At 44.2% G+C, this 72089-nt stretch overlaps 1 non-coding gene and 2 pseudogenes across 1 annotated transcript; 1 reads left to right on the top strand and 2 right to left on the bottom strand.

Annotated features, from left to right (window-relative positions):
* Positions 1-14773: 14773 nt before the first annotated feature.
* LOC142457422 (U2 spliceosomal RNA) lies at positions 14774-14964 on the bottom strand. The gene has a single exon (XR_012786169.1). It is a non-coding gene; the product is annotated as a U2 spliceosomal RNA (small nuclear RNA).
* A 20560-nt stretch (positions 14965-35524) lies between these two features.
* Positions 35525-40056, top strand: LOC142455951 (tubulin delta chain pseudogene; annotated as a pseudogene).
* An 8936-nt stretch (positions 40057-48992) lies between these two features.
* On the bottom strand, positions 48993-68806 carry LOC142457278 (AP-2 complex subunit beta pseudogene; annotated as a pseudogene).
* Positions 68807-72089: the final 3283 nt, after the last annotated feature.

The following is a 72089-nucleotide window of genomic DNA, read 5'->3' as shown; positions in this document are numbered from 1 at the left end:
GTTGGATCTGCTGCACAGAGACAGCATGCATGTGGACCCTTCCCAGATTCCTCATAGAGCAGCCCCCCAGTGTAAAGCTGTGGGTGAGGTTTGATGACCTTTGCGCCTTCTATAAACCCTATATTCTTTGACAGACCCAAGCGCTCCCCCGAGGCATTACCGGAGAAGCAGCTACCCCATAGTTTCCAGATGGTGGGTATCAGCCTGTGTGCTCATTGGGATCGCCAGAGAGCTTTCCAAGAGATATCTTTGTCCCATCTCCATGGAGTCTGATTTTATTGGCCTGGAATGCAGCCCAGGTGCTTGGATTTTTTTCTCTCTCTCTTAAGTTTTTATTGTGAATTGGGTGAAGGTTTACCAAGATCATCAGTTTTCTATTCAACAGTTCATACACATTGTGTTTTATGCCACTTAATGCAATCTCCACAATATAATATCACTTGTTCCACTTCCTACTTGTGCCTTCCATTTCCATTCCTCCTCCCTTCCTACCCTTCTGAACTTGGGCCTTGGATTAATCCTGCCCTTTTGAGATCAAATGGTTTGCTGTTTTAAGGTTTGTGTACCTCACTTGTGTTATTGCTCCCATTGTAGACCGATCTATTCTTTGGCTGAATATTGAACCACAGGTATGGGTTCATTTTCAGACTTAGTGAATAAGGACCATCATTTCAGAGGTTCTGTTAGTCCCTATCCAGCCAATAAACCTGGTCTCTTTTGTGACTGTGAATTTTGCTTCACTATCTAGGACCTTTTGATGTGATCTCTTTCAAAGAAGTTGGAATTGATAGTTGGAGATCATCTAGTTATTCTGTGCTCAGAGTCATGAAGTCTACTGTTCATGTGGCCCATTCACCGCTCTTCTTTCCTCCAGGGTGAGAGTGACAATACTTGCCCACTAATGGCCACTTGTGAGCTTCTAAGATCCAGCTGCTACTCACCAGCGTGGATGTCGAACATTGTCTTTACCGTCTAGATTATGACAATTGACCTTGGTGTCCCTTACAACTATAATCCCCAGCCCCCAAGCCCAGTAAAGCACTCCCTCCAGTTGTTTGGTTATGCTTAAGGAGTTTTTATGTCTTTATCCTCTGTGTGCTCCGGAATATTCAATTCCCTGCATGATCAGAATGCTCAGTCAGGGCTCAGAATCTTGGTGGTAAGGCTCCTGGTGAGATCCTGGTACATCAGACACAAAGTAGAGGGTGTGAGGCTAGAGGATGAGCAGAAGGGATCATACTGGGTCTAACAAGGAAAGAAAAGGAAATGAAGGGTATAAGTAATTAAAACCAAGAGCATAAATAGATACAAATACACAGATGTCCCTTGCAACATCATTCCCAATCTTGCAAATGTGTAAACAGTCTAAATACCCATCAGTAGATGAATGGATAAGTAAAACATGTTGCCTACGGTATATACAATGGACTGCTACTCAGCCATAAAGAGAAATGAAGTCCTGACACAGGCTACAAGAGGAATGAATCTCATAAACATTATGCTGAGTGAAATAAATCAGCTTAAAAAGGGACAGATTTTGTTTAATTCCACTTACATGAAATATCTAGACTAGGAAAATGAATAGAGACAAACATCTATCAATTGCTTCCAGGGATAGGTAGGAAGGTAAATATGGTTGTTACATAATTTCATGTCAATTGGATAAATAAGTGGGGTGGAGTCTTCCTTACACCTATATGAGTGTCCTTGGATTTATTTCTCTAGTCAACCCAGCCTAACCCAGTAGGGCCTGGAGGGGAAGTGCCAGCCCTGAGACGATACTGAGCTTCCATAAGGGTGATGGCATAATTTTGGAATGGGTAAGGATGATATTTGAACAACTTGCAGAATGCCACTTAATTATAATCTTGTAGAGTGTGGAAGTGTCAAGTGTTTTGATTCATGTATATTTACTACAATTTTTAAAGAGTGTATGCAAAAGAGCAATATGGCAAGTCTGCGTTACCATTTGCTGCTGCTCAGCTAAAAGCGATTCGGGCCTAGGTAGTCCAATGGGAACCGCAGAGGCTCAGGAGGAAAGCTGGTACCATCTGGAAACTAAGGCTTGTCTGACCAAATGCAGAGTCTCCCTTCAAGTAACTGACAGGTCAGAGGCAGCTCATCTCTGCTGCAGAAGCAACGATTTGTCTTAATTCCTAGACCACTGCCACAACCATGCCTTGTTGCCCTCGGTGCCCTCCTTCCCCACCACAATAAGTCACTAGAATGTTGTGCTTCATTGAAAAACAAACAAACACCTTCTGTCTCCATCCTGGCACTGTTTCCACTTATTTAACATCATAACATATGTCACCTGTTTCCGTAAACAATCTAACATGGACATGGCATGATGGGACTGATGATTTAGGCAAATGAGAAAGAGCCTGCCCTGCGAACACACACGACGGCATTTGATTTGCTGTCAGTAGATGCTATCGTGTTTCTGCTCCTCTTTCCTGGAAAATAAATACAGAAAAGAAAGAGGACATGGAAAGGGCTGCAAGATGTTTAGCTCTGGTCCTTCTAGAAAGTCTAGAAAAAGTATGTGAACCCTGCCTGCCTTTAGATGCCCCACTCATCTGGCAAACAAGGATTGCTCATTGACATCTGGATCTGGGGGGAGGATATGACAATTGCCCCCACCAGCAAAGAGCTTCTAGATTTACGGGAGAGCACAGGCCAGGGAGCAGCTCATAAAAAGAACAAGATTAATCACATAGGAGGGTGTGCTCCAGCACCACTTCGTCCAGCTGCAGACACATGAAGGAAAAGCTTCCTTTGCTTTGAGTCAAGTTTATGATTCCCACTGCATCCTTACCAACACTTTCACAAAGATCTAGGTTCTTGGGTTGTTTCAGTCCAGGGCTGACATCTCCTTGGTAAAGCCACACTTTATGGACAGGGCATGGTCCAAGAATTCCACTTATATGTTCTGAAAGGGGCCACGCTAAAACCCCTGGCTCAGACTTTCAGGACTGGGCACAACACAGCAAGCCCACCATGGGGACAGCGGGATTTGGTAACACTCTCATCTCCATCACAACCTGGAACTGGCAAACCTATTTTCTTCCACTCACCATCTTTCAATCAATAGTTACTCAGCTATTAATTGCTCCCAGCCTCAACATCAGAAAAGTGTTCAGACATTACCAAATTGTCCATCTAATGGTAGAGGTCTGTACAGAGATATGAGAGCAAGAGGCTCAAAGATGATCAGTGGGTAATGAGAGAAGGATTTGCCTTTGAAAGAAAGCCCCTGAGCTTTAGTCACATTGGCAGACTTTCCCTGGAGCAAGCAAATAAAGCTGCTCCTGGCTCAGCTCCATTCCTGATCTGATCTTGCCATGGGACTATCCAACCCCAACCCCACGTACTGGAAACCACAAGTGGAAGGAGGTGGGTCTTGGGGATACCATTGAAAAGAATGGGAATTACAGAACACTTCATTGTACTGATATGGAGCTTACACATAGACCAAGAGATAGGACAAGGTGAGACTGTGAACGGGACAAGGTGATACTGCATGGTTTAAAATCAGAAAAGGTGTGCATCAGGGCTGTATCCTTTCACTGTTCTTATTCCATCCGTATGCTGAGTAATTAATACAAGAAGCTGGTCTATGTGAAAAAGAACATGGCATCAGGATTAGAGGAAGGCGTATTTAATAACTTGTGATATTCAGATGACACCACCTCGCTTGCTAAAAGCAAGGATGACTTGAATTCATTTCTGATGACAACCAAAGATTGCAGCCTTCAGTGTAAAGAACACCAATATGCTCGCAACTCCATTTCAAGAATAGCACAATCCACAGAAAATAGGGAACATCATGACAGATGGAGAAAGATTACAGTTGTCAAGGCGTCCATTTGTCTCACATCCACAATGATGTTCATGCACATGTTATACAAAATATTGCATTGGGTAACTCTGTTGCGTATGACCTCGTCAAAGTGTCGAGGGCCAAGAACAGCACCTTGAAGACTAAAGTGGACCTGACTCAAGCCATGGCATTTCAATCACCTCGTGTACATGTGAAAGTTGGTTAATGAGTCAGGGAGATTGAGGAAGAATTTATGTAGTTGAACTCCGGCGTTGATAAAGAATCTTGAAAAGTACTGTGGACTGCCAGCAAAACAAATAAATCTCTCTTGGAAGACATGCATTTAGCATGCTGCTTAGAGGCCAAGAATGGAAACACTTCATCGCACCTACTTTGGGCATGTTATCAGGTGAGCGCACTCCTTGGACAAGGACATCGAGCTTGTTAAAGTGGAGGGGCTTAAAAAAGAGGAAGACTCTTACGGAGATGGATGAACAAAGTGGCTGCTTCAATGGGCTAAACCCAACCCAATTCTGAGGACGGCACCGTACTAGGCAGTGTTTGGCTCTGTTGCGCATAGGTTCACTAGGCGTCAGAACTTAATAACATGCACTTGTTGGACTAGCAGGGATCAGCAAATGCAGCCCAAAGACGTATGCAGCACTTTGAGCATGTACAGGTGGCTCTGAAGTAAAATGAAAATTTCTAAAGGATGTTATTCAGATAACGAGGATTTCATTTGTCTAGAAAAAAATATATTTATGGCTCCAGAATTCTTTTTAAATGCTTGTTAGGGACAGGATTAGCTCTTCCATCTCAAAGGCTTGCCAACCCCTGGTCTTGCCTAATGCTTCTCCCCTGCTCCAGGTCCTTAGTCATTCATTCCCACCGAAATATTCACTACTTGGTTCTTGTAGACCCCAAATTCCTCTACAGTCCCGAGACCCATACTCAGTAAATGTTTAAGGGTGCTTTTCCATTCTCTCGGGGGGAAGAAAAGATTGAACATAAAAATTGTCACTGTTCATGTTATTCTCAAATAAGTTCTCCATTTCTCAGAAACATGCAACGTTATGATGCAAAGTCTCTCACCATAAACGGTACAGGTCTCGGCTGTGTGTTCCACTAAAAGAGGAGAAAGCTGGAAAACAATTGGGCTCAGACTCGGGCAGATGGACAAAATCAGGGACAGTGAACACTGATCACAAGAAGACAGACTGTAGCCTAAAAACTTTGGAACAGAGTGCTCAGGCACAGAATGAATCGACATGGAAGGTGGTGATCTCCTTGGCCCAGGGGACATGCAAACAGCTAATAGATCATAAATGGGTGAAAAAACTATAAAAGGAATTGAAAGAAGACGAAGAACTTTGCTCCAGTGTCAATTACGTGTCAGGCACTCCGTTTGAACTTTGTATCTGTTACTTCATTTAATACCCACCATAGTGCTGAGGAAGATCTTGTCATTTGCACTGTGCCCACGAAGCAACTATAGCTGGAAGAAGGGGGACAACATTAAAATGCTATAACTGGTGAGTGGGCCTGATGCAAAAGCTCATCCTTTTTCTATTGGAACATGCTGCCTCCTTAGCAGGGACCAGGGACAATGTACAAGATTCATTTGTTCATATATACAAATATCTGGGAGTTTCCACAGACTGGAGTGGACCTGGGGACACAGGGAAGAGTGCCCGTGACACCAGGATCCTGGAAGGCAGTTCCAGCAGCTGCTGAGCTCACCACAAGAAGGACTTGCCAGGCCAACACTCCTTCTCCTTCTGTGTATGTTTAGATCATGATTAGAGCTGTATGAGCCCCCAGCAAAATGAGATTTCTTTTTAAAACCCAAACCATTTTATCAGGAACTAATCTAGATATCATACCATTCTATAGTTCAATAATATCAAGCAGTACTGTACAATTACTACCACAATCTATTTTAAAACATTTTCTCCCTTCTTGAACTCCTTGATATCAGTTCCCCTTTATCCCTACCCACCACCTCCCCTACTGCACCTCCCAGGGACCCTGATTCTAGTTGTCTCTGTAGGTTCATCAATCCTGGGTTTCATATACTGAAAAACATAGAAAAACAAAAAACGAGTCAAAGTTACCCACAATGTCAAAAGACAACAGAGATAAACCCCAATATGAAAAAATAGAGAGAAAATATTAAACATCAGATCAAGTCCAAAGTGTATCAGAGGGAAAATCAAGAGGAAAGGTTCTAACCATTAAAGTCAGATTTATCATTTTAATCTACTATATATAGTCTTTTTGTCTCCTAGTCTCTCTGTCTGATAACCAAGTGATTCCCAGGCCTCAGTTATGGTTCGAGAAATTACTGGATGAGGTTTATTTCCTGTGTAGATCCTGAAAATGTATTTTGGGATTCCACTGTCGTCCATAACCTCCGCACATCAGAATCTCACAACTTAAGCTCTGATACTATTCCCTCCTTCAGATTTGGATTTATAATCCTTGAATCATGGATGTTGCTGTGCTTCTTCCATGTGCCCTTAGTTGACATCTCACTTAAATGGCTGCTTGTTTACAAACAAGCCTTTAAGATCTCGTGCATTATTTTATCTGATAGCTGCCATCATCTAATTTTTTCACCACACTTGGCTATAGCACTCATCAGGAGGGTTTCCATCATGAGGGTGAGTATCAAGTACTAATGCTCCTTTTGACCAGCCTACTGACAAAAGCATACAAAAAATATGCCCCCTCCCCAATAAAAAAACAAACCCACTGCCATCAAGTCAATTATGACTCACAGAACTCCTGGGTGGCTGGTAGAACTTCTCCAGAACGTTTCTGAAACCATAAATCTGTATAGGAGCAAATAACTTCATCATCCTCTCCTGGAGCATTGATCTTGTGATTACAGCCACATATTTAACCCACTGTACAGCCAAGGTTCCTTGTGTCTAAACAGGGTTACCCAAGGGTGAATGTTCCATTCTTTTTCCAATTCATTCACCTAGAAGCAGTATTTCCCAAAGCAAGTCCCCAGAACACAGAGCCATAGTCTGCTGCTTAGACTAAGATGATGGGTCCAGGTGGTGAGCTTGCCTGCAGGTTGCTCTTGCCACTGGAAGGTATCAGTAAATGCTGGTCCCTAGCAGAACTTCTTAAACATTTTCCATTCTCCACCCCTTCTTGCCTGAGCAAATTATATTCAATCTCAGGTATATAGGTATGTAAAACAGGTAGACAAATCAAATGCTTGTAGTAGTTGTTGTGTGCCATGAAATTGGTTCCAACCCATAGTGACCCCAAGCACAACAGAGGGAAACATTGCCCAGTCCTGCATCATCCTCACAAGTGTCCCTGTGCTTGAGCCCATTGTTGCAACTATTCTGTCAATCCATCTCCTTGAGGGACTTCTTCACTGACCTGCTGCTTGATCAAACATGATGGCCTCCTCCAGGATCTGGTTTCTCCTGACAACATGGCCAAAGTATGTAGAAGGAAGTCTCCCAATCTTGCCTCTCAGGAGCACTCTGACCTTACTTCTTCCAACACAGGTCTGTTTGTCAATTTAGTAGTCCATAGTACTTTCCATAGTCTTCTTCAGCATCCAAATTCAGATGCATTGGTTCTCCTGTTTTCTTTCCAACTTTCATATGTATATGAGGCGATTGAAAATACCATGGCTTGGGTCACCTACACCTTAGTCTTCACAGTAACATCCTTGCTTTTCAGTACTCTAAATAAGTCTTGTGGGGTAGATTTACCTAATGCAAGTCTTCTTTTGATCTTTTTTTTTTTTATTGCTGCTTCCATGAACATTGATTGTGGATCCAAGCAAGACAAACTCCTTGACAACTTCAACCTTTTCTCCATTTAGCATGATGTTACCTATTGATCCATTTGTAAGGATTTTGGTTGTTTTTACATTGAGCTATAATCCATAATGAAGACTGTCATCCTTGGTCTACATCAGCAAGTACTTCAAGGAATCCTCCCTTTTCTTGCACAGTGTTTGGAGCAAAATATTGAATGATGAGGAAGCATCCAAAGAAGCTGGAAAGAATACACAGATTCACTGTTCCAAAAAGAACTCGTCAACACTCAGTGAAATGCCTTGGCATAGTCAACGAAACCCAAGTAGACATCTTTTGGGTATTATCTGCTTTGAGCCAAGGTATGATATCAGCAGTGATATCCCTTGTTCCATGTCCTTTTATGAATCCAGACTGAATCTCTGGTAGTTCCCTGTTAATGTACTACTGTAACTATTGTTGATTGATCTTCAGCAACATTTTACTGCCATGTGGTATCAGTGATATTGTTTTATAATTTGAGCATTCTACTGGGTCTCCTTTCTTTGAAATGGGCACAGATATGGATCTCTTCCATTCAGTTAGCCAAGTATCTTCCAAATTTTCTGGCATAGATGAATCCTCATTCAAGTTTTTAATCAACTTAATGAAATATTTGGATTGGTATTCCATCAATTCCTGGAGCCTGTTTTTGGCTAATACTTTCAGTGCAGCTTGAACTTCTTCCTTTAGCACCATGGGGTCTTACTGGTATGCTACCTCCTGAAAATGATAGAAGGTTGACTAGTTCTTTGGGGTACAATGTCTCTGGTGCATTTTTCCATCCTCTTTTAACACCTACATTCATTCCACATCATTCAATATTTTATCCATAGAATCTTTCAACATTGCAATTTGAGGCTTAAATTTTTTTCTTGAGGTCTTTCAGTTTAAGATATGCTAAGACTGTTCTTCCCTTTTGGTTTTCTAATCCTAGGTCTTGTACATTTTAATATACTATTTATCTTTGTCTTCCCAAGTTACCCTTTGAAATTTTTTGTTCAGTTCCTTGGCTTCATTCTTTCTTCCATTTGCCTCAGCTATTCTATGATTAAAAACAAGTTTCAGAGTCTTCTGACATCCACTCTGATCTTTGCTTTAATGCTTGCCTTTTTAATGACCCTTTGCTTTCTTCATGAATGACCATCTTGATGTCCTCCCACAGTTCATCAGGTCTTATGTCATTATTGTTCAATGCAGTAAATCTGTTCTTGAGATGTTCTCAAAATTCAGGCGGGATAGACTAAATGTTGTATGTTGGATCCATGGTTTTGTTTTAATTTTCTTCAGCTTTATCCTGAACCTACATATGAGCAATTGATGGTATGTTCCAAACTCAGCCCCTAGCCTGATTTTAGCTGCTGATATTGAACTTCTCCATCATCTCTTCTCACAGATGTAGTTAATTTGATTTCTATGTACTCCATCTGTAGAAGTACATGTGTGTAGTCGCCTTTTGCATTGTTGAATACAGGTATTTGCTATGAGCAAGTTGTTGGTTTTGCAAAATTCTATTATGTGATTTCCAGTTATGTTTCTATCCCCAAGTCCATCTTTTCCAACTAATGTAATGTTCCTTCTGTTTTGTTTCTATATTTTGCATTCCAATCACCAATAATTACTAATGCATCTTGATTGTATGTTTGATCAGTTTCTGACGGAAATCATTGGTAGAATTCTTCAGTTTCTTCATCACTTACTTTTGTGGTTGGTGCATAAATTTGAATAATAGTTGTATTGATTGGATTTTCTTGAATGTGGATAGATAAAATTCTATCACAGATACTTCATGATGGATTTTGCATGTCCTTTTTTTTAAACATTTTATTAGGGGCTCATACAACTCTTATCACAATCCACACATATACATACATCAATTGTATAAAGCACATCCGTACATTCTTTGCCCTAAACACTCTCAAAGCATTTGCTCTCCACTTAAGCCCTCTGCATCAGGTCCTCTTTTTTCCCCCCTCCCTCCCCATTCCCCTCTCCCTCATGAGCCCTTGATAATCTACAGATTGTTATTTTGTCATATCTTGCCCTATCCGGAGTCTCCCTTCCCCCACTTCTCTGCCGTCCATCTCCCAGGGAGGAGGTCACATGTGGATCCTTGTAATCAGTTCCCCCTTTCCAACCCACTCACCCTCCACTCTCCCAGCCTCGCCCCGCACACCCCTGCTCCTGAAGGTATCGTCCACCCTGGATTCTCTGTGCCTCCAGCTCCCATATTGCATGTCCTTTTTGACAATGAATGTCACACCATTCCTCTTGATTGGATTATTCCCGACATAGTAAACCACACACTTTTCTGATTTAAAATGATGAATACCCACCCATCCACATCAGCTAACTACTGCCTAGCATATCGACCATTATGCCTTCCATTCAATTTTTGACCACCTCCAATTTCCCTAAACTTCACACATTTCAAGTTCTGATCATTAGCAAATGTTTACACCTGTTTCTCCTTGCCCTGAGTCGTGCCTTTTCAGAAATGAAGATCCTGAAAACTCCACTCACACAGCCTTTACTCAACCGAGGTCGCCCTGGAAAATGACTCTGAGAAAGCAGCTCTTCCTCAGTGACCTTTCTAATGCCTCTGACCTGCGGGACACATTCCCCAACAATCTCCCATAATGCTCTGCTTCCATTCACTACGCCTTCACTCTCTGACAATGTTTCTAAGCTGTGTACTAGATTTTCAGTGGCTCCTTCCTCTGACATGGGGAAATGAGTCCTTCTTTGTTGTTTGTTCTTGGTCTGGAAGTTCTGCTGAAACCTGTTCACTTTGGGTGACCCTGCAGGTCTTTGAAATATCAGTCACATAGCTTTCAGCATCACAGCAATACACTTAATTAATAATAAGTCCGAAATAAATGTATTCTAAAACATTCTTTGGTATACATATTATTTTACTATTTATCAAAGACTAAATTTTTCATAGTAATGAGATGTATGTGCTTGTTTATTTTTACATATAGAATTTAATCTTGGTGGATTATTTGATATTGCAGGGCACAGAGCATCTCTAACACTTTTCAGTTTAGCAATATTTTTATTTTATTATCATCAATGCTGAGAACAACATATAAATATGTAGTACAAAATTGCAGAAGTATGTTTAGGGCTATTTCAAAAATTGTTAGAAATTCTGTTATAGTCACAAGCCAGAATTTATTTAACAATTCTTTTAGGGAACTCCAGTTTTAAACCCGTGTCTCTTAATAATTTGGCAAATTCTTCATGAACTTTTAATGACCGATGATTGGCATTGTTTTATTATTTCAACTGAGTATGGTTAATGAACCCAATTTATTTTTTTAGAATCAAAATTTGAAGTCAAGTATTCTGAAACTGTATCTCCAGGGACTTCTAATGATCAATTTAACTCTTACAATTAAATATTTGGGAAGGTTATTTTCAATTTTAAAATAATCTGTAGCTGTAAACATTTCTGAAGGACTATTTTCCACCTTATTCTTCTAAATGCTAACTCTTTTAGTCAAATTTTCAATTTTTATCCTTTAACATAAACATGCTATACTTTTTTCTTCAAAGAAACATGTCATTGAGTTTTTCAAAAATAATTAACAGATAATATAGTTTGGAAAGTCATAATTCATTATAAAAATTAACAAATTCTTATTTATGCTCCATCAAAAATATAATTAGCTTCTCTAATCTGTTTAACCTTTGCCCTCTTGAGAGCCACCTTACTTCTACATGCAGTAAGAAGACTCGTAATTGGAGTCCATGGCTTTGCATAAGTTTAAAAACAAACAACTGTTAAGGATACTTAATGAAGTTAATAATCTTGATAGTAGCTTGAAGTACAACATCTAAGTCTGGTGATTAATTTTTATTTCAAATGCCTCCTGTTGGATTATGTGGTGAGTAAAAGTATGTTCATTGCCATGACCTTTAACTGTTGCTACAAGTCCAACATTCTCACGCATCGTGCTTCAGCACTGTACAGACTCCCATGCAAGTTTTCCAATGTAAACCCTTTATTTGTGGAAAATTCCTCGACTTTAAGATATATTTATATATATTCTTTTCTTGTGTGCCCTTTCAAAGGGCAGCCAGACAGTAATTCTTCGTGTATGCTTTCTTCAGAGACATATCTTACATAAAGTAATAGCTGTGCTATATTAGTTGTTTCATCTCACTGAATTGCAAATTTTGGCTTCCCTTAAACCTGATAAGAAGCTGACACAATTGGTCATCACTAATTTCAGAAATCCTTTTGGAAATAGTATCATTCAATAAAGGAATTTCATTAATTTCTTCCCATACATTTTCCCATGAACTATTTCTGACATTTTAATTGCAGCAGGTAACACAATATTTTCTTCTATCATATAGGTTTTTTAAAATAGAAATTAAATAAGAAGTTCCATTATGAAAGTAAATAGTTTCCATTAACATTAACAAAATTTTGACACATTATTTTTCTTTAATTTTTAAGGCATTTTAAATATTCCTTTGGTTTATTGTAGTGTGCTGCATAATTGCTATTAAAAGGTAATTTTCATTTTGCTGGTTTCATGCTCTCCACAGCTAAAATTTCACTACAAATTAAACAAAGAGGCTTCTCCACACCATCACTATCATTAGAAGTAAATTCATATTGCAAAAAGGCTGCTACCTGTTTCCTTTCTCTTCTTAATTTGGGTGCACTCGACCCACTAGTGAAGACTTAGCTGCCGTATCATCAGTATTTTTCCATCTTCTGTCTAAATTTAGCCACTTACCCATAATAAAAATATTTTATCTTAAGATATAGCTAAATATTGCTAATGCTTTCTACCAACAGAAATGCACTTGCTTACTCCAAAATGTGCATAGTCCCCTTCCCCTGTCTTGACTTGACTTTCCCCTCAGCATCACTTATCTTTCTGGTAGGAGTGTCTGTTCATTTCGGGTGACCTTAGCATAATTTTGTTTGTCAGCAATTAAAGGTCATCTCCCACTCGCCCAATCTTGCACATCTGACCCCAGCTGAAGTGAGGCCTCCTCTGTCAAAGTGATTTTTGAGAAATGCATACAAAGAGGATGCTGCATTCCAACACGATGCAATCCAGGGATACACTCTACTCATATGATATGTATATGCTGAGGAGTGACAGTAGAAAAATATTAAAAGTCTGTCTGTCTGTTATTAAACTATTATGTCTCTGCAAGAAACCTTGCAATACACAACACAAAACTGTCTCGACTCTGAGTCGAGGTGCCTGTAGCAGCGCTTGGTGGCATTGCCTGGCGCGAGGGCACAACACGTGCAAAGTGAACGTGCTGTGTGCTCAGAACCAGGGCTGCAGTGTAGCCCGCAATACAACATGGATTAGCACTGCCTAAAACAGCTCAGACCCATTACGTGTTTGATTTTGGATTAAGTTTGGGTCATGGTGCATTCAGAAACTTTATATTGTTGCCAAATTTTCGTGACCCACGGGTTGAGATGTTTTCGACTACCTTGGGCCAGCCCCTGTGAAGGCTCAAGCTCATTTCCAACCCGGATCCTGAGAGGGTTCACTGCTCTCTTTATAACAATTGCTTCCCAGGACAGATGATCCCTTCAGGACCGGGGCTGAGAGTGGCGATACTGGGAGGCAGGTGTGGAAAGGGGGAGCCGATAACAAGGATCTACATATAACCTCCTCCCTGGGGGACAGACACCAGAAAAGTGGGTGAAGGGAGACATTGGACAGTGTAAGACATGACAAAATAATAATAATTTATAAATTATCAAGGGTTTATGAGAGAGGGGGGAGCGGTGAGGGAAGGGGGGAAATGAGGAACTGATACCAAGGGTTTAAGTAGAGAGCAAATATTTTGAGAATGATGAGGGCAACAAATGTACAAATGTGCTTGACACAATTGAGGTATGTGTGGACGGTGATAAGAGTTGTATGAGCCCCCAATAAAATGATTTTTAATTGCTTTCAAATTTATTTGACTGTGGCATTTTATATTCAGCCCTACGCAAATCACGCCACTAAAGCCAATGTATAATGAAACAATACTTATCATTATTGTGTGGGGCAAGTGCAAATAGTTTCTGTCCTGTTTTCTTTTTACCATGGCTCAAGACCTTCTAAATCAATTCATGACACCATGGTTTGAAAAAACTGATCTAGAAACCATCTTGATTTCTAGGTAAGCTGACCCCACTCTAAATCAGAGGGTCAAAGAAAAGGTCACAGAACTAAGAATCGAGAGACTGAGACTCCAGCCCCAGCATCCCTGCTTCCTGGCAGCAAGACCTCAATCCAGGGGCTTCTCCTCCCTGAAACCCTGATCACTTCCATCCATGCTGGTACAACCTGGAATCAGACAGGAAGTAGATAAGGTTCTCAAGGAGAATTGAAGGGACATAAGCATTAGTCGCTGGGTCAAACCCACCTGCCACTCCTCAGGAGAAAGTTGAGGTTATCTGTTCCTGTGAGGACCCGATATAAGCCAACATAAGTAAGAACAGATGGTAGGATGGCGGTCAGAGAGTCCAGAGATGAGAAGAGGAAGCATATGCGGGAACCTGGAGGGAGAGCTGTAGGAGGACCCCCCACAGAGCACAGCCAGTACCCTTTAAGATGTATCCATTGCTGGATGGATCAGATATCACATCTGATGAAGCAGAGGCAGTGTTGAGAGGGGGAGACCCCCTGTGAGGGGAATTAGCGAAAGAACTACAGCAATGACCTGGACATGATAACAGACTGAGCAGCATTTCTTTCTTGTACCCAAGGTCACCAGAGCCGGGCAACCTGAAGGCAGCCGACAACAACCCAGTTTCCATGGTGGTTGTCTCTGGGGGTCTTTGAATGGAAGGTACTGCAATAAATAAGGGATGAATTCCATAGCAGGGCTCCATCCATGGGGCGGACCCTCTAGGACTGGACAGAGGCAGTGGCCATCCACTTCTGGCAGTCAGGGGATCTTAGCAGAACCATGAAAGTTCAAGGTCCTGGGCCTGTTTCTATAGAGGAAAGCACTGGGATTTTCCAGAGGAACATAAAGAAAGGGTTGCTAACTTTTGGAATTCAGACTCTTGGAAGGATTTTATTTTAAGCAGGGAAAATGACACAGCAAAAGCTTTCTTTTTTAAAATCCCCCGAAGGGGTGTACCGTTCCTGAAAGTACTGCAATGCCAGGTCGATGCGTGGAGTGGACGGAGCAAGCTCCTATTCCAACTCCCTGCTCCAAAAATCCATTTAATCTATTGTCCTCAGATAGAGGACGTATCAGATATTAAACAGATAAGAACAGATACTACACTTGATCTTAGCCAAAAGGCTGAGAAGCGATTTAAAAAGGCTTTTTTAAAAAGAAAGAATTCCATCTGGCAGCTCTGTGGAGGATAGAAGGGAGAGAGATGCTGGAGTCTGTGAGAAGGGATTAAATTGGAATGCCCTGACCACTTCAGTTCCCTGCTGGACTGTAGGTAGCAGGGCTTGGGGGATAGAGAAGTGTTTTCACCTTCAATTTCTGCAAATTTAACGAGCTCCCTTTCAGCAATAGTGAAAGAATCTAAACATCACCAGTTTCCAGATTGGTTTGTGGGGCTCAGAATGGAACTACGAATCTCCTTGCCCTTGGCCAAAAGCACACAAAGGAAAGTGTTTGAGAACAGATGAGATGGCTGCTTTAAAAAACATCACACACAGGTATCTGCAGAGGAAATTCATCCAATGTTTGTGGATTAAATTCCCCATCAGTCATCGAAGATTTAATTTTAATTAATGGAACAGACTGGTAGAATACCTTTGGTTTCACTAGGGGAAAGTATCTGAGTCTAAATTTGTTCAAGATGTGAGTATTTGCTTGGTGCAAAAGACCTAAGGAAGATGAGAAGCTCAAAGCTAGCTAAGTGTGAGTGTTGACCGACTCCCAGATTGCAATGTTTTATTGAACAATATTTAGTTCATTTGCCATTTGGGTGGAAAGCTTTTCATTCCAGCAGTACTCCCAATCAGCCCTCAGAAGGTACTCTGAACACCTTAATTAGCACCTATGAAAAGTGGCCCAAACTTGAACTACAAAAAGTGAAATAATAATTGGGGGATTTGCCATACTTCAAAGCAAAGCCCTTCCCTATCCCTAGTTGGCAAGGATGTCTGCTGGGTTTCATGAATGCTGCATGCCATGTGTAATTATGTTGAGTAATCACAGCTCTCCCAAGCTCCATGCCTGATGACAAATGGGCTGTGGCAGGCTCTTGTGGCAGGCTCTATTTCTGATCTTCGGGTGCAATTATTCAGTAAGTAGACTTTATGCTGTTTGGGCACATAAACATACATATTTATCACAACCCTTTGCAAATCTGACACCATATACTTGAAGACACTGTCCTATCTGTGGGTAACCAGTACTTCATGAATATTAGATTTCTGTCTTAATTTCACTACCGTGACTTTTTTCTTGGCAGGGAAAAGTCAAGACTCAATCATGTTCATGCCACTAGCAAGCAGCAGAACAAACTCCTGTTCCGGGCAGAAAGATGTTATCATGGAGGAGGTGAATTAGATCTTTCATCTACCTCTTTACCCTGACAGTCTCCTAGGTTCTCAATGAAACTCGCTAACACCTCGCCTCCCAGTCTCATTGTCCAAGACAAAAGCTACCAAGTCAACCTCAAGTCCCGGTGGCTCCATTGTGTGTCGAAGTAGACCTGTGCTCCACAAGGTTTGCTTTGGCAGCTTCTTTTAAAAGTAGATCACCAGCCCTTTCTCCCCAGGAGTCTCTGGATGGACTCAAATCACACTTTCCATTAAGAGCCGAGTGTCATCTGCCAACAACTGTAAGACACACTAACAAACTCATCACCATGGAGTCGATTCTAACTCATAGCGACTCTGTAGGTCCGAGTAGAACTGCCCCTTTGGGATTTCCAAGACTTTACATCTTTCCATGAACAGACAGCCTCATTTTTCTCCCACAGAGCACCTGGTGGGTGCAAATTACTGACCATGTACTGAGCAGGTCAGGGCTCTTTGCCCCACCCAGAGAGCAGTAAGTGATTCTTACTGAATGACACAGCAAAGATGTGCCAATGGCACGATGACTGGAGAATAAAAAACGATAAGGAAGTGGTGCATTGTCCAAAGGGCCCTGCATGGCAGCCCAGCTGCAGTTCCTAAAGACACCAAACCCACTGAGAGATGTCTCTGTTGCCAAGATGGCTCCAAGAATGTTTTCTTACAACTAACAGACACTCAAATCTTCCCCCTAAATCAGGCACCTTCAACAGATAGAAAAGGAGACAGAATTTTTTTTAATTTAACAATTTATTAGGGGCTCATACAATTCTTATCACAGTTCATACATATACATACATCGATTGTATAAAGCACATCTGTACAGTCCCTGCCCTAATCATTTTTTTCTCCTCTTTTCTTTTTGTACATTTTATTAGGGACCCATACAACTCTTATCACCATCCATACATATACATACATCAATTGTATAAAGCACATCCATACATACCCTGCCCCAATCATTCTCAAAGCATTTGCTCTCCACTTAAGCCCCTTGCATCAGGTCCTCTTTTTTTTCCCCTCCCTCCCCTTTCCCCACTCCCTCATGTGCCCTTGGTAATTTATACCTCGTTATTTTGTCATATCTTGCCCTATCCGGAGTCTCCCTTCCCCCCTTCTCTGCTGTCCCTCTCCCAGGGAAGAGGTCACATGTGGATCCTTGTAATCAGTTCCCCCCTTCCAACCCACTCACCCTCCACTCTCCCAGCATCGCCCCTCACACCCTTGGTCCTGAAGGTATCATCCACCCTGGATTCCCTGTACCTCCAGCCCTCATATGGACCAGTGTACAGCCTCTGCCCTATCCAGTCCTGCAAGGTAGAATTCGGATCATGGTAGTTGGGGGGAGGAAGCATCCAGTATCTGGGGGAAAGCTGTGTTCTTCATCGGTACTACCTCGCACCCTAATTAACCCATCTCCTCTCCTAAACCCCTCTATGAGGGGATCTCCATTGGCCGACACTTGGGCCTTGGGTCTCCACTCTGCACTTCCCCCTTCATTTAATATGGTGTATATATATACATATACATATACACATATATACACACACTTATATCGTTGTTGGTTTTTTTTTGCATGATGCCTTATACCTGGTCCCTTGGCACCTTGTGATAGCACTGGCCGGTGTGCTTCTTCCATGTGGGCTTTTTTGCTTCTGAGCTAGATGGCCGCTTGTTCACCTTCAAGCCTTTAAGACCCCAGACACTATCTCTTTTGATAGCCGGGCACCATCAGCTTTCTTCACCACATTTGCTTATGCACCCATTTGTCTTCAGCGATCCTATCATGGAGGTGTGCAGTCAATGATATGATTTTTTGTTCTTTGATGCCTGGTAACTGATCCCTTTGGGACCACTCGATCACACAGGCTGGTGTGTTCTTCCATGTGGACTTTGTTGCTTCTGAGCTAGATGGCCGCTTGTTTATCTTCAAGCCTTTAAGACCCCAGTCACTATCTCTTTTGATAGCCGGGCACCATCAGCTTTCTTCACCACATTTACTTGTTCACACACTTTGGCTCCAGCCATTGTGTCGGGAGAGTGAGCATCATAGAATTCCAATTTAATAAAAGAAGGTATTCATGCATTGAGGGAGTGTTTGAGTAGAGGCCCAAGGTCCTTCCGCCACCTTAATACTTGACCTATAAATATAGACACATAGATCTATTTCCCCATCTTCCTATATATATTTGCATGTACATGTCTTTGTCTAGACCTCCATGAATGCCCTTTGACTCCTAGCTCTTTCCTCCATCTCCCTTGACTTTCCTCCTGCCCTACTACCATGCTTCATTGCCACCTGGGCTAGAGTATACCTCTTCTCTAAGCAACCTTACCCTTGATCATTTCCCACCATGCCTGCCACTCCCCCTTCTCTACCATTTGGGGTCCCATGTTTTTCCCTTGTCCCTGGGTTTGTTAACACCACTTCCTTACCCCCCTACCCCCCCACCCCAAGTCCCCCCGGACAGAATTTTTTAAAGAAAAAGAAACATTGAGGGAATTAAGCAGTTGAACTCTGGGAGATGGTCCAGGGCTAGGCTAGGCCCTGATAGCTCCATCACTGTCTTCTGAAAAACTTCTACCCCATCAGGTAGCCTTGAATTCATTCGGTTCCCATTAGATGAGCACTGCCTATCTACCAAGCATGGCGTTAAACACTGACAAACAAAGATGAATTAGACGATCTGTCAGCCTGTGAGTCATTCATTTTATAATCATTAATTTACTGGTCTTCTCCTGGGTGACAAACACGGCCATGTTCTGGGTTTACAGTGAAGAACAAACCAGATGCGGACCTATACCCATGATGCTGAAAGTTTGTGTGGGTAGATGTGTGATTGTGTTTTTATTTGTTTGGTGACTAATTAAAAATTTTGCTAAGTATTATCAAATCAAGGAACTATATTTCACAGCAAGAATAACAGGAAAGATCTGATCTAGCCTGAAACATCAGAAAAGGTCATTGTGAAGAAGTGGCACTTGAACTGAGATGTAAAGAGTGGGATGAACATTCTACGCACTAGGGAAAGAGGTATAAAGACTTTGACATAGCAAGAGTTTGACATGTCCAAGGAGGCACTGCCAGAAGGACTCTGCTGGGGCAGAGGCCATGAGGAAGGGTGGCAAGAGATGGAATGGGAAGGTGGTAAAGCCTGACTAAGGAGGGTAAGCTGGAATTCAAAGACCCCACCGAGAATGGCTTTCATGGAAAGAAGCCATTGAGTCTGTAACCTTCCATGGGAATTTTTAAGAAGTGATGTGTCAGTTCTCTGGCTTCACAACTCAAGTCTGAACTCATTGCCATCAAGTTGATCCCAACCATAGCAACCCTGTAGAACGTCTCCCTATTTCTGAGGCTGTAAATCTTTTATTTTTATTATTTTCTTAAATTTTAATAAATCATTTTATTGAGGGCTCTTACAGCTCTTATAACATTCCATGCATCAATTGTGTCAAGCACATTTGTACATAGGTTCCCATCATCATTTCCAAACATTTTCTTTCTACTTGAGCCCTTGGTATCAACTCCTTTTTTGACTGCTTCCTCCCCCGATCCCTCCCACCCTCTTGAATCCTTGATAACTTACAAATTATTTTCATGTTCATATTTTATACCATCCACTGTCTCCCTTCACCCATGTTTCTGTTGTTCATCCTGCTGGGCGGGGCAGGGGGCAGTTGTTGTATGTCCATCATTGTGATCAATTCCTCCTTTCTCCCCTTCTCTCCCAGCTTCCCCCTGCCCTCATTGTATCGCTACTTTTATTTTTTGACCTGAGCGATTTATCTGTCCTGGATTCTATGTATTCGGAGCTCTTATCTGTACCGGTGTACATTCTCTGGTCTAGCCAGATTTGTAAGGTAGATCTGGGGTCATGATAGTGGGGGGAGGAAGCATTAAAGAATTAGAGGCATGTTGTATATTTTGCTGGTGCTGTACTGCATCCTGGCTGGCTCATCCCTTCCATGTGACCCTTCTGTGAGGGGATGTCCAATTGTCTACAGATGGGCTTTGAATCTCCAGTCCAACTCCCCTCATTCACATAGAAATGGTTGTTTATTTGGGGTCTTCTGATGCCTGATACCTAATCCCATCAATACCTTGTGATCAAACAGGCTGATGTGTTTCTTCCATGTGGCTTTGTTGATTCCCTGATAGATGGCCGCTTGTTTAAGTTCAAGTCTCTACGACCCCAATGCTATATCTTGTAATAGCCAGGCACCATAACTTTCTTCACCACATTAGCTCATACCCCCATTTTGTCTTCATCAATCATGTTGGAAAGGTGAGCATCACAGAATGCCAGGTGATTAGGACAAAGTGTTCTTGCATTGAAGGACAACTAATACCTAACCTATAAATATATGTACATAGACCTATACCCCTGTCGTTATATATTAATAAATTTATACATGTACATGCCAATGTTTATACCTCTATAAATATCTTTTGCCTGCTAGTTCTTTCCTCTATTTCCTTTTACTTTCCTCCTGTCTCACTATCATGTTCGACCTTCATTCAGCTCTCTGTACTTCAAGGCTATAAATCTTCATAGGAGTAAAAAGCCTCATGATTTTCCCTTGGACTAACTGGTGGGTTTGAACTGCTGATCTTGTGCTTAGCAGCCCAAAATATAACCCACTACACCACCAAGACCCCTCTGGCTTCACAACTCACTGCCATCCTGTCAATTCCGACTGAAGGCAATGCTGTGGGACAAAGTAGAACTGGCCCTGTTCATTTCTGAGACTGTACATCTTTATGGAAGTAGAACGTTTCATCCCTCTCTGGTGGCTTCACAGAGGGGATGGAGAATCACCGCCATCCGCATCACCTGCTATAAGCCGGCTTCTAGGAGGCCGGGGTCTGACATGCCTCCGCCCTCCAACTGTCCTTGTCATTTCGAATACCAGCCATCCCTCCCACAGCACTCTCTAGCCTCTGTGCTGGTCATTCCCTGTCATGGCCACACAGAGCTCACAGACAACATTCAAGATTATGGGAGTTGTTAATAGGCTACAAATGCTCAGGATACAATTATTTAGCAGGGACTGCCTGCAGGCAGGCCTCTCTCTGGTCTTTGGTCTCTCAGCTACAGGGTCCCTTAGCCTCTACCCTGCTCATGCAATGTGACAAAGTTCTTCAGGGATGACAATAAATGCAAAAGGGCATGCCACTCCACTGCAAGCCTCAGTTCAAAGCCACTCAGCTCTAGCTCTGAGAATCAGCAAACCTAGCTCCTCTAATTATATGCTTGGCGAAATCTCATTCCACTAGGCAACCAATGGCACTCAGCTTGATTTCCTCCATGGGCTGGGAAGTCCACTGCCATGTCTCATTCTTTGACTCTTGATTCTGCTGCATCATTCCTCTGTCACTCATTGACTGCCCCTCCTGGATCAAGGAGTTTCAATACACAGGGATCTCAAGGTCCAAAGGACTCGTTTCTGGCTCTTTTCAATGGACAGAGGTTAATAAGATCCTCCCCCAACACCTTCTTATTCTGAGATGGTTCATTTTATACCCAACAAGATGGCAGTCACAATCAGCAGTCACTCATAACTGAATCCTATCAGCATCTCCCCACACATGGTCCCTTGGTCTCTACCCTGACTGAGACCCATCAGGAAGAGGTTTGGTGGGAATAACAAAGACCATGGCTAGAAATGCCGTGTTAAATAATTCACTGTGCTGAAGAAAATGGTCATGATGTTCTCTAACGTCTAACTGAAATGAAGTTGTCTCTGTGACTTTGCCATCAATAGAAACCACAGGTGTTTTCGAGTCACATTACAGTTGCTGCAAATTTAGTGCGATATCATTTATACCCACTACTACATTGAAATTAGCACAATGACCATAACCGCACCCATATCCTTTCTGTAGTGTGGTGCCAAAGAAAGACAGGAAGACATTGAATTGGCTCCCAGATCTTGGACACCAAAAGTGAAAGCATGACTGCGGACCCCTGTCAAATACGATTCATGACCAGACAAAGGAGGCGAGGCAATGTGCTCTGCTAAAGGAAATGAGGTTTGGAAGGGAGCCAAACCAAATGAGTCTGAATGAGAATCCTGGATTGGTGGAGGAAGAAGGGGCAATTGAGCAGGGTCACCAGGGCACCGCAGAGCCTTACAAGCCCCAGACAATGTCACCACCCCCTGTGTCTCTCGTAAGCCTTCATTGAAGAGGAGTTTTTCCAAAAAAGGTATTATCATGTGACACAGGTCAAAGCCTCTAGAAAGGTTTGTGGGAGTGATGCTTGGATCCAAAGGGGAGCCAGAGGTATCCAACACAGCAGATGCATCAACTGTAAGCCTACACAGCAGGTGCTTTCTCGGTACCACCTCTTACTACTGCTCCTGGACTGAGTGCAGTAAAGTTTCCCCAATGTCACTGAAGGAAATGGGTACACAGGTTGCTACTTGGAACAGTTTTGCATCTAGGCCTATGGTCCTTCTTGAACCCTCAAGCCATATGAAGATTCCTCGAACGGGACTCCAGGCTACTCCTTTCCACTAGACAGTGCAGAGAAAGTTGGAACAGAGAACTAGAGAGTGATCCAGTTGCTTGTTCATATGGTGGAAGTATTAGACACCTTGGTCTCTACCACACATTCTTTCGGCCTTCCTGAAAGCTTTACCCACCCAAACAGATCAGGAAACAGAGTCTTAAGAAGGTAAATACCATGTCTATAAACTTAGACAATGCATCGTCTCATGTGCAGCAGGCCTCATGACCCTCCAGAGGGCTGCGTTTGATCTCTTGGGAGGGTTGAGTCAGAGGACTAGAGTCCCTGTGAATGTTCCTGCTTTTAGTAACTGCACACTACCTACCCGCATCTTATTCTAGCCTTTCTTCTCAGCCAGAGGGACACAAAAGAAGAGGCAGTGCTTCAGAAAGCAGACATCCTAACCCAAGCCCTCCAAGTTCTCTACCTGTTGAACAGAGCTGATGAAGATACGAAGTTGTTCAGTAGATGGTCTGTCAAAAAGCACATCAGCGAATTTAGGAAGGGCCGCAGGTTGGGAGACAAGGCTAGATGAGGATGAGGTTTCTGATGACAGTGATGAAGTTTGTGACAACCTCGCCCTTTCTCAGATGACTGGATCATGAAGAGAAGCCTTCATTTTTTCTGAGCATAGTGACAGATGGAAGTGCAAGGAACTAAAATGATGGAGGATAGAGTAAAGGTCCTAAGTTGAAATGCTACGTGTCCTGGAAGATAGAAGAGATGAGACAGAAGGGAGGGGACCAATATGCCTGTGGAGCCCACCCCATTTAGGAGAGAGGGTCATGGTGTAGGTTTCTCAGAGGGGTTCCCCCTGTTCCTGCTTCTCAATGCTGAAAGAATTCACGGGGCAGAAGCATTTTTGTAAATCTAAGTAACTTTTAGGAGGGAAAGGGAAGTTTCAGGTAATACACTACAATCTGAATGTGCTACATGCAGATACACATGCTATCTCTAGAAAGTATGGAAGGCCTCATGGTGTGCGGGGAGAGTTCACAACTGAAAATGGCCGCTTTGGAGGAGTTTGAAAAACCACGTGGGAAAATGGCTGGTTAAGAGGAGGCCCAGAACCCCAGCGAGAAGTGCTGGGACCCAAGGAGAGCGCCTGCCGAAAGAGAGCAAGCTGTGGAACTGGACAGGGGGCGAGGACGTGTGCATGCGTGCTTCACCTAAGGGAGAGACCCGGCCCTCCAAACTGAAAGAGAGGGCACCTGTCCTCCATTTCTGCTTCTTATCCCCTCCTACCTATACATGGCAGTGAAGACCCAATGTGACCAGCTTTCTGATTTTTAAAAAAGACCTGAGAGATCTGTTCATTCATGTGATAGCTCCTGGTTTTTGAATGCTGGCAATGAATTCCAATTATAAAACAAACAAACCCTATGCAAGGTGTGTGTGTTTGCACCTGAGAGCTGGATGTAGAGGCCACCATGGGGTCACCTGTGAGACTGGACTCATTCCCAAAGGGATTCCTGGTACCTTGGGCCCAGTGTCAGGATCCAGAGCCTCTTTTTGGGGAAAAGGCGCCCAGGTTCAGACTTGTTTTTAAAAGCTGATTGTAAATGAGCTGGAAAAGAGAGGAATAAAAACAATTACGGTCACTCTAAGAAAGCATTTCTAGTCCATGGATCATTTACTATTGATCATCGAAACACATGCAAGTGTGCATGCCCTATGGCTGACTTTCAAACCTCTGTATCTTTGGAGTTTTTGATTTACTTAGAAGCACTATAATAAGCAGCACATGACAATTACTCCCTTCAGTACTCCCTGTAATCAAGATAAATTATCTTGCTATTGATGCAAATGGGATAGGAAAACCTAGAGTTCTCTAGAGGAGGATAAACTCCACATTATGCTCACCACATTTGAATTTTGCAGCAAAATCATTTTGGGGTCAATCAAAAACTTATTCTCCCAAACTTTTATTGTCATTCATCCTAAGTCACCTCCAGAAATAATTAACAAACCATACCAACAAGTTAGTGTTTAGCCTAGCAGTGAATTGTTTTGCTTTTATCACTTACCCCTTATAGAGCACTATGCCCTCAGACCAGGGGCATCATTTGACACTCACAGGTGTATTATTACAAACACATTTACATATTGTTCATATTGATTTACAATTCCTTTCCTTCCACTGCCAAACCAAAATGGAAAGTACAATTAACCATATAGGAGTTTTTGTAAACCCAGTCAATTCAATTTGCATTCTCTCCCCTTTTATTTCTCCCTCTTCTTTTTTTTAAATACTTTTATAGGGGGCTCTTAGATCTCTTATCACAATCCATACATTCATCCAGCGTGTCAAACACATTTGCATATATGCCACCATCATCATTTTCAAAGCATTCTCTTCCCACTTGAGCCCCTGATATCAATCCCCCCCATTTATTCCCTCTCCCTACCCGACCCACACTCCCTCACGAACCCTTGATAAGTTACGGATTATTATTTTCATATCTTACATTGTCCTCCATAGCCCCTCATCTACTTTTCTGTTATTCATCCCCCTGGGAGGGGGTTCTAGATTGATCCTTGTGATCAATTCCCCCTTTCTCCCCCCACCCTCCCCTAATCCTCTTGGTATCTCTGCTCTCCTTGTTTGTCCTGAGGGGTTTATCTGTCCTGGATTCCCTGTGTTTCAGGCTCGTATCTGTAGCAGTGTGCATTCTCTGGTCTAATCTGATTTGTAAAGTAGAATTGAGGTCATGATAGTGGGAGGAAGGAAGCATTAAAGAGACAGAGGAAAGTTTGTATTTCATCCGTGCTGTACTGGCTCATGTCTTCCCTGGGACCTCTCTGTGAGGGGATGGCCAGGTGCTTTGCATTTCCTAGCTAATGTCTCTTTCCCCAGAAAGGGGCCTTCCACGGTGGTCCTTGTTCTTCCTGCCCTCCGCCCAAGCTTTCTGCAGGCCAGTGGGGCGCCCCCAGGGCAGACCCCTCCAGGCAACCTTGAAGCTTTTCGTGTACCTAACTTCTCCTGTGCTGCTGCGGTTTAATTTGTTTTCTTCTTACTCCACATCTTCATTACAAAAGCTCCTTCTTTTCAGCCATCTTTCAGTCATATCTTCCCAAGTGACTTCTCAGTTTCAGTTCACCCAATCCTCCCCCTGCCAAGAAGAAAGGCTGCGGGGAGGAAGGAGGAGAGGAGACAGGAGAGCGAGGGAGCAGCTTCATCAGCTAACACTCCCTTGAAATCACAGTGGTGAGCCCTGTGCGGTAGGAGTGTGAGTGATCTTATTTTATTGTGTTCTCTGTTTTTGGGGATTTTACCACTTGTTGTCAGTGAAGATATGCGCTTGGTCAGTGTCCCTAGAAAAAAAGAGTGCAGCAAAAGTTTGTTTCTTCGCACTTGACTGGAGGAGCATTCCCGGGAAAGCGAAAGTGCGTGTAGAAATCCAGACCCATTGCCATCAGTTGGAGGCTGTGGCAGGGAAGGTTGGGTGGAAATGGAAAGCTAATAACGGTGAGTGCCAGAATGAAGACAATGCACCTCCCCCCAAACTATCATGATCCCAGTTCTACCTTACAAATCCGGCCAGACCAGAGCATGTACACTGGTACAGATAGCAACTGAAAACACAGGGAATCCAGGGCACTCTGGACCCCTCAGGATCAGTGGTGAGAGTGGCGATACCAGGAGGGTGGAGCGAAGGTGGGATAGAAAGGGGGAACTGATTACAAGGATCTACATATAACCTCCTCCCTGGGAGATAGAAAACAGAAAAATGGGTGAAGGGCGATGTTGGACAATGTAAGATATGACAAAATAATAAATTATCAAGGGTTCATGAGGGAGTGGGGAGCTGGGAGGGAGGAGGAAAAATTAGGAGCTGATGCCAGGGGCTTAAGTGGAGAGCAAATATTTTGAGAATGATGAGGTCACCGAATGTACAAATGTGCTTTAAACAATGGATGTATGGATTATGATGAGCTGTATGGGCCCCAAATAAAATGATTTTTAAATGAAGAAAATGTTCTAGAACTGACTGTAGTGATGATTGTACAACTCTTCTTGATATGAGTAAATTATTGAATTGTGTGATTTTTTAATTATTTGCCAATAAAACTGTTTAAAAAATTGATCGGCTCATAGAGACCCCAGAGAATAGCCTAGCACTTCCCCACAGGGCTTTCCAGACAACCATATTTACAAAAGCAAACAGCACATCATTCTCCTACAGCGTAGCTGCACCGCCAGGGCCCCATAAACATATCCCAAATGGTGTGAGCTGTTCCCAGCTTCACCAGAAAACGTGCCTGATTACTCGCACACTTTCCTCACTCTTAACTGCTTCTCACCCGAGAAATTTGCAACGCTGGCTGCCACGCACTGCCAGAAACCCCTCACCTTCATTACAAGTTTGATTTTGAATTAATTTTTGGTCGTGGCATATTCAGAAGCCTTTTACTCTCGCCAAATTGTTCACAACCCCGCATCCAGTTAGGGGATCCCCAGATGGGGTTGCAGCCCACAGCTTAAGAAGCTTTGACTTGGAACATATCCAGAATGGCCACCGGGAACGATGTCACTTGCTGGTGCCTTTGTCTCTCCTGTTGGCTTGCTAACTGCCCCACAGGTGCAGCTCATGCTACCCAGCTCCTTGGGCAGCCCCTGGAGAAGCCCGGGCGTCTTCCATGCGTGGGCCCATGTGGTGCCCAAGGGAAGCCAGCCCTCCTTCTCTCCCTGCCATGCACAGGGACCCTCGGCCTGCAGAGCTGACAGTGGGAGCAGAAGCAGGAGCCAGGGCTTTGTGAGCACACTCGTAGCCTGAGCTATTTCCAGGGTTGCTCCAGCCAGGAAACAAGGCACACAGCCAAAGCCCACTGATCACATTTACTTCTATCTAAAACAGGTCATTACACTGGAGATCCCCTCATAGAGGAGTTTAGGAGAGGAGATGGGTCCGTCAGGCTGCGATGTAGTCTGATGAAGAACACAGCTTTCCCCTAGATCCTGGATGCTTCCTTCCCCCAACTACCATGATCCGAATGCTACCTTGCAGGACTGGATAGGGCAGAGGTTGTACACTGGTGCATATGGGAGCTGGAGGCAGAGGGACTCCAGGGTGGACGATACCTTCAGGACCAGGGGTGTGAGGGGCGAGGCTGGGAGAGTGGAGGGTGAGTGGGTTGGAAAGGGGGAACTGATTACAAGGATCCACATGTGACCTCTTCCCTAGGAGATGGACGGCAGAGAAGGGGGGAAGGGAGACTCCATATAGGGCAAGATATGACAAAATAACAATCTATAAATTATCAAGGGCTCATGAGGGAGGGGGGAGCAGGAGGGAGGGGAAAAAAGAGAGGACCTGATGCAAAGGGCTTAAGTGGAGAGCAAATGCTTTGAGAATGATTGGGGCAGGGAATGTACGGATGTGCTTTATACAATTGATGTATGTATATGTATGGATTGTGATGAGAGTTGTATGAGTCCCTAATAAAATGTAAAAAAAAAAAAAGAAGAAAATGATTAGGGCAAAGAATGTACAGATGTGCTTTATACAACTGATATATGTATAGGTATGGATTGTGATAAGAGTTGTATGAGCCCCTAATAAAATGATTTTTAAAAAACAGGCCATTAAATTTAAATGTATCGATCCCTTTAGTCTTTTCTTATTGTTGGTCTGTTCCAACTCCTTTACATCCCAGGTCCAAACTAGACACAGTGCTTTGAGACAGAGGTTGTAAACCGCAAAGCCCACAGGGGCCAGACCAGTAGCATCAATAGCGACACGCGCTCAGAGGCAGCCATGCCAAGTGCAAGGGCTGTGGCATGTGGATTCGTTCATAGCTGCTCGGCTCCAGCCTAGCACTGTCACAGCTCATGTCTACTCTCCAAAGATTTTAAATTGAAAATCAAGACTGGTCTAGATTATCTTTTATTTTATGGTTGAGATCAAATAAAAGTGCCTGGTTCAAATATTTTGGATCAAATAAAGCACGTCAGTTGACACTAGATTTTTATCTAGCTGACCATCAACCTGTGACATTTGTTTTTAAAAGGACACTGTCAAACATAGAATAACTTCACTTGTCCAGGCTTTGCATTGCCCCTAAATACTATTTCATACTTACTAAGCATGTTGCATGTACATAACATTATTCAATGTAATGCATGGATATCCTTCTTAATTTTCAGTACACTATTATTCTATATTGATCACATTGCTCATGTCAGGTCATCTTGGCTCAAAGCAGAGAATACCAGAAAGATGCTTACTTGCATTCCATTGACTATGAAAAGGCATTTGACTTCATGGATCATAATAAGCTGCGGAAAACCTTGAAAACAATGGGAATTCTAAAACACTTCATTGGGCTCATGTGGAACTTGTACGTGGATCAAGAGGCAGTGTGAAAACAGGTCAAGGGGATATTGCATGGTTTAAAATCAGGACAGTTGTGCAGCGGGGTTGCCTCTTCTCACCGTACTTGTTCAATCTACATGCTGAGCAAATATCCGGAGAGCTGAACTTTATGAAGAAGAGTGCAGCATCACAATTGGGGGAAGGCTTACTAAGAACCTGGATAAGCAGATGACACACGTTTACTTGCTGAAAGTGAGGAGGAACTGAAGCACTTGCTGATGAAGATCAAGGATTGCAGCCTTCAGTATGGATTGCAACTCAGTGTAAAGAAGGCCAAAATCCTCACAACTGTACCAGGAGGTGACATCTTGATAAATGGAGTAAAGGTTGAAATTGTCAAGGATTTTGTCTTACTTGGAACAACAATAAATGCTCGTGGAAGCAGCAGCAAGAGATAAATGCGATGTATTACAGTAGTTAAATCAGCTGCACAAAACCTTGCTACAGTACTGAAGAGCAAGGATGTTTCTTTAAGGACTAAGGTGCCTGACCCAAGCCATGGTACCCTCCACTGCATCATATGCATGTGGAAGTTGGACACTGAATAAGGAAGGACTAAGAAGAATAGATGAACTTGAATTGTGGTGCTAGAAACTAATATTGAAAGCACTATGGCCAAAAAAAGGTAAAACGGGCCTGTCTTAGAAATAAGGCCAGAGTGCTCATTAGAAGCAAGGATAGCAGGACTTCATCTTACATATTTTGGACATATTATCAGGAGAGACCAGGCTCTAGAGAAGGACATCATGTTGAGTGACGTGGAGGGATGGCAAAAAAGAGCAAGGTCCTCAAGGAAAGGTATTGTCACAGTAGTTGTCTCAATGCGCTCAGGCGTAGGATCAATTGTGAGGACAGTACAGGGCCATGCAGCATTTAATTCTGTTTTGAATAGGGTCACTATGGGTAGGAGCCAATTCAATGGCACCTCCCAACAATAACAACACTATCACCCTCACTAGACTACTTGTCTGTCAGTTGGTTTTACTGAGCTGTAAATTAACCAAAAAGTGTCCCTACCCATAATGTGCACAGAAATCCAATCTCTAGATATACTATCTTTTTTAAGAAAGAAAGAAAATAACTTTGTTGAGAAGCCCTGAGCAAGGATCCAAGAAGATTCCTAGGCTCTTTAAATACCTAGATATTTTCAGAATTACAGGGAAACAGAGAGGTAATTTATACATATTCACAAAAAATGGTGAGGTAAGACAAGGGATTGGGTGAATTTATGTGCGCTTCCATTTGTTAAAGAGCTATGTAATTTTTAACTTACTGTGCAGGTATTCAGAAAGCACTGGGGTTTGGGCTCCAGGAAACCAGGAAGTATGCCTGAAGGGTTTAATAAATCTGACATTAATCCAAGTTGCAATCAAGATATGTTGGTAATTATTGATTATTGGAATGTAAATGTGGCAAGCAAAGATGAAGGATAACTCAAAACTCACTTCTATCTAGTCAATGCCAACTCATAGTAACCCTTAGGATAGGGTAGAGTTCTCCTTGTGGGTTTCTGAAATTATAACTCTTTCTACAAGAAGAGAAAGGCCTAAAGCTGCTGTTTGGGACAGCTAGTGGTTTTGAACTGCTAACCTTGTGGACTGCACCCCAACACATAACCACTACACCACCAAGTCTGGTTTAAAAATAAGGCCTTGATGATAGAAATTATGCCAGAGAGCACATGATAAAACTTTATAAGATCAATCACTTATTCACTGCGATTACTTTTGTTCAACAACATAAATGACAGCTATGCATGCGGGTTCTTCCAGATGGAATAAACAAGAATCAAGTAGACTACATCTGTGGAAAGAGACAATGGAAGGGCTCAATATCATCTGTCTGAATAAAATCAGGGGCCAACTACATCAAACTTATTCCTGAAACAGTCTCTAAATTTAGGTTGGAACTTCCATATGGACAATTCATGGAAGTTTACACTGAACTTAAACAAAATCAAAACAAGTCAGGAAAGCCAAATTATAGTATTGAATCCATTCTATTTAAATCAAAGACTATTTCAAGAATGGATTCAACACATTGGATACTAATGACAGAAGACCACACAACTTGTGAGATGGCATCAAGGCCATCACACATACAGAACTGGAAAAGTCATTAAAAAGAAAGAAAAGATCAAAGCAGATGTCAGAAGAATCTCTGAAACTTGCTTTAGAACAAAAGAAGCAAAAGCGGTAGGAGAAATGATGAAGCAAAAGAACTGAACAACCACATGGCCAGCCCCACTATGAGATATGATGTCCCTCACTGACCCATGGCCCTGCAGGGGATAGCATTGGAGACACAGTGTGGGAATTGTGCCAAAACTGATCCCACCACACCGAGACAAAGCACTGGGGGAGTGCAGCAGAACAACAAGGGAATGGAGCGACAAGGTCCCCAGGGAATGCTGAAAATGGACTTTGGGGCCAGGGCATGGTGCCCCAACAGACTGGACTGGAGAACACTCCTAAAGGCCAACAAGCAATCCTTGAACTAACTACAAGCTTTTCTTTCTTGATGTCTTTTGTTTTGTTCTTTGTCAGTGGTTTGTTGTTGTTGTTTTGTTGTATACTGTTGCTTGGCTTTCCTCTGTCTTTCCTCTGTTTCTGTGCATGTTATTATCTCCACAGGTCTGTCTAAATAAGATAGGCAGGATGAAGTATCAGGAGGAAAAACAACAGGACCGACAGTTCCGGGGGGACTTGGGATAGGGGGACGTGGGAGTAAGGAAGTGGGGTTAACAAACCCAGGGACAAGGGAACAACAAAGGGTCCAAATTGGTGGTGAGGTGGGAGGGGGAGGCCTGGTAAGGAATGATCAAGGGTAAGGCAACGAAGAGATATAGCTATAACCCAGGTGGAGATGGAGCATGATAGTGGGGCAGGAGGAAAGTCAAGGGAAGTAGAGGAAAGAGCTTGGAGGCAAAGGGCATTTATAGAGGTCTAGACAAAGATATGTACATATGCAAATATATATATGAGGGTGGGGAAATAGATCTATGTGCCTATATTTATAGGTTTAGTATTAAAGTGGTGGAAGGACCTTGGGCCTCTACTCAAGCATCCCTCAATGCATGAATACTTTCTTCTATTAAATTGGCATTCTATGATGCTCACCCTCCCGACACAACCACTGAAGCCAAAGCAAGTGAACAAGCAAATGTGGTGAAGAAAGCTGATGGTGCCTGGCTATCAAAAGAGATAGCGTCTGGGGTCTTAAAGGCTTGAAGGTAAACAAGCGGCCATCTAGCTCAGAAGCAACAAAGCCCACATGGAAGAAGCACACCAGCCTGTGCAATCACGAGGTGTGGAAGGGATCAGGTATAAGGCATCATCAGAAAAAAAAAAATCTTACCACAGTGAATGAAGGAGGAAGCGCAGAGTGGAGGCCCAAAGCCCATTTGTCAGTCACTGGATATCACCTCACAGAAGGGTCTAGGGGAGGAGATGAGGCAGTCAGGGTGCGATGTAGCACTGATGAAGAATACAGCTTTCCTCCAGTTCCTAAATGCTTCCTCACCCCCAACTACCATGATCCGAATTCTACCTTGCAAGTCTGGATAGAGCAGAGGTTGTACACTGGTGCAGATAGGAGCTGGAGGCACAGGGAATCCAGAGCGGATGATCCCTTCAAGACCAGGGGTGTGAGTGGCAATACGGGGAGGGTAGAGGGTGAGTGGGTTGGAAAGAGGGAACCGATTACAAGGATCTACATGTGACCTCCTCCCTGGGGGACGGACAACAGAAAAGGGGGTGAAGGGAGACGTCGAACAGGGCAAGATATGACAAAATAATAATTTATAAATTATCAAGGGCTCATGAGGGAGGGGGGAGCAGGGAAGGAGGGTCAAAAAGAGGACTTGATGCAAAGGGCTTAAGTGGAGAGCAAATGGTTTGAAAATGATTAGGGCAAAGAATGTACAGATGTGCTTTATACAATTGATGTATGTGTGGATTGTGATAAGAGCCTTATGAGCCCCAATAAAAAGATTTTTTTAAAAAAGATTAGACCTTTGCTTGAGTTTAGGGTTAGGGTTACTGGTAGCTTTAGGTTTAAGGGTAATGGTAGGGCTCGGTTTAGACCTAGGGTTATGATGAGTGTTAGGGACATTTAAGTTTTGAATCCACACAGGTGAACTTGTGTGGGAAACAGAACCTGGGAAAGAGTGCATGCGGACAAATTCTCAACATTCATATGTTAAGGGGTCTTCGAGGCCAGGGCTTCTGAGAAGGGAACCTTCACAATCGTAAACTGGAGATATGTTCCAATAACATTCTCCTAAAAAGTAAGTCATTCCCCTCAATGTCCTCCCATAATAATGCCAAATTTAAGGAGATGTTTGCAAACACATGGTCACTTACTAGGTGCTTGCAGGTCAACTGCTTGAAGGCTATCTGCCTGAAGGGTGTCTGTCATCAAGAGCAATCAGACCCTATTGTCTGCCCCACCCTAAGTACAGCCCACTCCCTTCTGATAAGGATCATAGATGATTCCCCTGGAGGAGAACTCAAAGACACCTAAGGTCAAGCCAGCTCAGAGACGACCAAGTTTAGGCTGCCACCTTGACTACAGTCCATCCATCTTGTTACATATGTACCGTCTATGTATCTTCCTGTCACATGTATACCTCTAGTCCCTCCCTTTCCTATTGTGTGTATACATCTAGCTCATCCCCATCCCCATTACGTGTATGTCTCCAGTACAATCCCTTCCTGCTATGGATGTGTTTACCATGGTTTGCATGCCGGAGATTATATAAACTCATGTGATCACATTACACTCTCTCTAAGAACCAGGACCTACAAATCAAGCCTGACTCCTCTGAAATGTAGGGTTCCTATGTAATGGCAGCTCTGTAACACAAGATCCATGTTAAACCAAAATTTTATTTACCCCAGTGTGTTAGGCAGGGATCTCTAGAGAAACAAAATCAGGACACTTGTGATTAGATAGATAGATAGATAGATAGATAGATAGATAGATAGATAGATAGATAGATCGATCTATGTAGTGAGAGGGAGTATAACAGCTAGTTAGCCCACACAGCAGTACAGAGGGCTCAGTTCAACTCACTTTCTTTGAACAGTTAATATACTGATAGCCCTACAATTCACAAGGGCTGCAGGTCCAAGGTCAAGGAAGCAAACAGCGGCATCTGCTCTCAGGCAAGACAGGTAGAGTTTGCCCACTGACAGCAGACAGTAGGGTGGGGCCGCCACAGGTAGTAGCGTGGGAACATGGTGAAGCAGGCCCCAATGGGGTCTCAAGCTCCAGGAATTTCTGAACAGCAACACCACCAGTAGAATGGCAAAGCTGGTCTCGAAGGAGCCTCAAGTTCTAGCAATGCACAGCCAGGCGACAGACACAATCCACAGGTTGGCTCAGCCCACAGGTAGTGCAGCACATGGTTGAGGCAAAGGATTAGCCCAAGCAACAGCATGCTGGTCCAATAACCAGGGAGAAAGAGAAACGGGAGGCCAGCCTTGGAAAGTATTTATCTCGGTCGCCCTCCAATCAAGCTGTGACCTGATTAAACTCCGTCCACATGTTCCTACAGAGGCCTAGTCTGCACAATAAACCTAACTATCACACTCAGTTTGTGCCCGTCATTCTATGATTTGTGTCTGACTGAAGAGCTATCCCACCAGCATGTGTATATATGTTATATACACAAAGGGACAAGGAGGCTAACATTTAGAGAGACACCCCCATGACTATCTCCCGCAGTCTCCTTTCCCACATATGTGAAAATAAAATTTAGAATCTTTCGAATCCACCTGTTTCTGTAACCTGGCAACAGTGACAGTGCAATATGGGGCCTCTCTGTTACCACCGTGCAACACAAGGAATTTAAGGATGTAGCTTAAAGGGTGTCTGAAGATAAAGGAAAAAAAGAATTTTGGAAAGTGTGAGGGAATGAAAATTCCCTGATCCTTTCAGAGAATTACATCCTGTTAACTTACAGACAACAGAATATTCTGGAGCCCAAGACAGGTAAAGAGCAATGAAGGGCTGACACAAGAGAACTTTGGGCTTAGACATACTTTGCTTTCCTTTTACATTTTCCTCACACCGCTGAGATCAGGTTTTCTCCATCACAGACTAACAGGCAGATAAATTCAAAATAATTACTCTACAGTGGCCTCAGAAGAAACCAGGGAGATTGACTTCAGTCCCTCTCTATTTATAATGGCAAGGATCACTCACATGCAACTTATTCTTCAGGCACTAGGGTACAAATCCACCTGCAGTGTCTCTGGGTTCTCCATCACCAGTAGTCACTGCTGGCCCTGCATCTGCCACTTTTGGGAAGGGACTTCAGTGGGTGGGACTCATATGCTATGATGGTAATACAAATTATAACCTGCCCTTCAAAAACCAACTCTCCATCACTACAGACACATCAAATACTCAGTTATTCCTGAAGCTGAGCTCCATGACTGCTGAGGACATGGTCATGTGTTACTGTGCAAGGTACATAGTGAGAGGAAGTCTGAGAGCCAGACACCAACCCACCCTGCAGGGAGGATGGCTGGGCAGCAAGGGGTGCACAGGACCACCCAGGATTTAGATACTGAAGCAGGTGCAGATGGCTTCAGAGCAGGTTTCATTTTGTGGTTTCTGATTCATATATATCTCACAGCTTCCCTAAGGTAGTTCTATTTTCTTAATTCTGTTTACTCCTGATATCTGGGAATTCAAAAGTTGTATTATAATAGGAAAAACTTTTCTGTCTTACAGCAGTCAAAGGAATGCAACCGGAAATGCTGGTGTGTTGTTGTTGTTGTTGTTTTTCTCCTGCAGGGGTGCAGCCAATTTACCCTCTCCAAGTCAAAGGAAGAAAGGAAAGTTTTGATTTCAAATGTATCCCAGTGAGGAAACCACAGCAGTCCAAAATAGAATGTCTTTGTGGTATTATGCTTGAAATCAGAATACAGAGAGAATATAAGAGGGTATGCAAAAACAAAACAAAAAATTATTTTCAAACTCTGTATTTAAATTTTTTAACAAAACAAGCTTACACTTAATACATTTGTCAAATCTGCAATTCCATTCTTGGAAACATTTTTCAAACTCAACTGTTTAGATGGCTAACAGCACCTCCCTCGTTTTTCTCTTCATGTCTACGTTCATCAAGTCACTGGCTTTTCATGTTCGTCTTCATTCATGGAAACAAAAAGAAGTCACACAGAGCAAGGTCAGGTGATTAAGGTCCATGGGGCAAGAGAGGCATGCTGGCTTTTTCCACAAACTGGTGCACTGAGATAGCTACCTGAGCAGGTGCATTGTCATGGTTGCAAAACCAGCCCCCGTCTGTCACAAATCAGGACTTTTTTTGTTGCACTGTTACACAATCTTTTCCCCCATAGAAAGCTTAATTAACAGTCTGACCTGGTGGAATGAACTCCAAATGCACCAGGAGTCTACATTTTTGTCCGTTGGGGAAGGTGACAGGCCTTCCAAACAAGGTTTGTTATCAATGGACATTTCATCTTTTTTGAAATGAGAAAACCACTTGTACACTTCACACACACACCCATAGCGCTGTCCTTGTAAGCTGTGTTCAACATCACAACAGTTTCTGTGGCATTTTTCCTCAGCGGGGGGGGGGAGGGGATTTCAGAGCTGCATGCTGTTCTCTTAAATTGGCCATCACAAAAAAATGAAGTTCAAGTGAAACTGCTTTTAGAGAAAAAATTCACTGTGACCAGTGAGAACCTTCCCAGGTGAGGCCAGTGCCTGTACTAATTCAGAAGGAGTTGCTCACAGGAGCCAGAGGGAGGGGGTTGGGAGACGAGGGGGTTAATGGGATGTGTACTGTTGGTTTTTTCTTGGGGATACCCCTCATACATACTTTTGGCTTTGGAATTTACACTTTGAGGAGTCGCATGTAGATACTTTATATTGCCTGGGGTTTCAGGTCATTCACGTGAAACAACTGTTGCCCAGGAGAAAACATACAGAGCAAGAGGGTCCTGTGAGCCCTGGGCCAGTCTTGGGAAGTCTTCATTGACTAACTACGTAGCAGGGTCTACATTTTAATCACTCATAGTCTGGTAACTAAGAGAAAACTCCCAGTATTATGGACCCTTTTACTTGGCCATCCACGTGCAACCTGCCTACTTCTGAGCAATGTAGCAAGTTACAAAAGTTTCATAGAGACCCTAAGGAAGCGCCCTTAGGCTAACTGTATTTTATAAAGGAGGATTTTTGTTACAACGGGAATAAAAGGAAAGGTGTCTGTGAGAGGTTTTGAGAAGGTGAGGGGTTACGTTATGCTCAGCAGGTACTGAGAAGAAGTTACAGAGGCTGGCATCAAGACCCCTTCACTCAATAAACCTTAAATTCCTGCCTTTTAATAATATGGAATATGGGCAAAGCTCTTTGTCTTCTGTAATTTCTTCCTGCTGGATGCTTGGTGAAGATATGTATACTTTTCTGCAAGAAAAAAAAGGAAAACAATGAAACAAAATATACATACATATTAAAATGAGGCATCCTAGGAGCAGCAGGACCCATGGATCAATTAAGTCTTTTTTAATCCAGAAATTCCAAATGTATTTGATCAGACAATGTGTCCAGGGGTACATATTTTGAGAAAGTTTATTTTACACTTCACATTTTAAAATTTCACATGGTGGAATTAGATCAATGTGTTTCATTTTAGGCTGATTCCTCCCCACCCCCCACCCCCCGCCCCTTCTCTTCTATCTCAATAGAAGGAAATGTTTTCCAACATGGACCAGGCAGGGATTCTTTTTTCAGGATTTGTCACTTTCTCCCAGCCAGCTTGTTCTTGCACCCAGTCTCAGTAACTGCTATCTGGTCAACTCTGACTCGCCGCGACCCTGTAAGACAAGACTCTTTACGGGCATAGAAGGCTTCCTCTGTCTCCCTCGCAGTGACTGGCGATTTCAAACCTTTCTTCCTTTCTTTTTAAAAATCATTTTATTAGGGGTTCATACAACTCTTATCATAATCCATCTATATATCAGTTGTGTCAAGCACATCTGTACGTTCATTACCCTCATCATTCTCAAAACATTTGCTAAGCCCCTGGCATCAGCTCATTTTCCCCTCCCTGCCCATCCCCCCTCCCCCATGAACCCTTGATAATTTATAAATTATTATTTTGTCATGTCTTACACTGTCTGATGTCTCCCTTCACCCACTTTTCTGTTGTCCGTTCCCCAGGGAGAAGGTTATGTATACATCCGATAACAAGGGATATTCGGTCACCCAATTAGAGTTTTGTTGAAAGGATGTCATGCTGGGTGCTCTACAGGCCAGGAAGGTGTTCATCAAGCTTTACTGTTTCCTGTTCGTTTATAGGAATTAACATGCAGGTACACCCCTGTCCATCGTGTTCCTGTTCTTAGATGCTGTCCAGATGATTCTGACCCCTAGTGGCCCCTTGGGACAGAGTTGCCCCCTAGGGTTTTCTTGGCTCAAATCTTTATGGAAGCTGATTGCCGCTGGGTGGGCTCCAGCCAGCCCCCTTTTGGTTGGTAGCCAAACGCTTCACTACAGAGCCCCTCTTCTGGTAGAGAATTAAATTGTCATAGCGATTAGATCAGGGCCCCTCAGACAATTGGCACCTCCAGCTCCCTCTGCCTGCCTCTGATGGCTACCGACGGCGGTGGTTCATCCTATATCAGATCCCCTGGTCCAGCAAGAGCCCTGATGGCTGGTCCCCTTCCCCTCCCCCACTTCACCTGTTCCCGAGATGACAGCTGGCCTGGGATATTCCCTAGTGCTGCGATGTCCACACCCCCAAAGCCCCCAGGGAATTCTTGTGCTGTCACCTTGGTGCTTGCTACTCAGTGTGTCCACCCGGGAGTCCGTGAGGGTGCAGACCAAGTTCAGCTCTCCACTTACACAAGTCTCCCAGGTGACCTGCCCGGTCACCTGCTGTGAGATTGTCCTACCCCAGCTGGCCGAGGCATCAGTTCTTGAGCCACACCTGGTGGCCAGGGACAGTCTGGAGGCGAGGTGAGCCGCTGCTGCCGCTGTGTGGAGAGGCGCCTGGCCAGCAAATGTTTGTGGTGGCTAAGCCAGGATCAGAGAGGGACTCCTCTTTGCGCTGGTTGGCTTTGAACTTGCTGCTCTGTAAACTGTGCCTCATCTGACTGTGTGGGTGTTCTGACCCTGCCAACGACTTCCTTGGTTGATTGGGTCCCTCAGAGGGCTGTCCCTCCTGTGAGTCCCCACCCCCACTCAGCCTGAGTGCAAGCACCCTGGGGGCTGAGGGGGGGGGGGGAGGGTCGGGTGCCCTTGCCCGCCTTGTCTGTGTGTCCCCGTCCATCAGTGACTGTGCCAAGGCGGTAATAAACATCTGTCAGCCGGAAAAAAAATTGGGAGACTTAATGGAGAATCTTGTTCCCCACCCTGAATTCAAGATGCTGGGTGTGCGGACCATTCCTCAGATGTCTGAGAACCCACTGGCATACAGCACATTTACTTGGGCAGGCCTCCTCAAGCATTTGAGACAGATGCTCATTTCTAATGCAAACGTGGAAGAAGGTATCAACTGGCAAGTACGGCCACCTGTATCAGGACTGCCTCCTCTTGGCAAAACACCTTTCACCAGGGAGCTTCATTTGAACACTTCTATTGCTAACTTGGTCATCCTTCGTGGCAAAGATGTGCAAAGTGCAGATCTGGGGGGATTGAAAGATCCAGCCCTCTATACTTCCTGGTTAGCACCTGTTGATGCTTTTAATGTATGGAAAACTCAACGAGCCTTCAACAAGTATGAGAAGTCTGCCACATTGGTCAGCAACAGCCAGTTCGTAGTCAAGCCACTTGATCTGATTGTCGGCAAAGCGTGGAATGTGTTTGCTTCAAAAGCCTACATCCATCAATACACAAAATTTGGAATTGAAGAAGAGGACTTCTTGGACACTTTCTCTTTGTTAGAGCAGGTCATTTCCAGTCACTGTAACCTCTGATCTTGAACAAGAGTGTTTTGGGACTAAAATAATTATTGTTAATATCATTTCTGTAAGGGTTTCAACGTCTTATTTGTTAAAGTAACAGTGGAATGCTGGTTTCGTTGTGCACACTAGACCCAAAGGAAAGGAGGGACATCTTTATATTACAAAATAATGTTTTCAATGAAAACATCTTCTACTTACTTTTCATTTTTAGGGGAAAAATTGGTTCTTTTACAAAGAATATTAGAAACCCTTGCTGAGCTGTTGAGACTCGTGTCTGGAGTAGCCAAGGAAAAAGAATATTCCACTTGCCCTCATATTCCTAAATCTTCCGTCTTTTCTGAAAAAGAAAATTCATTCAATATAAAGTAAACCTCTGCTGCAAAATGTTAAGCTAAGAAATTCCAGTTGCGTACGTAAATACAAATGTATTTATCTTTGAAGTGCACGCTTTGAGCCAGCAGAGGGAGCTGTTGTCAAAAGCTACAACGAACATTTAAAAGTAAAAAGTCATAAAAATAAGTTTTGTTTTTTTTAAAGTAAGATTTTTTTCCCACTTAAGCAACTATTTAAGAAATGAATGTCAGGATTTTTATAATAAATATACATCATGTATTTCTTAGGGCTGTCCTCTCTGGTGGAAACTGAATTGGGTATCAGGAGGGCTACGTAGATTCCTCTTTTCTTCTCCATCTCACTCGATGCCTTGTTGTGCCTTTTTAACAGCGAAAGAAGCAGGGTCCAAAGTACATAATTATACATATTAAACTAAGAAGTCCCAGAAGTGGTAGGAGCCATGGGGCTCAAGATTTCAAAATAGTTTTTAATGTTCTTTTCTTTTAAAGAAACCAAGGCAAATAAAATCCACTTTCCTCAAACCTTCTACAATGTACTGTATACCTTCAAGTTTAGCCTACTGTCCATCCTCTGGTACACCCAGACATCCTAAGACAAGCTCCTCTTTTTGTGTTTTTGTTTTTGTAATCATTTTTATTGAGGGCTCATACAACTCTTATCGGAATCCATCCATCCATTGTGTCAAGCACATTTGTACATTTGTTGCCATCATCATTCTCAAAACATTTCCTTTCTACTTGTGCCCTTGGTATCAGCTCATTTCCCCTCCCTCCCCCACCATCCCTCCTTCAGGAAACCTTGATAATTTAGAAATTACTTTTTTCATGTTTTACACTGTCCAATATCTCCCTTCAGCCACTTTTCTGTAGCCTGTCCCCCCAAAGCTACTTTCTTTAACCTTCTTACATCCTCATTGTTTGCAGGTATTGCAAACCCTGACAAATACAGTTCACCTTTCCTCAATCCTTCTCCAACTTACTGCATACTCTCAAGCTGCGCTTTGCCCTCTTTCATCTTCTGGCACAGACGTAAAATTCACGTTCTTCTTCCTTCTTCAGCTTACCGAATCTTTTCCCCTAGCTGGCATTGGAACTTCACTTCTTGGCATCTATGATTTTTGCAGTTAACATAACTTTTAAACCTGCCCAATTGCGTATTGGGCAGAATAGTGGAGAACAGAGTGTAAGGGTTGGGAACAATGGGATGAATCGGCAAGACAGCAAAGTTGATGATGCTTTAAGATCTTGAACTAGTCTGTAGTTGCTACTGGTTTAATGACTGGCAGAATTGGTAAGTTGTAGGGAGAGTGAGTGGGCCTTAATAGGCCTTCCTTCAGGGGTTTTGACATTATAGGTTTCAGGCTTTTAAGTGTCAAAAGTGATAGGGGACTGAGGCACATTAGGAAATGTCAAGGTGTCATTTAACCTGATGTAAACAGGTTAGTGACGCAAAGTAACAGCATTTAAATGATATACCTCACCCGTGGGTTAACCAGAGCAGGTAGTAAAGGAGGGAATTGACAGGGAGGTACCAGGACACTAGAGCTATTTTGGGAGGAAGTGAAGGCAGGTAGCATTGTAAGAGAAGTAATAGGTTGGGAGGCTGTGAGGCTTCTGTCAATTGTATAGATATTCCTGTTTTGAATTGAGTATGGGGATGGGCAATATGGAATGGGTAGAAGCTTGTGTGAGAACTGCACATTATACCAGTGATATGAAAGTGTTCGTGTAATGAGTGACTCTGATACTACACTTGTGACTGCTGGAATAGTGGCTGGTGCTAAAGAAGTGTGTCCTACGTGTGTAAGTAATGTAGACTATGCAGAGAGGAAAGAAATGGGCTTACCAGAGATGACAGTAGTTACCCTGGGCATGAGGTGGGTGGTCTCCGTGGGCCTCAGACCCTGGACCCAGTTCTTGATTGCTGAGCCTACGAGCCCTGATGGTGAGGCATTTTTGAGGAGGTTGCTCCAGAGACATTATGGAAGAGGTGATCCTTCCCACTTTCTGGCAGAAAAGGCAATCAGCATCCTAGAGTCCCCTTTTGATTGTATTCTAGGACAGGTTCTGGCGGAAATCAGGGTCCAAGTGGCTTACCCACTTGTGGTTGAGTGTTAACTGGTTCAGATATACCCATTGTGCTTTGAAGGGTAAAGGCCAGCAAATGTATAAGCTCTTTCCTCACCTTGGGAGATGTGAGATAAGATGTGGATGAGGTAATGTAGTGCCACCTAGTGTTGAAAGAGTAAACCTGGTGAATTTATGAAAAGTCTTTGAGAGGCTATGACAGTGGTTCTTAACCTGTGGGTCACGACCCCTTTGGGGATCAAACGACCCTTTCAAAGGGGCTGCCTGATTCATAACAGTAGAAAAATTACAGTGATGAAGTAGCAATGAAAATAATTTTATGCAAAAAAAAAATAATTTTATGCTTGGGGGGGTCACCACAACATGAGGAACTGTATTAAAGGGTTACGGCATTAAAAAGGTTGAGAACCACTGCTATATAAAAACTGTGCTGAATTTTCTCATGGGTTCTAGATATGAATTTCTATTGCTTCTCTGTAATGCCATATATTAGTTACATAATCTGTTGTCCATTTGAGAGGATTAAGAGCCAGGGGGTGGGGTGTAGCCTGTCAATCAGGTCACAGCTTAATGACCTTATTTGGAGGTGCTAAGGAGATAAATAGCTCACTGGAGGCAGGACATAGTATGACTCCCTGAAAGACATTCCACCTGAGAAGACATATGGAGCTAAACTAATGCCCTGAGCTTGAAGAGCCATGTAGAGACCCCTGCCAGTGCTGAGATGCTTACACACCACTGGATCCATAAGACTTTGCACCCACACTGGCCTGTGATATTTCTGCATTTGGCATCATTGCATGTGTTGTGTGAGTCTGAAGAGGAATTTATACACTGGAATCAGATATATGGCTAATATCAGACTTATGGATTTGATCTGGACTAGACTGGGACATTTTCTCAATATTCAATTACTCTTGCATGTAAAGCTCTTTCTTATTCACATATGAGTCTCCCTGGATTTGTTTTTCTAGTCTACCCAGACAAACCATGCTGCTACCCAGACACTCTTCCTGTCTTTTTTGTTTAATCATTTTACTGGGGGCTCATACAATTCTTTTTTTTTAAACAATTTATTGGGGCTCATACAATTCTTATCACAGTTCATACATATACATACATCAATTGTATAAAGCACATCTGTACAGTCTTTGCCCTAATCATTTTTTTCTCCTCTTTTTTTTTTACATTTTATTAGGGACTCATACAACTCTTATCACAATCCATACATATACATACATCAATTGTATAAAGCACATCCATACATTCCCTGCCCCAATCATTCTCAAAGCATTTGCTCTCCACTTAAGCCCCTTGCATCAGGTCCTCTTTTTTTTTCCCCTTCCCTCCCCTTTCCCCCCTCCCTCATGTGCCCTTGGTAATTTATACATCGTTATTGTGTCATATCTTGCCCTATCCGGAGTCTCCCTTCCCCCCTTCTCTGCTGTCCCTCTCCCAGGGAAGAGGTCACATGTGGATCCTTGTAATCAGTTCCCCCCTTCCAACCCACTCACCCTCCACTCTCCCAGCATCGTCCCTCACACCCTTGGTCCTGAAGGTATCATCCACCCTGGATTCCCTGTACCTCCAGCCCTCATATGTACCAGTGTACAGCCTCTGTCCTATCCAGCCCTGCAAGCTAGAATTCGGATCATGGTAGTTGGGGGGAGGAAGCATCCAGGATCTGGGGGAAAGCTGTGTTCTTCATCGGTACTACCTCGCACCCTAATTAACCCATCTCCTCTCCTAAACCCCTCTATGAGGGGATCTCCATTGGCCGACACTTGGGCCTTGGGTCTCCACTCTGCACTTCCCCCTTCATTTAATATGGTGTATATATATACATATACATATACACATATATACACACACTTATATCGTTGTTGTTTTTTTTGCATGATGCCTTATACCTGGTCCCTTGGCACCTCGTGATAGCACTGGCCGGTGTGCTTCTTCCATGTGGGCTTTTTTGCTTCTGAGCTAGATGGCCGCTTGTTCACCTTCAAGCCTTTAAGACCCCAGACACTATCTCTTTTGATAGCTGGGCACCATCAGCTTTCTTCACCACATTTGCTTATGCACCCATTTGTCTTCAGCGATCCTATCATGGAGGTGTGCAGTCAATGATATGATTTTTTGTTCTTTGATGCCTGGTAACTGATCCCTTCAGGACCACTCGATCACACAGGCTGGTGTGTTCTTCCATGTGGACTTTGTTGCTTCTGAGCTAGATGGCCGCTTGTTTATCTTCAAGCCTTTAAGACCCCAGTCACTATCTCTTTTGATAGCCGGGCACCATCAGCTTTCTTCACCACATTTACTTGTTCACCCACTTTGCTAGCTTCCAAAAAGAAAAAACCAATAGCCCACTTGAAAGGTGGGCAAAGTACTTGAACAGAAGTTTCACAGGCGCAGAAATCCGAATGGCCAACAAACATATGAGAAAATGTTCCCGATCTTTAGCCATAAGAGAAATGCAAATTAAAACAACAATGAGGTACCACCTGACACCCTCAAAGGTAGCCCAATTCAAAAAATCAGAAAGCAACAAGTGTTGGAGGGGCTGAGGGGAGACAGGAACTCTCATCCACTGCTGGTGGGACTGTAAGTACGTACAGCCACTATGGAAATCAATCTAGTGATACCTAAAACAGATGGAAATAGAGTTACCATATGACCCAGCAATCCCCCTACTGGGCATATACCCAGAAGAGGCAAGAAACAAACCAAGACCAGACATCTGTGCTCCAGTGTTCATTGCGGCACAGTTCAGAATTGCAAGGAGTTGGAAGCAACCCAAATTTCCATCAACTGACGATTGGATTAAAAAAGTGTGGTATATACATACAATGGAGTACTAGGCATCACTAAAAAGCAGTGATGAACGTATGAGGCACATAGCGGCATGGGAAGAACTAGAGGAAATCATGCTAAGTGAGGTAAGTCAGGCACAAAAGGACAAGTACAACATGAGCCCGCTGAGGTAAGAATTAAAACATTTTTAAAAAAGCAAAAGTGGCATAGGGAAAAAAACTACTGTATACAAACATTTTTTTTTCCCGCCATATATACAAACATTTTAGGGGTGAAGACTGTGTAGTATGGAAGAGACCAGACCAAAACCAGGGATGTACATGGTAGACAATGGTGGAGGAAGCGGGGAAAGGAAAACAAAAGGATGAATACAAGGAAGAAAAGGGTAGTGGGGTCATGGGCATTAATCCACCCAAGGGGAGGGTATTGTTTATATCTCATACAATTCTTATCACAGTCCATACATACATCCATTGTCAAGAACATATGTACATTGGTTGCCATCATCATTCTCAAAACATTTGCCTTCTACTTGAGCCTTAATATCTGCTGCTCATTTTCCCCCTCCCTCCCCACTTCTCCCCTACCTCGTGCACCCTTCATCATTCATATATTACTATTTTGTCATATATTACACTGTCTGACATCTCCCCCTGCCCTCTTCTCTGCTGTCCCTCCCCCAGGGAGGAGGCTATATGTAGATTCCTGTAATCAGTTCCCCCTTTCTACCCCACAGTCTCTCCACCCTCCAGGCATCACTACTCTCATCACTGTTTCTGGAGGAGTCATCTGTCCTGGATTCCCTGTGTTTCCAGTTGCTCTCTGTACCAATGTACACCTTCTGTTCTAGCCAGTTTTGCAAGGTAGAACTGGGATCATGATAGTGGGGAGGAGGAAGTATTTAAGAACTAGAGGAAATTTATATGTTTCATCATTGCTACCCTGCACCCTGCCTGGTTCATCTCCTCCCCCCAACCCCTCAGCAAGGGGTGTCCAGTTGGCTACCATTGGGCTTTGGGTCTCCACTCTGCACTCACCCACATTTTCAATGAATGATGTTTTGTTCCTTGATGCTTGATACCTCATCCCTTCGACAGCTCATGGTCACACAGGCTGGTGTGTTCTTCCATGTGGGCTTTGTTGCTTCTGAGCTATATGGCCGCTTGTTTATCTTCGAGCCTTTAAGACACCAGACACTATCTCTTTTGATAGCCTGGCACCATCAGCTTTCTTCACCACATTTGCTTATGCACACATTTGGCTTCATTGATCATATCAGGGAGCTGGGCACCCACTGATATGGTTTTTAGCTCTTTGATATCTGATAACTGGTCCCTTCTGCACCTTGGGGTCAGACAGGCTGGTTTGCTTCTTCCATGTAGGCTTTGATGGTTCTCAGCTAGGTGGCCGCTTGTTTATCTTCAAGCTTTAGGAGCCAGAGTAGTTATATGAATAATATGAATATCTTTCCAGGTAAGATTATAAGACTGAGTGATATTTTAAACTTTCTGGCATAAATGTCTACGTCAGAGGCAAAAGTTTCCAGACATCTTCCTAGAAAAAAATAAACCATAAATTTGAGAAAAGAATATGCATTTTTACCAGCCCTTCTGCTCCCATGACTTCTCGGAGAGGAAGGAAGGAGGCAGGGTTTGAGGATGGACTCTGGATTCAAAGAAGCTGCTTCTGTGCAGGGAAGAGTTGAACAAAAACTGGTGAGAGGAAGGAATGATGCCAGCAGCAGGGGAGAGATGTCAGATTGCTCAGAAGATGGTGCTGATGGGAGGGCACTCTGACACAGAAGGAGTGAAGGGAGAAACTTGTGGTGTGGGGAGGGAGAAATGACTGCAGAAGTTGTATAGATAACAGGGTAGGGGGTATGGGATTACAGAATGTCAGAAGGTGGTGGAGGAGATGGAGGTGGAGGAGATGGGATTACAGAATGTCAGAAGGTGGTGGAGGAGAAGGTGGTGGAGGTGGGAGTGGGAGGGGTTTAGAACAAAGGAAGAAGACGTTCTTGAGGAGGGGGTGAAACAGCACTAAAGGAAGAGGCTGACTGAGGCTTAACGTGATCTGAAAAACTAGAAGGGCAATTTTACCCTGGGCTTGCAGGAATTGAGGAGGAAGGCAATCCTGATAGAGATGGGGATGAGAGCAGAGACTATAGAATGCTTGCAAGTATGGTTGTTGAAAAAAAAATTTGATTTGCAGTAATCATTAGAATTTTTAAGTCAGGAGTGCCATCTAGTGGACATTTCAAATTGTGAGGATTAATTTGTAGTCGCTAGATTTTCTATAATCAGTTGGATACCCAGCAGTTCCAGGTTGCATTCACAGTACATCCTATAATCAAAGGCTGAATGAGTGAAAAATTGAGCTCGTGAGAGGAGCCACTGGCTGAGAAGGACATCTGACTGCAGATGACCCTGGAGTGGGGAGCTTTGGATTTTACACTCACAGATCCTTTCGAATTGGAATGTCTCTAACTGCAGACATACAAGACTGCTGTGATGGGTCCGGGAAGAGGCCACCAGAGAATCAGTATTAGAGAGGCTAATGTCTCAACAGTCCTGGCCACAAATACCTCTCTAGAGTTTCAGCACCATTATGTTGGAACGGGAATAAAGGAAAAGCAGAGCCAGATAATAGATTTTAATTAACAGGTTTTAGTAGAGTTAACGAACTGCCAGGGTGTTTAGATTGGAATGAGAGTAAAGAGGGCAGGTTAAAGGAAGTTTGGAAGACAGTAGAGAGAGAATATCTGACAGGAAGAAGGGAGAGCTAGAGAGAGGAAGAGACTGAGGGACTTGCGGCCACAGGAGAAGGTGCAGAAAGTCAGAGAGAGAGAGAACAAAGGAATCCCATGTTAATAATCTTTGGGGCCAGAAATAAATCATTATGTCTAAAAGGAGTCTACTATTCCCCACATTGCCTGTGGCACCAGGGGAATGGTGAAGAGAGGGGGCAAGGTCTCTGTGAGACTATTTTGAGAAGACGAGGTGTCACAGTATGGAGCTACCTCATGGGGGTGGAGAAAGGGTTAGAGACGCTGGCTATGGCTGAGAGCTGCCCCTTCGCTCAGATGGACCTTATAATTTTCTAAAAGCATTCAGTAAAATAACTTGAGGGATTAAAATCAATGAGTAATTTAATCAATGAATTTTTTCAGATGATAAATTTTATTTGGGTCAGTAATGGAAAGGATGAGAGTGTTACCGGATATGTATAGTATATTGTAAGCCTGTCTGATTATGCAGAATCTAAACCATAATGAAACTAAACCAAGAAAATAATCATGAAATAATTATGAAAAGTAATTTGATTATTTCCAAGCTGTATAACAAGGAGTATCTTAAAAGGAAAACACATAAATTCTTTGTAAGACCTCCAAAGTGAAAAATGCTACCATGTAATTTACAAAATTTCCAGTGATATATGCACTCAACCTCACTGCAGATCTATAAAATCTAAGTATCCCATTGTGTTGGACAGCAGAAGGAAACACTGCTTAATCCTACACTGTCCTTTAAACCAAAGGAGGAGGAGAGGGAAGAGGAGAAGAGAGAAGACTGTCATGGAGATAAAGTGACACATGGCTGGGAAAATTGGGCTCCAATATCAACACTGTGAGGAGGGTACAGGGCCAGGCAGTATTTCCTTCTACTGCATGCAGGCTCTCAAGGAGTCAGGACTGACTCCAAGGCACCTAACACCACCACACTGTCTTAACAATATTTGCTATATTGGAGCCCAGTGTTGCAACAGCCACTGCATCAATCGATCTCCTGAGGACTTCGCAAAGGAAATGTCTTTCCTTTCCATGGTCCTTTCAGTCAGCACAGCCTGTTTTCAGATTAAGAGCCTGCCGTCTGAGGACACTGACACCGATGACCATGCAAGAAACAGAGAAAAGTCGCATCCTGAAAATGTCCGAGACCCACAGCAGAAGGTGGCTGTGCTGGACGGGGGCAGGGACTGGGGCAATTTGTTTGCAGACTTGAATTGACTTGCTGAATACAACTTTGTAAAACAGGAAACTTTCACTTCCTGTTAACTACTTTCAGTTCTGGGCCATTAAACTCATTCCACAAAATGGGAGAGAACATGCTTTCTGACTCCAATCATACAATCATACTCTGTCATTGAGTCTATTCCAACTCACAGGGACTTTATATAGGGTTTTCTGGACTGTAGATCTTTATGGACAGGTAATGTAATAGTTCTCCTTAGAAACTGGAGTTTCGATGGCCAGTGCTCTAATCACAGTGCCACCAGGATTTCTGTATCCTCATTGTATTAAAAAACAGAATAAAAACCAACCAGGTGTTGTTTTAGTTTGTGTAGAGGTGATTCTGGCTCAGAGTAAAACTGCTTCTCTTGTGTTAAAAGAGAAGAGCAGGGCTTATTCATTTGATTCAGCAGGGACCCCATATCGACCGATGAAATAAAACTTAAAGTACAAAATGAAACTTTTTTTTTCAGGAACACTTCCTTACTTTACTTTTCCCTCTTTTCTGCTTTTGAAAGGAGTGGTTGGTTTCAAAATATCAAATGACACTCAAAAGCAGATGTAGACAACACCAATCATTGGCATAGCATGGAGAAGGCCACAAGTAAGGACCAGATAGCAGCAGCAGGTGACAAATGGGAAGCGATTGAAGCAGTGGTTATACAGGTTCACACGAAGCTCAAAATATGCGGCAGGTGATGCCCTACTGTTAGTACAGGTTACATCAGTCACTACTTTAGTGGGTACCCTCAGTGTGTTTGTGTTTAGATTCTGTACATCAAAGCAATTTCCTCCAGTGAAGAGCTCATGGCTTACACGAAACACAGGGTTGCTGGAGGGCACTGGACCCGTCCATTAGTTTTTTAAGATGCTGTCATAAATCTGATAGATGTACTGAGAGACTTCAGAAGCTCTGCACTTCAGTAACAATATATAATTGGGTTTCCTGACTGGATAAAAAGTTTGGCCAAAATCCATTTCCCATGAGCTTCAGCGATTGGTACAGTATGTTCTGCTCTTCCATATTTTGCTTGGCAACAATATAAACATTGCTGTTTTGCAATTTTCCGGAAACAGTGTTGGCATTTAAATGACATTTCTTCATCTGAAACTGAAGTTCATTTTCATTAGGAATATCCTTCCATGTTGCAAAGAAGATCTGGCATTCCATTTTGCCATCTTCTACAAAAAGCATATTGAATGGAATGAGGTAGCTGAAGTAGAAAACATCTGTGTTAGTCTGGGTAGACTAGAGAAACAAATCCATGGACACACATATGGGTATAAGAAAGAGATTTATGTATGAGCAATTGGACATTGAGAAAACATCCCAGCCCAGTCAAGATCGAGTCCATAAGTCCAATATTAGCCCATATGTCCAAAACCAATCTATAAAGTCCTCTTCAGACTCACGAAACACATGCAATGGCACCGAATGTAGAAGATCACAGGCGAGTGGGTAGAAAGTCTTTGGATCCAGTGGCATTGGAAACATCTCAGTGCTGGGAGGTCTCTGCATGGCTTCTCCAGCACCTAGGGCTGCATCAGGGTGGGTCCATGTGTTGTGGCAGCTGCTTGTCTCCCAGGGTGTGAGCAGAGTCTCCCACCTCCAAGGAGGAAATAGTGGAATTCCCAGAATCCTTAGGGGAAGGCTATGCCCACACAGAAGCCTCATTGGTTATGACCTGATTGACAGGCTGGACTCCACCCCTACACGCTTAATCCTTAAATTGACTGTTATATAACTACCACAACATCCATATTATTTTTCACAACCACCTGCAGAAGTTCCATCTTCATGACTGGGTCTAAGGTGTTGAGAAGAAGGGAGATGTCAATGCTCTGGTTTGGCATCAGTGGTGTATAGATGGTCAGAGGTGTGCTGGGCATGGCACCAAAGTTATTCTTGTTTAACTGGATGGCAAAGTCTGTCATGTGCTGCAAACCTGTGTGGGTGAAGTTCATTTCCATATAGATGTCGCCTTGATGGTAAGTGAATGTTCCTGAAATCTCCAAGCCTTTAAACTTTGCTGCAGTCACATATTCTCCTGTTTCTGTGGAAAATTCAAAAAGGTCATTCAGCAGTAGTAGGTGGTCAGCAGTAGTAGGTGGAAGAGCAAATTTTGCAGGCACTGAAGATGGGATGCAGGACTGCCCAGCCAGACTATCTAGTTCCCCTGCCAAGAGATCCACTGCTCCCATTTGCATGGAAGACACCTGTGGCTCATTGACTGGGAGACTAAGATCAAGATTCAAAAGATCTCCTTGAGGAATCAAAAGGTTGCCTGAGTAAAGAAGCTGAGGTTGTTCCAAGTTGGTTGCAGTGATCGTGCCAACAGGGTTGTCACCAGAATCAGTGCTTCCATATTGAATGGGTGTTTGTTATGGATCCTAAGACTTCCTTCTACAAACGCATTGGGAAGCTGATGGTACACAGAGGCTACAGAGTCAGTGTGACAGATTAGTTCATCTAACAAGGTTGGCTCAATAAGGTCTGTTTCCTTGGAGATCAGTGGTTTCTCAGACAAGACTACTTCTTTGGCAGTGACGGAATCTGTTGACAGAAGGTACCAGTGAATGTAGCCCCAGTTGCAAAGTTCAGGGTTACCAGAGTCCTCAGTTGCCGAACTTTCTAGAATTCGTTGATTCCCTTTTCATGCACAGAAAACATCGTTCTAATACTAATTTCTCTTTTTACATGTCCAACACACACCAAACATACATCTTACCTAAACAAATCCACAGGTGTAGTGAAGTAAAAATCTATACATCTATGGAATTGTATGTTCTTGTCCCCTGAAAATGTATCACGATGCTTTTCTCACATTAATAAATGGTCCATGAGATATTAATTTTAAAACTTTACTCTTTCCTGTAATTACAAGGCATTTGAATTACCAATGATATTGGAGGTTTTCAGAATTATAGGGAGAAAAAATCAGAAGCAAAGTTCCAAGTCACATCATATCACTTGGAGACTGGGAGACTGGTGACAAGAAGCAGAAAGTTAGTGGAAGTAGCACTGTGCCATGGATCAGAAATACCCACTGAACTCAGAGACGTGGTGACATGATGATTCGGGGTGGTAGTAACATAATCTGTTGTCAATTTGAGAGAATTAAGAGTGAGGGAGTGGAGTTTAGCCTGTCAAGCATGATGCAGTTTGATGACCACATTTTGGAGGCAGGAAACAGGCCACTCCCAGAGAGACATTCTTGTTGACAAGCCACATGGAGACTGACTGATGGAAGTCAAAGCCTCAGAGGTGAAGGAACCACGTGGAGAACCCTGCCAGCACTGAGATGCCTCCTCCACCACTGGATCCACAAGACTTTCCCCCCACCAGCCTGTGGTCTTCCTACATTCAGCATCATTGCATGTGTTGTGTGAGTCTGAAGAGAAATTTATAGACTGGTACTGGACATATGGGCTAATATCAGACACACGGATTTGGACTGGACTGGGCTGCTTTCTTAATGTAAAATTGCTCTTGTACATAAAGCTCTTTCTGATACACATATAAGTGTCTCTGGATTTGTTTCTCTAGTCCACCTGGACTAACACATTTTGGTACAAAATGAGAAAGAATTAGGAAATTAGCTCTACTACTGTCTGCAACTCAATGGGACAGTTGGAACAAATTAAATCCATGTTGATAGAGGGAAGTGGAAGACTGTCGGCTGTTGATCAACTCTGTAAATGTACCATATTTAATTGAGATTTAGTTTGTTAAAAGGCATTTCCCATTGCCTCATTTGCATGTGAAAGTTGGACACTGAATAAGGAAGACCGAAAGAGAACCACTGCGTTTGAATTGTGGTGCTGGAGAAGGTCATGAAAATACCCTGGCCTAACAGTACAAACCAGTGTGTGTTGGAAGGAGTGAGGCCAGAGTGCTTCTGTGAGGCAAGGATGGCAAGACTTTGTCTTGCACACTCTGGACAGATTGTCAGGAGATAATTCCTGGAGAAGGGCATCGGGCTTGGTAAAGTGCGGGGGCAGCAAAAAAGAGGAAGGCCTCAGAGAGATGTATTGATACGGTGGCTGCAACGATGAGCTTAGACATAGGAACAATTGTGAGGTTGGCGCAGGACAATGTAATGTTTCATTCTGTTGTGCATAGGGTTGCTATGGGCTGGAACCATCTTGATGGCACCTAACAATAAGGATAAACCAGCTCTACAGTAAATTCATTAGTAAATTCTATTGTAAATTGACACCTGTTAATTCTTGAAGATCTGGGCCTGTGAGAAAGTCTGTTCTAGGGGCTCTCCCTTACCCCACCCCTGCCAGTAGCATACTCTGGGGTGCTGTAGGAGTGGGGCCCCACCAGAATCATGCTTCTTGGGGGACCCCTGGCACCCCCCCCCCACTGGGAGCATGCTTGGGGGCGGCTGTAGAAGTTGGACACCACCAGAAGTATGATTCTGGGGTCTCCCTCTAGCACCTCCTGAAAAAAGCATGCTCAGCAGGGTGGGGTAGGAGTGGAACCCCACCAGAAACAAGCTCTGGGGAGCTCCCCCTGGCACCCCCATCAAAAGCAGTCTGTAGGGAGGTGTAGGAGTGGTATCCTGACAGAAGCATGTTTCTGAAGGGATACCCCCCTTCTCCCCCTCCCATCCCACCCCCACCCCACCAAGCAGGCTCTGGGGGTATGTAGGAGTGGCACCCAGGCAGAAGCGTGCTTCTGAGAGGGGCTCCTCCTGCCCCCAACCCCTACCAGAAGCAGGCTCTGGGGTGGTGGCAGGGGTACACCACCAAAGCATGCTTCTGGGGGGCTCTCCCTGGCAGCCCCTCATGGGAGATGTGTCTCTGGTGGGCCATGTGGGAATGGGAACCCATCAGAAGCCTGCTTTTGTGGAGCTTCCCCTGGCACCTCCCCCAGAAACATAGTTGGGGCAGGTATAAGAGTCGGTCCCAGTCAGAAGCAGGCTCTGAAGAAGGTATAAATGGAACCGCACCAGGAGAATGCTTCTGAGGGCTCTCGTTGCCCCACACACACCAGAAACATCCTCTAGGGGGATTGTAGGAGTGGAATCCTGCCAGAAGCATGTATCTGGGGGGCTCCCCCCAGCACCCACCGCCAGAAGCAGGATCTGGAGAAGGGATGTTGGGGTGGGACCCTGCTAAAAGCCTGCTACTGAGGAGCCCCCCTAGGACCCCTCACCAGAAGCATGTTCTGGGGAGGGGGTGTAGGAGTAGGACCCCATCAGGATGCTTTTGTGGGGCTCCCCCTGAATCTGCCTGCAGAAGCATCCTACAGAGAGGGTTGTAGCAGTGGGACCCCAAGAGAAGCATGCTTCTGGAGAAACCCCCCTTGCATGCTTGGGGGGCTCCTTGAATCTCTCTCTTAAAGTATTCTCCCCCTTGCACTCCACCAGAAGCATTATGTGGGGGGGCTGAAAGAGTGGGGCCCTGCCAGAAGCATGCTTCTGGAGCTCCCCCTGACCCCCCCTACAAGAATTATGCTGTGGGGTGGGGGAGGGGTATAGGAGTGGGATCCCACTAGAACCATTCCTCTAGGGGGCTCACCCTAGCACCCCTCCTCAGCAGCAGCCTCCCTCCGGGGTTGTATAGGATGGGACCTGAGCCTGCTACAGAGGAGCACTCCCTGGAACCTCCCTCCCCTCCAGAAGCAGGCTTTGGGAAGGGGCGTGGGTGTAGGTGTGGGACTTTACCAGAAGCATACTTCTTGGGGATCCCCCTGCACTCCACACCAGAAGTAAACTCTTGGGGGGGGGAGTGGGAACCTGCCAGAAACGTGCTACCTAGCAGGCTCGGTTTGGGTATAGGAGAGGGACTCCACTAGAAGCATGCTCTGGGGGGGGGGGTGTAGGTGTGAGACCCCTCCAGAAGCATACTTCTGGTGGGCTCCTCCTGGCACGCCCTGCAAAAAAGTAGGCCCCACTCCCACACTCCAGACGGAGGCATGCTTTTTGCTGGAGCTGGTGGGGAGCAACCCTACAGGAAACAAAGATTTCTCCCGAGTTGCCTCCCCCAAATATATGCCAAACTTAGGTGCTTGCTACGTATGGTAAATGACTACACTTGGAGGCCAAGGAAAGTAGTAGGTCAGGGGTTATTCTCCCTGGGGGTTATCAGCCATCCAGAGCAAGCAGACAACACTGTTTATCCCACAATAAGTAGGGCGGAGAGAAGTTCATCGGTGGGGCTTCAAGCTGAGTGCCCTGTTCCTTGGGAAGGTCTGAGACTAGGACCAGCAATGGCCCTAACAGGGCCTTCCCTGAGCCACGGGGAGGTGAGTGCCCAGAGTAAAGGGCTCAGCACAAGGGCAGACTGGCCAGGATAAGCCGTGGACTCAGCCTGCGGAAGGGACCGGTGGATACCTTCTTAGCTGGAGCTTGGAACACTCACGGCTGGCAAAGTTGAGTTCAATGGCTCCTGTGAGGCACCCTCTCCTGGGGCCACACCCAATTCAGATAACTCTCTCCTGCCCTCTCCTCTTCCATCTCCATGTGGACCACCAAGTGGGGCTGAAGTGAGCATACTACCATGAAATATGTCTGACTCCTTCACTTTACTCTCTCTTCTATCTCTCATGACCTCAATGACTTTACTACAGTAATGTTTACTTATTATCTCTGTACAATTGGGCCTACCAGACCTGCGATGATTCGTTAGGGGCTGGCTATCCTGACACAACTTCGAAGCATGCTTCTGGCAGAGTCCCACTCCTAGACCCACACCCAAACCCACCCCACAGAGGCATGGCTTTCGACAGGATGCCAGGGGGAGTCTCCCAGAAGCATACTGCTGGTGTACACTCCTACACCCCCACACCAGATGCAAACTTCCGGAGTGGGGACTGCCAGGGGGAGCCCCTCAGAAGCATGCTCCTGGTGGGATCCCATTCCTATACCACCACCACCCCAGATGCATGTATCTGGAGGGGTGCTAGCAGGGGAAGCCCCCAGCAGCCTGTTTCTGGCGGGGTCTCACTCTTACACCCACCCCAGAGGCATGCTTCTGGTGGAGGCTGCCAGGGTAGCTCCACATAAGCTTTCTTTTGGCAGGGTCCCAGTCCTATACCCCCCTCCTCAAAGGAATGCTTCTGGTGGGGTCCCAACTCCTATATCGCCCCCAGTGGCTTGCTTCGGGATTGTGGGGCCTCCCAGAGGAGCCCTCCACTAGCAATCTTCTGGCAGGGTCCCTCTCTTCCATGTCCCCTAGCCATGCTTTTGGCAGGTGGTTGCCTGGGAGACACCCTCAAAAGCATGCTTCGCACGGTGCCCTACTCCTTCACCCCCGAGAGGCATGATTCTAGTGAAAGCTGCAAATGGGAGGCCCCCAGAGCATGCTCCTTGCGGGTCCCATTCCTACACCAACAGTGGGAGCCATCAGAAATAGACTTCTGGTGGGGTCCCACTCTTGCACTATTCCCCAGAGGTATGCTTCAAGAGGCTTCTGACAGGGTCCCAGTCTACAAAATCCCAGAGGATGCTTTGGCAGGAGGCAGCTAGGAGGAGCTCCCCAGAAACAGGCTCTTGGCAGGATCCCACTCTTATATGCCCCCAGAAGCATGTTTGGGGAGGGACCAGGGGGAGCTTCCCAGAAGCATGCTTCTGGCTGCAGTCTGACACTAGCCCCTCTCCCCTCTAGGCATGCTCTGGCAAGGGTATTCCAGAGGGTGTGTCCAAGAAGCATGATTTTGCATGCTCCCACTCCTACCTACCCCCACCCAGTGGCATGCTTCTGCTATAACCAACCCAAAAAGCAAGCTTCTGTTGGGGGGCTGCCAGTGGGTGTTCCCAAGATGCATGCTTCTAGCCCTCAAGCCCACCCAACTAGACTTCAAGGCTTCCAACTGGCTCTCAGGCCTCAAACTAATCCTCAAAGCCCCAAACTAGCCCTGAAACCCTCAAGCTAGCCCACAAGCCCTTGAGTGGCTGGTAGACCAGAACCACTGGCCTTCCTGGTCATCAGGGTGTAGCCATTGCCCCACCAAGTTGCCTTCCTTCGTCATTAGGGAGATGTTTGTAAATCACACACATAGGGTGGCTACAATAAAAAGACAATGGAAGTGTTTGAGAGGAAGTGGAGAAATTGGCACCCTTATTCAGTGCAGATGGAAATACAAGATGCTGCAGCCACTTTGGAAAACAACTTGGCAGTTCCTCAAATAGCTAAGTATACTGCTAACATATAGCCAAGCAAGTCCACTCCAAGGTATACAAAGGGGTTAAAAAAACTCAAAGGAAAAAACCCATTATTCATTATTTTTTAATTCCATTGATTCATTTTTTGAAGTCCCCTCTTATAATCAAAACTAAAACCCTGATAGCAACCCTATATGCAACTGGTGAATGGAAAAACAAACTAGTATATCCATACAATGGAATGTTATTCAGCAATGAAAATGATTTATGCTACAACTTGGATGAACCTTGAAATTATTATCCTCAGTGAGATTAAATCATTAAGTAGAAGATAACAGTCACAAAAGTCACCCCATCTGATTCCATTTAAGTGTAATGCCCAGAATAGGGAATTCTAAAAAGAGAGTAAATGAGGGGCTGGCAGACACTGGGGGAGGGGAGATGAAGCATGATCACTTGCTAATGAATATAGCTTTCCTCTGGATTGATGAAAATGATCTAAATTGATAGTGGTGATGCACAACTTTGTAAATATAGTGAAAACCCATTTAATTGTACAGTGCAGTTAGGTGAGTGTGATGTGTGACATCTTACTAAACTTGTTTTTTTAAAACCGAAGAAAAAGCAGTAAACACAGAAAGTAGGAACAATGTTATTACATTGTGGGGATTGCAATTAATGCCACGAATCACAGAGTTTATGAGCTGTTGAACAAAAAAATCACTTTGCTCTGTAAACTTTCACCCAAATCACAAAAAGCTTTTTAAAAACAAGAAAATTCACACAAAGAATACAAGTGGAATGTGAATAGTTATACTCAACACTCATCTACCTTGATGTAATTTATTGGATAAAATGTAACCTACCTAATAAAAATTCCACGAAAAAGGTAAATTGTTTCTTGTCTAGCCGACAAAAGGCTATTAACTCTGTAAGAGGATGAACTGGTCGGGAACTTGGCTGAAACCTGAGTCTCGGTTATCTGTCAGCAGCTCTGAAACCTAATCCCTAAAAAATAAAAACGAAGTGAGTAAGGGCGAGTAACACTATTTGTGGTTGTCTCAGACACACTTTTGGAACATTCAAATACACAGATCATTTGAGTCCTAACGCGGCAGTACTTTTTAAGTTCTCATCTTCCCACTTAGCCTTCAACGCCAACACTGAAGCCAAGTACTAACTTTTCCCGACCCAACCACAGCCAAAGGGTTAAGAATCCGTCTCCTCCTCCAAGCCAAACGGTACAACCAGGTTGACAACCAACGCAATTAGGAGTTCCGAGTGAGACACACCCCCAACTGTCGCTTATACCTGGTATGCCACACAATGACGCCGGGGCTCCAGAAGAGGTGGGCGGGAATGCGGGAATGCGGGAATGCGGGCCTGGGCCATGGAACAAAGGGTCTGGTAGCGGCCTCGGTGCAGGAAGGAGGTTAAGGAGAGTGAGAGGAGACTGAGCCGGCCAGAGGTGCCCCGGGCGCCCTGTGGGCCGAGAGCCAGGGAAAGGGCCCCCGGGTCGGCGACGCCAGGCGGCGCTCACAAAACACCGTTAGAAGCGGACCAGCTGCGGCTTTCCGAGGTGAAAACCAGAATGGACCGAATCACCTTCGCGGGGCGTGCCTCTCTCGAAACCAGCATCTGGCCCACAGTAGCTCCAACCTCCCCCACGGGAACTCCCGCCCACCGGGAACTCCCGCCCACCGGGAGCTCCCGCCCATAGGGAGCTTCCGGTTGGTGCGCGGCAGCAAGTGGGCCCCGGAAACCCGGCTCCGGCGTCTGGGGTCCGGGCCGCCCGAGAGTCCGGCCTCGCCGCGGTGCGGGGAAGGCTCCCAGTGGGCGATGCGCTTAACCAGGGAGGAAGACGTAGCGATTCAGGGCCCGACTAGGACTCGACCCAGCTCCGAACCCTTCCCGGACCGACCGTTTGCCTCGGAATCCCGAGCACCTTAAGAAGCCGGACACGTCAGAAAAGCAGTCGTTAGCAAGCCTAGGGTTGTATGGAGATGCCAGCTAATTTGTCTGCCCTCTGTGTGGGAGCATCTGATTGTTCTGACTGTTCACTTGTCACCCCTCGTGTTGCAGTGAATTATATGGAGCACCTCCGCGAACAAATGGCCTGATATTTCTCTTTAGAAAATAATAAAGAACGATGGAAGTAAGGGGTCGGTCTTAATGGGATTTTATTAAGGGGTGTGCGCGATCCCAAATTGGTAACGTTTTTAAATTTCTTTTAATGACCTAATGTTGGGTGATAGCAGCGAAATGAGCATGTCCACACAAATAGCCTGAAAAGGAGAATCGCCTATTGAGTTTTGCTCGACGATAAGTATGTACTGTTAAGGACAGAACAAGGAAATTCCTGCATTTGGTGCCTTTTCCAAATAATTGCTTTCCGAGCAGAAAAGGGGGCTAAAACCACAAGAGCAGGGACTCTGAGGTAAGGGGCTGTACCAACTTGGAGCCTCCGGAGTAGGGGTGGCAAATGACTTAGATACCCTTAGATTCACTAGTATTGTAAAAGGCGCATATCCTCTAGCACCATGGCAGTTCAGAGCCCAACCAATTCAAGACAGGAGAGGGGTATAGCAGTTACATATTCTAGTGTCAACTTGAGACTATTAAGAGTGGAGGGGTGGAGTTTAGCCTGTCAATCGGGTCACAGCTTGATGACCTCATTTGGAGGCACTATGGAGACAAAAAGCTTATCAGATGGTAGATGCACTCTCCCCTTGACATCCCTGATGACAAGCCACATGGAGCTATGCTGATGGATCCACAGCCCTGGAGCTAGAGGAGCCACATGGAGACTCACACCAACACTGAGATGCTTCCACCACCATTGAATCCACAAGACTTTCCACCCACTAGCCTGCGATCTTGCTGCACTCAGCATCATTGCATGTGTTGTGTGAGTTTGAAGAGGAATGGATAGACTGGAATCAGACATATGGACTAATATCAGACTTGTGGACTTGATCTGGACGGGCCTGGAATGTTTTCTTAATATACAATTACTCTTTAATATAAAACTCTCTCTTACACACATATGAGTCTCCCTGGATTTGTTTCTCTCACTAGTCTACCCAGAGTAACACAAGGGACAAGGGATGTCACTCAAACTGGGCGGGGGTAGGAGGCTGGGGGAACATTCCTATTCCCAGAAAAACCCTGACTTTCTCCCCTAAGCATATATTTCACATCAAGATATAAAAGCCCTTGCTTTGTATCATAACTGAGTCTTCTCCATTCTGTGGAGAACACCTATCGTTCCTTCTTTAGAATGTACTTTAACTTGTAAGTAAGTGCTTGATGAGTGAGTTTGTGTGGTATTTGATGCCATGGCCAACTCTGATTCCTCCCAGAAAGGGGAGTGGCAAGCCAGGTAAGTCCATCATGGACAGCATCTTTGGTATCAAATTAGACTGCTCGATAAATCTCCCTCCCTACAATTGTGACATACCACAGTCCTATAGGAGTGAAACTAGGAGGAGTCAAGAATTGAGTCCTCCTGTCTCTGGTCAAGACTGTGAAGAACCATGGGAATAACACAAGATCATGCTGAGGTTGATCTGGGCTGCTATGACTCCCAAAAGACAGCTGGAGACACCTGTTCAAGAAAAAAGAAGCCACTCTCAGAAAGCTAAGCCTTCTAGTGTTTTTGTAGAATAAATGCATTCCTTGGGCAGGGATTGTTTTTGCAGTTCCACTTTGCCTAATCCTGGCTGTGACCAGAATTTCTTCATGATGTTTGCTTCCTGTAAGACAGGGGTTCTTATCACAAGCCTCCTTATAAGTTAAAATGAATATTTATTTGGAGTTGTAACTGGTGGCTGCAACTGGTCTTCACTGGAGCAGTGAGAGAGAATAATTATCTCCCCCTCACTAGGACTGTGATTTCGGGTCAAAATCTTGGTGACTGAAAGCTATGCCATCAATCCCCCAAGGAGAGGCTCTCAGCCTCTTCCACCTTTATCCCCACTCGCAAGTCTCTGTAATCCCAAGATTCCTAGGGCAGATCTGTGTCTCAGCACCCAGCAGTAGTAGGAATACAGAACCTCCATTTGGACCCCAAGTAATTTTGCTATACAACAAGTCCACAAGTGGTACTGTTCTTAAATGCCCTCAGCTATTCGAGGACTGGGGGGACAGATCACACCACGTGGCAATCATCCACCCAGGGCTCCTCAAACTTTTTTAACGGGGCCAGTTCACTGTCACTCAGACTGTTGGAGGGCTGGACTATAGTTTTAAAAAAAACTATGTACAAATTCCTATGCACACTGCAGGTGTCAGCTGCTAAGCAGGACAGGCAGCGGTGACAAAAAACACCCAGCAGGCCAGATAAATGTCCTCGGTGGGCCGCCTGTGGCCCATGGGCTGTAGTTTGAGGGCCCCGATCCACACTTTACTATTAACAGTTCCCTGAGGAATTCGTTTGGCAATATACCACATTCACAACCCAAACTCCACAGAACTGCACCATTGGACCCTTCTCTTTAATAAATAGCACCATAAGGACGATGAATGTATATTATTACACTGTCACCCCTTGTGCTTTATCCCCTTTACAACACCTCCAGAGCAGTTCCTGAACTCCAACCAGGTGACGTTCTAGTGTGGAATCAAAATGTAACTCAAGTGGATGGGCCAAGCATAGCCAGGCCCCTTGCATACATTTGTGGAAAAATAACATTTGGGACTAAAACCTGCCATCTGGCTGGGCCTTTACATGTAATTGTTATTCTTCCCAGATGTTTGCATATCACTGCTTTGATGGGCATTGAGCAATACACAAAAATTTAAAATCCGGACTTTAGACCCTTATATCCAGTCTATGTGGGCAGACCAGGCCAGTGGGACCCTCACCAATACTTCCAAAGATGTCAAGGCCAAGGAGGGGATAGCAGCAAGCTGGGGACCAATATAGGTAGGGCCTGAGATATACAGGGGTCCAAGTAACCTGCAAAAATGGGCAGGGCAGATTAACTCTGCCATTATAAACACCCCTCCCTACACATGGTTTGCATGTGGATGGATCAGTGCTTCCAGTGGTGGGGATTCACTTGGTTAGCCCAATCTTCAGTCAAGGGAATGTATTCTCTGGGCTGAGGGACTTCCCCCACAAGTTCTGTGTTCGTCTGGGTTGACTAGAGAAACAAATCCAGAGACATTCATATGTATATAGGAAAGAGCTTTATATACAAGAGCAATTGAATATTGAGAAAACAGACCAGCCCAATCAAGATCAAGTTCCTAAGTCTGATATTACCCCATATGTCAATACTAATAGTAGTCCATCAATTCCTCTTTAGATTCCTGAAGCCATGCAATGATGCTGAATGCAGGAAGGTCACAGGCCAGTAGGTGGATAGCTTTGTGGACCCAGTGATGGTGGAAGCATCCGCGCTGGCAGGGGGCTCCATGTGGCTGCTCCAGCTCAAGGTGCTAGCATAGTTCCATGTGTCTTGCCAGCTGCAATGCCTCCCAGGGAGTGAACAGAGAAAGTGTGTGTCTCCTCCTACAAGGAGGAGTAGCAGAGCTCCCAGAATCCTCAGGAGAAGGCCATGCCCACACAGAGCCTCATTGGCTATGACCTGATTGACAGGCTATACTCCACCCCTTCACTCTTAATCCTTTCAAATTGACAAACACTCATATAACTACCACAGGTTCTATTCATATATCCCAAGATTCCAGTCCTTTCTACCTCCACTCATTCCTCTGTTTCATCCCATGCTACATCCCCGAGAAACTACCTTACCTTACCTCCAAGGAGAGGACGAGGAATAGCTATGGAAGGAGTCACAACTGTAATTTCAGCCCCGGGCTTAGCTGGAAGAGTGGCCTACAAGGCAAACATTATCCAAACCACCTCCTGCATGTGGACAAGACCTGCGAGCCGTCAAATGTCCGTGGACTCTTGGGCTCATCAGACACTAGACTGACAAACCCCCCCGAGGCTGCCTATTAACCACGGTGGAGTCTGTGCTCTTGCCAATGCCGCAGGTTGCTTTCACAGAGGTCAGCCGGTAGTGTTGAGAGCAAGCAACCTATTTCACCAGGCCAAGTGGTGGAGAGAAAACCAGACAGAGTTCACTGAAGATATCTGGAGAAATAGAAAGAGCTTTCTTCCATCTGTAATGTGGTTCCTCTTCTGGGATGTCTTGATATGATCATATTTTGTTTACAGTTTGGACCATATACCATCTGTTAATTTATTAAAGGAATGTGTTTCCTCTTGCTTTCAAGCCATCTATACCCAGGTTCTTTGAGACCCAGATGGACACGCCCTCACAGGGATTGAGTGACTCATTCAAGAGAAATGGATCCATTGTCCAAAAGGACATTTAAAGATGGGTCCTGAAGTATAATGCTGTCTGTGATATTCCTGATTCCAGCAGTATCACCAGAGTAAACAGGTTTCAGTGGAGCTTCCAGGCTAAGAAGCCTACGAAGAAGGAATCAGCTGTCCACTTCAGAGGAATCGGTCACTGCACACCTGTGAACAGCATTGAAAAATTGTCAGACACCCAAGGCCAAATGGATAGAAGCAAAACTTTGTCAGAAACAGTGCTGGAGGACAGAACTTAGGTCAGAAAGCCCTCAGAATATGACCGTCGATGAGCTGCCTGCTCAAAGGAGGGTCAACCAGAATGACATGAATGGAGTAAAGTCTGTGAGAATAAAACCACTGGGGCCTTCGTTTATTGATGGGGCACAACTCAAAATGAGAAGAAACAGCTGTAAAAATCTAATAATTGGAACTTGGAATATAAGCAATCTGAATCTAGGAAAATTGGAAGTCATCAAAGTGAAATGGAACATGAATATGGATTTCCTAGGTGTTAGGGAGCTGCCATGGACTGGTATTGGCCATTTTTAATCAGAAAATCATATGGTTTACTACACCGGGAATGACATGGTCAAGAGGAATGGTGTTGGGTCCATCACCAAAAAGGGCATTTCAAGATCTATCTTGAAGTACAATGCTGTCTGTGATAGGATTACATCTGTCCCCACTTCAAGGAAATCCAATCAATATGACTATTATTCAAATGTATGCACCAACCAGCAAAGCTAGTGATGAAAAAAATTGAAGAATTCTGCCATAGTTTTAGTCTGAAATTGATCAAACATGCAATCAAGATGTATTGATAATTACTGGCAATTGGAATGCAAACGTTGGAAACACAGGAAGGAACAGCAGTTGTAAAATAAGGTCTTGGCGATAGAAATAAAGCTGGAGATCTCATGACAGACATTGCAAGACCAGTGACTTATTCGTCACAAATCCCTTTTTCAACAACTATCTACATGGACTTCTTCATATAGAATACACAGAAATCAAATTAACTATATCTGTGACAGGATGTGATGGAGAAGCTCTGTATGAGCAGGTAAAACCAGGCCAAGGGATGACTGTGTGTGGTAGTTACATAATCTTGTGTCAACTTGAGGATATTAAGAGTGAAGGGGTGTAGTCTAGCCTGTCAATTAGCCTGATGATGCTTCCTTGTGGGTGTGGCCTTCTTATGAGGATTCTGGGAACTTCCTCTCTTTCTCCTGGGAGGCCGGCCACATTCTCTCTCTGCTTCACCTTCCTGTTGAAGAGCCAGCACTGAGACACTTTCACTGTCATTGGACCCACAAGACTTTTCACCCACCGGCCTATGATCTTCCTGCATTTGGCATCATTTCATCATGTACTGTGTGAGTCTGAAGAGGAATATATGGACTAGTATCAGACATATGGGCTAATATCAGACTTATGAACTTGATCAGGACTGGGCTGGGATGTTTTCTCAATATCCAATTGCTTTTTCCTATAAAACTCTCTTTTATACACATATGAGTACATCTGGATTTATTTCTCTAGTCAATCCGGTCTAACACATTGTGGAACACACCATCCATTGCTTATATGGGAAGTTCAGGATAAAACTAAAGACTGGAGCAAGTCCACCAGAGTCTAAATAAGATCTTGAGTCTATCTCATCTGAATTTTGAGAACATCTAAAAAACATTGACCACTAATGACAGAAGATCTGATGAGCTGTGGAAGCAAAACAAGAATATTTAGTGACCATTAAAAAGACAGGAAAGAGATAAAAGCTCAAACTGATGTCAGACAAAACTCTGAAACTTGAATTTAACGGTAGAGTAGCTCAATCAAATGGAAGAAACCGTGAAGTAAAGAGCTGGATGGGAAATTTCAAAGGGCAGCTTGAGAAGACAGTCAAATATTATCATGAAATGGACAAACCAAAAAGGAAGAACACGTGCATATCTTAAACTAAAAGAACTCAAGGGAGAAAAAAAAATCAAGTCTTGAGTTGCAATACTGAAAGATTCCATGGTAAAAGATGAGGCAGGAAGCATCAAAATAAGATGGAAAGCATATTCAAAATCATTGTACCAAAAAGAACTAGTTAACAATCCACCATTTCAAGAGCAAGAACCAATGGGGCTGAAGGAAGAAGTTCAAGCTGCACTGAAAGCATTAACCGAAAATAAGGCTCCAAAAATGGATGGAACGCTCGTTGAAATGTTTCAACAAGCTGACAAAACACGGAAAACACTTACTGGTCTATGCCAGGAAATTTGGATGACAGCTACTTGGTCAACTCATTGGAAGAGGTACGTATTCGCACTCATTCCAATGGAAGGTGACTGAACAGAATGCTCACATTATAGAACAATATTACTGATATCACATGTAAGTAAAATTATTTTGAAGATCATTCAACAATTGTTGCAGCAGTCCATTGATAAGGAGCTACTAGTTCAGGCTGGATTCAGAAGAGATCTTGAAACAAGGGGTATATCATTGGGACATATCAGGGGATATGGCAAATGGATCTTGGCTGAAAGCAGAGAAAACCGAAAAGATGTTTACTTGTGTTTTATTGACTGTGCCAAGGCATTCAACTGTGTGGATCATAACAAACTATGGATAGTCTTGAAATAAATGGGAATTCCAGAACATTTCATTTTGCTTATGGAAAATTTATACATGGATTGAGAGGCAGTTGTGTGACTAGAACAAGGGAATACTGTATGGTTTAAAATCGGGAAAGGTGTGCTTCAGGGTTGTATCCTCTCTCCATGCTGATTCAATCTGTATGCTGAGCAAATAATCAGAGAAGGTGGATCATGAAGAAGGATGTGGCATTAGGATTAGGAAAGGCTCACTAACAACCTGAGATATGCAGATGGCACACACTGGCTTGCTGAAATGAGGAGGACTGGAAGCACTTGCTGGTGAAGATCAAAGGCTACAGTTCTCAGTGTGGATTACAACTCAATGTAAAGAAAACCAAAATCTCCACAACTGGACCTGTAGGTAACAGCGTGACAAATGAAGGAAAAATGTCAGTTATCGGGGATTTTGTCTTGCTTGGACACACAATCAATACATATGGAAGCAGCAGTCAAGAGATCCAACGACACATTGCATTAGGTAAATTGGCTGCACAAGACCTCTTTCAAGTATTGAAAAGCAAGGATGTTACTTTTTTAAAATTTTTAATTTAAGGATGTTACTTTGAGGACTAAAGTGTTCCTTATCCAAGCCAGGGTGTTTTCAATTGCCTCATACACACTTAATGCAAGTTGTACATTGAATAAGGAAGACCAAAGAAGAATTGATGCATTTGATTTATGGTGCTGGTGAAGAATATTGAAGGTACCATGGACTAGCAGGTGCATAAGCAAATGTGGTGAAGGAAGCTGATGGTGCCCAGCTATCAAAAGATATAGCATCTGGGGTCTTAAAGGCTTGAAGGTAAACAAGCGACCATCTAGCTCAGGTATGGATCAGATATCAGGCATCAAAGAACAAAACATCATATCATTGTGAATGAGGCAGAGTGCAGATTGGGACCCAAGACCCATCTGTAGGCAACTGGACATCCCCTTACAGAAGGGTCTCAGGGAGGAAATGAGCTAGTCAGGGTGCAGTGTAGCAATGATGAAACATACATCTTTCCTCTAGTTCTTTAATGATTACACACACACACACACACACTATCATGATCCCAATTCTACCTTACAAATCCAGCTATTCACTGGTACAGATAAGAACTGGAAACACATGGAATGCAGAACAGATAATCCCTTCAGGACCAGTGGTGAAAGTGGCGATACCAGGAAGGTGGAGGGAGGATGGGGTGGAAAGGGAGAACTGATTACAAGGATCTACATATAACTTCCTCCCTGGGGGATGGACAACAGAAAAGTGGGTGAAGGGAGATGTCAGAGGATGTAAGACATGACAAAATAATAATAATTTACAAGTTATCAAGGGTTCATGAGGGAGGAGGGAGTGGGAAGGGAGTGGGGAGGAAGGAGCTGATACCAAGGGCTCAAGTAGAAAACAAATGTTTTTAGAATAAGGATGGCTAGAGATGTATAAATGTGCTTGACACAATGGATGGATGGATGGATGGATTGTGATGAGTTGTACAAGCCCCCGATAAAATGATTTTTAATTAATTTAAAAAATTAAAACAAAATAAAACGTACCACAGACTGCCAAAAGAACCAACAAATGTGTCTTGGATGAAGTCAGAATCCTCCTTAGAGGCAAGGATGGTGAGACTTAGGTTCATATACTCTGGACATGTCAGGGGAGGGCAGTCTCTGGAGAAGGGCATCATGCTTGGTAAAGCCAAGGGACAGCAAAAAGGAGGAAGGCTCTGGCCAAGATGGGCTGACCCAGTGGCTGCAACAATGGTCTCAGAGAACAGTTGTGAGGCTGGCCCAGGACTGAGCAGTGTGTCCCGTTGTTGTTCATAGAGCCGCTGTGGGTTGGAACGCACTGGACGCTGCGGCAGAGGCTAGGACAGGATAAGTGGCCAAAGGCTCTAGACACGTGAAGCTGAGAGGCTCTGACGTGGCATTAAGACATGTCTGCTACAAAGGCATAGGATAGATTTTCTTTCAAAACGAGGCTTACTCCCTTTGCATTTATTGATGCAATATGATGGGTGGGTGTAGTCCTCACTCTGGCATCTTATTTTATGTTATGCTTTCTCTATTGAGTGCCTCCTTTGTTTTGTGGCTCCCTGCTCTCTGGTGCGTGTGTATGTAAGCATGTATCTATATTTTCCTTCCGGCTATTTCCCCACAAGTGAGCATGCGATTTCTCCTGGAACCACCAGGCTTTGTCAGGACAAGATGTGTCAGATATGGTAAGATGTGATCTCATGCATAAAGCCTACGACTCCACACACCAATGCACTCCCTCTTTGTTTCACTGCTACGCACACGTGCACAGCTTTAGTGAGACAATTCCTGAGAGAGCTTCGATTTGATCAGGGTCATTGAGAGCCAAAAGCTGCATGAAGAATTTCTCATGTCTGAGGCCAGGAGGAGTGTTCTGCATACCAGCTCCATGGCCCCCGTGGTCTCAAGCCTGGCTCCTTTCCACTGCCCACATAGCCCAGTGTAAGGGAGGCACTCGCTCTAGGGCATATTTCCAGCTCTAGCTTCACTCCTTTGGGGCACAGCATCAGATGAGTCAGCACAGAGTGTGGCCAAGTATTCCTGGAATTCTTACCACCGTAGCACAGCTGGCAACAAGCTAACCATGTATGGACATGACACAAAAATGCCCTTATATCCCACTAACCCAAATGAAACCTTCTTGTGTCAGCTGCTGCCGGGTTGGTTTTGATGTGTGTCAGAGAAGAACTAAGCTCCATAGGGGGAATAGATGGCCAGGCCTTTCTTCTGAGGGGCTCTAGATGGAGTGAAACCTCCAACCTTTGGCAGTAAAGACCATTAATCATTTGCACCACCCAGGGACTGCATATGACATGTTCCTCTTCTTAATGTCCCTTCACCCAAATCTCACTCTAATGTCACTTGATGTGTTACACAGGGTTCTCTAGAGAAACAAAACCAGATTGCTAGTAATTTTATATATATTTATAAAGATAGATAGATAACACAAGAAATGAACAGTGAAATTATAAAGCAGTACAAATGGCTCAGTGCAACTCACTCCCGTGAGAGAGTTGTGAGACACTGGCAGTCCTTCAAGTCTTGAGGGCCACCAGTTCGTCCTCTGTAGCGAGAGCTGGGCTATATATCCCCAGGCAACAAACAGCAAGGCAGGTCCCCAACTGTCACTAACCGTCAGTCCTCAGCTCCAGAGATGTGCATTCCAATCATGTGGTCTTAAAGGGACCTCAATTTAAAGCGACACAGTCCACCGGCTAATCATCCCACAGGTAGTGTAGCCTGTAAATTGAGACACAGAACAAGCACAGCTGGTCAGATGATCAAAGAGCAAGAGACAATAAAAGCGAGACTCACCAAGCCATTTATCTCTCTGCCCTTCAATTAATCTCACTTGTGTTTATCGGCCAGGCTGGCACAATAAACTAACTATCTCGCTTGACATGAAGCAAAGGAGACCTCTTGGCAAAGAAAAGAGAGTGGTCTCAACTTCAGCAAAACTACTTACCATTGAAAATGTCACAAAGCATACATACTCGTGTGAACACACTGTCAGTTCCCCCATGGCACAGAGGGGTCCAAAGCTTACGTTTTTGTAGCCGAAATTCCATTTGTGCCAACAATAATTTCAAAAACAAAAATAAGTTGCTGTTGTTTTATTATTGGGGGCTCATGCAATGCTTATAACAATCCATACATCCATCCTTTGTGTCAAGCACATTTGTATACCTGTTGCCATCTTCATTCTCAAAACATTTGCTTTCTTAAAAATAAGTCTCAAGGGAAATGTGATGACTCCATATTCAGAACAAGAGGACTCCGTTGTTGAATATGAATGCCGAATGCTACTCTCAGGACATACCTGCATGCTGTGTTTCCAGACAGATGTTACACCTCAGGGCGTTTGGCTTAAAGTTAAATTGTGCCATTGAGCCGATTCCAGTGTAGAGTGGCCCTACAGGACAGAGTGGAACTGCCCCCAGAGGGTTTCCAAGGCTGCCACTTACCAGGAACAGATTGTCCCATCTTCCCTCACAGAGCAGCTGGGGGGTTTGAACCACTGACCTTTCAGTTAGTCATCAAGCGCTTAGTCATGGCTCTGCCAGGTGTCCTACGAGAACATAAACTGCAAAGTTAAATGCAAAAAAAATCTAACAAAGTTCTATTTTAAATGCTTCCTGGTTCATTTAGATTTCTCTGCCTTGGTGGTGCCTGGTCCACCTAGTGAGCTGACGCAGCAAAGTTGCAGAACCTGCGACCCAGAGGAGATTGGTCTTCCCAAGTGTAGTGCTTTCCAGCATTGGTGGCGAGTTGGTCTGCAAACAAGGTCACCCCTTCAAATCCACCCAGCTCTCTGCAGGAGTGAGATGAGGCTTTCTACTCCTGTAAAGTTACCTTCTCAGAAGCGCATCCTTTGCTATGGAGTCACCGTGGGTCAGAATGAACTCGGTGGCAGTGAGTTTTTGGTTTGTCCTACAGAACTTCCTGCAGTGATGGGCAGCTTCTGAATCTGCACTGTCCAATACGGTAACGACTGGCTGTTTGTTGGTACGTACTGAGCCTTCCAAACGTGGCCAGTAAGACTGAAGGATGGAATTTAAGTCTTCTTTCAGTTTAATTAAACAGTCTTAACTGGCTGCTTAAATTTGGAGCCACGGTGTAGGGGAAGATGACACAGAAGGAAGGTAGGAGGAGGGCAAGATAGCCAGGGAATCAGCCTGGGAGTGTTTGGGGGCAGGAGGGCCCAGGAAGGACTAGCTGTGCCCTGAGGGCTCCTGCAGGACTCTTCTGTTTCCTCCTTCTCTGCCTTTTACTGAGAAGGCAGAGAAGGTCAGCCAGGGGTTGGGCTAACTTACCCAGGAGGTACAGTAGCTGGGTCTCCCTTGAGAAAGAAAAACCCGAGAACAAATGGTTGCATTCGAAGATGGTGTTGGCAGAGAATAGTGACCACACCAGGAACTGCCAGAAGGACGGACGGATCTGTCTGAAAGAAGCACAGCCAGAGTGCCCCTTGGAAGTGCGGATGGCAAGACTTCGTCTCACGGACTTTGGACATGTTCTCAGGAGAGACCAGACTCTGGAGAAGGACATTGCGCTTGGTAAAGTAGAAGAGAAGCCAAAAAAAAAAAAAAAAAAAAAGAGGAAGATCGTCAGTGAGCTGGATGGACACACAGGGGCTGCAACAGTGGGGCCAAGCCTAGAAATGACGGGCCAATTGTGAGGATGGCACAGGGCCTGGCAGAGCTTCAGTCTGTTGTACATAGCGGTTCTAAGAGCCGGAATTGACCCCAGGGCACTTAACTAACAACAGCATACACATAGAAGAAAATTATATGAATTATATACATATATTACAGACATATAATTTTCATAGATCTCCACATAACAAATATGTACAACATACACTAAAAGATTTAAAAGTTATATTTCATCACTATTGGCATCAAGATGAATAGTATATATCAAAATAATTTCTTTGACCTGAAAGTTCCTTTTTCTTTCTGCTGACATATGCGTATGCATATGTATGTTGTTGGACTTTTGGCGGAACGAAGCACTGCCAGGTTCTGTGCCAGTCTCACAACTGTCATTATGTGTGAGCCCATTGTCGCAGCCACGGCGTCAACCCATCTCATTGAGGCGCTTCCTCTTTTTCGCTGAGCCTCCACTCTATAGAGCCTGATGTCCTTCTCCAGAGATCGGCCTCTCCTGAACG

This window comes from Tenrec ecaudatus, chromosome 9, assembly GCF_050624435.1.
Source record: "Tenrec ecaudatus isolate mTenEca1 chromosome 9, mTenEca1.hap1, whole genome shotgun sequence".
Taxonomy (NCBI): Eukaryota; Metazoa; Chordata; class Mammalia; order Afrosoricida; family Tenrecidae; genus Tenrec; species Tenrec ecaudatus.
The sequence above is the reverse complement of the archived record's forward strand: the minus strand, read 5'-3'. Positions and strand labels throughout refer to the sequence as shown.